Genomic DNA, 72,089 nt, shown 5'->3' with positions numbered 1-72,089 from the left:
TAGAAGTTGTCGGGCGTCGACTTCCGTTTGCTTTTGTGTTGCTAGATATGTTGAGTTTTGATGTCATTTTGGGCATGGACTGGTTGTGTTCTTATCAAGCTGTGATTGATTGTTACTGTCAGAGAGTTACGGTGTGTACTTCGGGTGGTGATCGTTTCTATTTTCTGGGGAACCGAGTTGATAGAGCCTTGTCGCCAGTTGTTGACCCTTGTAGTCGGAGCAAGCTTAGTGGCCTTCTTATAACTCTCTTGGATAGTGAGAGTGACGGGGCTTGTGTTGAGTTTCCAAGAGTAGTTTATGAATACCCGGATGTCTTTCCAGAAGATCTTACTAGTTTACCACCTCACTGGGAGATCGAGTTCTTCATTGAATTAGTGCCTGGCACGGCACCAATTTCCATGTCACTGTATAGATTTGCACCCGCCAAATTACATGAGTTGAAGATTCAACTCCAAGAGCTTTTAAATAAGGGTTTCATTCGTCCTAGTACATCACCTTGGAGAGCACCGGTTCTCTTTGCGAAGAAGAAGGGAGGATCATTACAATTGTGTATTGATTACCACAAGTTGAATAGAGTTATAGTTAATAACAAGTATCCTCGACCCAGAATAAATGATTTGTTTGACTAACTTAGAGCGTCTCGTTGCTTCTCAAAAATAGATTTGAGGTCGGGGTACCATCAGTTGAGAGTCCGGGGAGGAGGACATTCAGAAAACAGCCTTTCATACGCGTTATGGCCACTATGAATTCCTTGTAATGCCTTTTGGGTTAACCAATGTCCCTGCTTCCTTTATGGATTTGATGAACAAAATTTTTTGGGAATATTTGGACCATTTTGTGGTCATCTTTGTGGACGATATATTGATTTATTCAACATCCGAGGAGGAACACGAGACTCACTTGCAGGTAGTGCTGGGTTTACTAAGTAAGCACCAATTGTATGCCAAATTTGAGAAATGCAAGTTTTGGTTAGATGAGGTGAAGTTTTTTGGGGCATGTTGTGTCTAGAGAGGGAGTAACTGTGGACTCCTCAAAAATAGATGCCGTACAGGATTGGGAATAACCCAAGAATGTTTTTGAAATCCGAAGTTTCTTGGGATTAGCGGGGTATTATCAACGTTTTGTAAAGGACTTCTCTAGACTAGCTGCACCTTTGACTAAGTTGACTAAAAAGGGTATCAAATTTGTGTAGAGTGAGGCTTGTGAAAAGTCATTCCAAGAGCTTAAGACTAGATTGACTACCGCACCGGTTTTGATAATTCTGGAAAGGGGTTTCAATTACACTGTCTATTGTGATACATTCGGGGATAGACTTGGTTGTGTCTTGATGTAAGAGGGAAAAGTTGTGGCCTACGATTCCTAACAATTGATAACTCATAAGAAAAATTAACCCACCCATGATCTAAAATTAGCTACAGTGATTTTGGCTTTGAAAATTTGGAGGCATTACTTAGACGGTGAGAAGTTTGAAGTCTTCTTCGATTATAAGAGTCTAAAGTATTTGTTTTCTCAAAAAGACTTGAATTTACGCCAACGGAGGTGGATGGAATTTATGGAGGATTATGACTTTAAGTTACACTATCATCCAGGGAAGGCCAATGTGGTGGCCGATGCTTTGAGTCGAAAATCTGTGAGTAGTTTGGCAAGTGTGGCCATTCAAGAATAAGATATACTAGATGTTATTGGCAAGTTTGATTTGCACTTAGGTGAGTCCGGAGAGAGTGCTACCTTGTTTACTTTGAATGCTTAACCTACCTTGGTTAATAAGGTCATAGAGACACAACGAGGAGACCGTGATGTGTAATTAATCCGTGTTAAGATTTCCAATGGGAAGGAAGAGAAAGGTTTAAACGTTCACTCGGATCTGAGTGTACATTATTACCTAGACCGTTTGTTTGTACCAGAATCTTGTAGAGAGGAAATACTTCGGGAGTTCCATCACTCACGCCTTGCGGTACACCTGGGAGGCACTAAAATGTATCATGATCTTAGTCGTCAGTTTTGGTGGAGGGGTATGAAACGGGATGTCACTTTATTTGTATTGAAGTGCCTTACTTGTCAACAAGTGAAGGCCGAACACTAAAGACCAGCGAGTTTGTTACAACCCTTACCGATAGCCGAGTGAAATGGGAGCGTGTTACCATGGATTTTGTAGCTGGGTTTCCTAGAACACAACGAGTCAATGATACCGTTTGGGTGATTGTTGATAGGTTGACTAAGTCTACCCATTTCATTCCGATGTGCACCAGCGACTCAGTTGAACGCTTGGCAGAGTTATACATTAGAGAGATAGTTCGACTTTATGGAGTCCCTGTGACTATTGTGTCAGATAAGGATTCTTGTTTTACTGCCCAGTTATGGCATAGCCTTCAAGAGGCGTTGGGAACTAAGTTGACTCTTAGTACCACTTATCATCCTCAAACCGATGAACAATCGGAACGTACCATTCAGATTTTAGAGGACATGCTTAGAACTTGTGTCCTTGATTTTAAAAGGCCTTGGGGAAGGCACTTATTATTGATTGAGTTTGCTTACAACAATAGTTACCAAGCTAGTATTGGGATGGCACCATTTGAGGTCTTGCATGGCCAAACTTGTTAATCACCGGTTTGTTGGGCCGAATTAGGTGATGCACCGTTATTGGGTCTAGAAATTGTTAGAGTGACAACTGAGAAAGTTATTCTCATTCAGAAGAGGTTAGCTACAGCCCAAAGCCGACAAAAGAGTTATGCCGATAAGAGGAGATGACCTTTATCTTTTGAAGTTGGTGACCACGTATTTCTAAAAATCTCACCAAGGTGGGGTTTGATGAGATTTGGTAAGAGTGGCAAATTATCTCCAAGGTTCATTGGGCCTTTTGAGATGTTAGAGCGAATTAGAGAAGTGGCATACCGGTTAGCTTTACGGTACAAAACCATACTGTTGGTAAAGGTGTTGTGGAGACACCATGGGGTTGAAGAAGCAACGTGGGAACGGGAGGCGGAAGTCCGCTCCAAATATCCGGATTTGTTTGAAAATGCTTAAGTTGTTTTTCCTTGTAATATTCCCTAGTGTTGAGGGAAATGTATTTAAAGTTGTTAACCATATGTTGATATGTGCGTTGTTGTTTTAAGCATAAGGTTGTTGAGAATTGCCATTACTTTTTGAAAAATTTCATGTTTATGCGTATTTGGGAGATTGTTATTAACGAGATAACCATAGTGGAAATGGTGGAATTTGGTTGAGAGTTAGTATTATGATTTGAAAATGAAATAGCGTGGTTTTGATCGCTAGAAACCCCTTTGTTTGAGTAGTTTGATTTGAAATTTCGGGGACGAAATTCTTTAAGGGGAGAAGGTTGTAGCGATCCCAGTTTTGACCCGTCTCTTTGTGGTGTTTCGGGCTCGGGTCGGTATGGTTTTGAACGGTGTTACATATCTTAGTTCCTTGTATTCCCCTTATTTTGGTTATCGAGTTGTAGTAATGTGTTTGGAACATGTAATGTCTCATGTTTGTATCGGGTTATAGCGTATCTTTCATGTTTTGCCACTTTGCTGACTATGCTAGGGATCGAGCTACTCGGTTAACTCGCGGGGGTTCGGAGGGAAGCACCCCTTGGCGGGTCCGAGGGCAGCGCCCTGGATGGGTCGAGGGGTAGCTCCCCCGAAGCAAAAATCCAAAATGCATTCGAAATTGCTTGTCCACTCAAGCGGCCGTTTATGCGCTCGAGCGGAGAATGTTTGGTTCCAGAAGTTTGACTTGTCTGCAAAAGTATTGAGAAGGTGTATTTGATGCTTGAGCAGGGCTTTCCACGCTCAAGCGGACCATGTTATATTAGTTCGTGAATCTGATATTTTCATATCATTTTTGTATGTCTCTCTCTCTCTAAAAACATTTTCTCTCCATTCTCTCTACATTTCTCTACACGAACTACATCAAAAATCTTGATTTCTCAAGATTCATTTGGGTTTTGCCATTGCTTCTTCATTAAAGTGGGTTATCAGGTCGAGGGTTTCGTTGTGTGCGGTGAAGATCGAGTTTCGACACCGTTGATTTTGGGGATTTCACCTCATTTCTTCTTCAAAACTTGAGGTAGGGATTTTCTTAGAATTATATATATATATATATTTTTTTTTTTGTAAGATCTATATGATTTTCGAAATAATCTTTCGATAGCTTTGAAAATTGATTGTTGATTCAAGAAGTTGAGCGATTTTGAAAGAGGGTTTGTCTCTTGTTCTTTTAAAATAATCTTATGGGTTTTGATCTTCGTTGATTGAAGAAAAGATGATTTTGGAAAGTTTTCTTTCAAAAGATTTGAGTTCCATAGTTTTGGTAAGAAAACTTAGAATTTGGGGATTTTTTTAAAAAAGACTGAAAATCCATGAATGATATTGTTATATTTATTTTGTGTGTTAAAATAAATGGATGTTTGAAAATTTTCTTATTTCTATTTATATAAATGATGAATTTCAGGGAATATGAGAATTGTTGTTCATTTTGAAAATTATTATTCAAAACGTTGAAATAGTCTTGAAATGACTAATTGTTGAGAATACTTGAGAAGAGGGAATTGTGTTATTCCTTGGATGATGAATTGGAATAAAAGTATTTATATTCATCTTGTGTTGTTGGCATAACAATTCATTTGATTACATTAAACTTTGAAAGTTGATTTGAAAACTTGCATTGAGAAAAGAATGTTAAGAAACAAGTTTTCATAGAATGGTTTTGGGGTAAATATATTGGTAAGTCTTCATAGATGGTGTAGATGATATTGAGTAAGTTGGCCTGAGAGTCCAGGGTGAAAGACCGAAAACCTGCGCGGATAGGTGTCTAGCCTTCCGGTTAATACCGGTAAAAATGACAATTTGGTAGTACTTATATAGTCTACTTGCAGACACTGACCTAGGGATTACCAAAGTCGTATTTACCGCCCTTGAAATAAATTGTTAAGTTTTGAACAATTGAAATTGCATGACATCATTGAGCATGATAGTTTTCAAAAGATGAAAATGTAATTTATCTTCAAAAAAGGAATAGCATGGCATGTGCATTTCATCTCTTGAGACTTGTATAAAATGTATATACTTTGTTAAGGATTTCCTACTGAGCTCTATGGGATTTATGCTCACCCTACGAGATTTTTGTGCAAGAAAAGATGTGGTGATGCTGCCTAACTAAAGGCGAGGAAATGTGTGTTGAGAGTATGAGACCCTTATTTTGCTATGACTCCGTGTGTAAGCCAAGGGTTGTATTTGTGTGGGTTAGAATAATAGTTTTGTGTAACCAGGCTCAAGCCTTAAAAACTTGTAAACCTTTGGGGGTATTTATTTGTTTATTTACTTGTTGTTGGATTAATGTATTGTTCCATGAAAAACTATTGTATCATGTAATGTAAGTTTGAAGATTTATATTCGGTTTTTCTTGAAAGAGCCATGATTGTTGTATTATCATTTGGACTAGAAATTTGGGGCGTTAGAAGGGTAGTGGAGCAAGAGCATTCCAAAGAAATTATAGTTTTCCAAAGGTCTGAGAAGAGGAGACAACAACAAATGCAAAGAGAAGAGGCTGCTGTTGCTGAAGCAATACAAAAGGAGGCTGCAAGGAAGAAACAAACTACTGAGCTCTATGCCCTTCGCAGCTCTTCAACCATCACCATCACAACCTCTGAAGCTGATAATTTTTTCTTTAATTCTTTTTGATTCCCTCTCCAGGACTTAACAAAAAGTTAACATTTCCTTTCTATTTTTTGAAATGCAACAGTAGTCATTCTTCCTTCGACATTGGCCTCTTTAGCCTCAAAAGGAACAAGGAAGGCTCATACTGAAGTGCCAATGAGTATAGAGCCCATTCAGATAATGCGTCCACTTCCTAGCTCTATACTCCCCACGCCTTCCTCTTTGAATCAAAGCATCCCATCTTCCTTATGCCCGGGCTTAACTCCATATCTCCCCCATCTATCTTTCATCTCATCTCATTTTACTTCTCTAATAGTCCTGGCTGCCCCTTTATCACCTGAGAGAATTCCAGTTGTCACTTTATCTTTAGTGGTAGCTGGTACTTACAAGGAAGACACTGGTGGCTCACCAATTTCTTTCCCACCATCTAGCTCCAATCCTTCTCTTGACTTGCTGGTGGTTAAGACAATAGACATTGCTACGGATTCCTCCACTCCTTTTCCTATCTAACAACTAGTTATGCCAATCCCTGGGATTATCGTTCACAACTCTTTGTATTCCTTTTTTCAAGAACTTGTTAGATGATTCAGCTTAATCATTTGCTTGTTCATAATACGGGATGAAATTAATAAGACTAATTCCAAATTTTGCTATGAAAGATTTCACCATCATTCCATCAAACACAGTCCCGTTATCTACAGTTATGGTCTAAGGGATTCCAAACCTATGGATTAATTCTCTGATAAATCCAATAACCTCAGTCTGATCCACAGCCTTATAAGGCTTAACTTCGACCCATTTAGTGAAATAATCTGTGGCCACTAGAATGAAACAATAATGATTCGAAAAGGGTGGATATATTTTTCCTATCATATCCATTGTCTATCCCCTAAATGGCCATGACTTCACTACTGCATGCAAATCGACTATTGACACATGTCTTATCATGCTATGCTTTTGGCATGCCTGACATCCTTTTGCATACTCTAGGCAATCCTTAAGGATGGTTGACCAATAATAGGAATGCTTTCGAAGCAACTATCTCATCTTCATACCAGGTTGATGGGTATTGCAAATACCTTCATGCACCTCAGCCACAACAATCAATGCTTTTTTTTGCCGTAAACATTCCAACAACAATCCATCTGCTCCCATTTTGTAAAGAGCATTGTCATATACTATGTATTGCATGGACTATAATTTAATTTTTCTTCTAGCCTTCGAAGAAGGGCCAGTTAAATACTGAATGATTGGATGTCTCCAATCATGTTCATCTAAGTTATTCTGGTTAAGTTCTACCATGATGTCCCTTTTAGCCAAAAGTGGTATTAACTTTTGATATATTGCTTGACTTATGTCCACTTGAGTGTCCCCATTTCTTCTGAAATTCAAGGCCTTCTAGGCTACATCATTGTCCTTGTGATTCATGAATCTTGAAATATAAGTCATATTGCCTATCTGAAACTGAGAAAATAACTGAAATGTAGTAACATAATATGGTAACATGCTTACACTTTGGCATTTGAAAATTTCCTTTACTTGGTTGATTACCAATTGAGAAACCCCAAATATATTAACTGCACAAACCTGTAATCTAATAAGTTTCTCAAGTCCCATTATTAAGCTTCATACTTAGCTTGGCTATTGGAACAGGTAGTTTTATTAACCCTGAAACCATGTGTGGTTTCTACCCCCTGTGGTGATTTAATCACAACACCAATTCCAACTAGACCATTGGCTTTTGATCTATCGAACCACATTTGCCATGGCTTAACATTGACCATAGCAAGGTCTATTATTACTTGACTTTCTGTTTGACATGGATGATCTACCAAAAAGTTAGCCAAAACCTGTCATCTTACTGCCTTTTGGGAGACATATTCTAAATGAAATTCTGATAAAGCTAATATCCATTTGCCAATTATTCCTCTTAGCATTGGTCTAGATAATATGTATTTGACCAAGTCCATGGTTGCAATTACCAAGACAACAATAAACAAAAGATAATATCTTAATTTCATTGTTGCAAAGTACAATGCTAGGCACAACTTTTCTACAGCTGAGTATTTATATTCACAAGAATTTAAAAACCTACTAAGGTAATAAACTGCTTGTTCCTTACCTTCTTCATTGTCTTGAGCCAGAAAAACTCCCAATGAATCTTCTGCTATAGCAATGTATAACTTCAAGGGTTTATTCTTCCTTGGTAGCATTAACACTGGAGGCTTGGCCAAGTAGGCTTTGATTCTTTGGAAAGCAGCTTGATGCTCAGCTGTCCACATAAACTCTTCTTCATTTTTTAGCTTTAACAAAGAAGAAAAAACTTTAGTTTTCCCTATAGTATTAGAAATAAATCTTCAAAGGAAATTAACCTGACCAAGGAATTTTTGTAATTCTTTCTTACTTGATAGAGGTTTTGCCTCAATGATGGCTTTGGCTTTATTCTGATCAATCTGTATTCCTTTTTTGTGCACTACATACTCCAATAAGTTTTCAACTAATACACCAAAAGCACATTTGATAGGATTAAACTTCAACTTGAACTTTCTCATTCTTTCGAAAGCTGCTGTCAAGTGAACCAGGTGTTCCTCCATAGACTGGAACTTCACAACAATATCATCAATGTAATACTCAAGGTATCCTCCAACGAGATCATGAAAGAAGTTTCCAACTACATACCTCAATGATGGCTTTGGCTTTATACTGATCCATCTGTATTCCTTTCTTGTGCACTACATACCCCAAAAAGTTTCCAACTAATACACCAAAAGCACATTTGACAGGATTAAGCTTCAACTTGAACTTTCTCATTCTTTCGAAAGCTGCTGTCAAGGGAACCAGGTGTTCCTCCATAGACTGAGACTTCACAACAATATCATCAATGTAACACTCAAGGTATCCTCCAACGAGATCATGAAAGATAATATCCATTGCCCTCTGATATGTTGTCCCAACATTCTTTAAACCAAATGGCATCTTAGCCCATTCGAAGGTGCCAATATTCCTAGGACATCTAAATGCTGTCTTGTGGACATCCTCCTCTACAATACAGATCTGATTGTAACCAAAATGCCTATCCATCATAGACAAAATCCTGTGTCCTGCAGAACTGTCCACCAATAGATCAACTATAGGCATGGGGTATTCATCTTTTGGAGTTGCCAAATTTAGATTTCGAAAATCGATGCATACCCTCATCTTGCCATTCCTTTTAACCACAGGCACAATATTAGACAACTACTCAACATACGTGGTTGTTCTAATGATGCCTGCCTTAAGGAGCCTAAAAACCACTTTCACCTTTTGAACCACTTCAGGGTTCATCCGTCTTGGTTTCTGCTTGTGTGGCTTGAAATTAGGCTTCATAGGGAGCTTATGTTCCACTAATGACTTGTCAAATCTAGGCAGTTCATTATAAGACCACCCCAAAACAATCCTTATATTGCTTTAGGACTACCAACAACTGGTTCCTGTCAATGGGACTTAATCAAGCACTGATATAGGTGGGTTGCTGTGCAGAACCTTCCCCTAAATTGACTTCTTCCAAAAGGGCGTGTACTTGAGCACTTATTGATGCTTCCCCTTTGACTTCCTCTACCTTCGAAGAAACTTCTTCATTTTATTTTGCTCATACTTTCTCTGGCTCAACATCTTTGTTTTCTTCCTCATAGACAAAATCTGTCCATAACGCTTTTTCTTCCTGTATTTCCTAGACTGTTGCTCCTGATTACAACCAATACTATGGTTTCCTTCTCTTGGTCCTGTACCTTCTAGACTATTGACTTTACGTCCAATGCTGAAAACTTGATTAAGGCCAAGAGTCTAGCTTCTTGATTCTTATCTTCTTGCCTACAACCAGCCATCATTGTCATCTTTGGTGACAAACTCTTCATCAGCACTCTCTCGCACTAAGTGCTTCAAGTGTGCAACTTCCTCATCAGCTGTTACCTCGGCTGTTCCATCAGGCTTCCTTAGCACACTGAACGATACAACTCCTTCAGTGTATAGCTTGGCCTTAGCAAAATCAGCACAAGTAATAAAAGGTTGCGGATACGCATTAATTTCCTCTGTTTCCCCATTGCATAGAGCTATGATCATCTTTTGATATAGAGAGAAAGACACACACTTGTAGGTGTGGATCCAATCCCTACCAAGCAAAGAATTATACTTGGCGTTACTGTCTATAAAACAGAATACTGTCATACAATCTCTGGTTCCCACACTTAATTTGATAGGCAAAATACCCTAAGCCATTTGTTTATCCCCAGCAAAGCTAGCAATGGTTGTGCTGGTTGGAATCAACGTAGGGTTTCTTTTCCCTAGCTTCTTCAAAAAGGACCTTGGAAGAAGGTTTACTGATGCACTATTGTCTACTAATATCCTATTCATTTATATCCCATCGAAGTAGGCCTTGATGTACAGTCGCTTAACATGCTGGATCATAGATATTGTGGGGTACTCGAAGGGATATGAGAGGTTAATGCTCACCTCGTCACTTTTCTTATCAGTTTTCATTAGTGTGGCCACTTTTGACTCATCTTGAACCATGCTGGCCTGTGAATCTTCACTAGAAATTGGAATAGGTCATCTTCCTGACCTTCTTGGTTTTCCTCTTCAGCCTGGAATTCCTGTAGCAGCACACATACCATATTTGCAGGCACTGGAGAGAATGAGCCAAATTGAACTACTGGCTATATTTGTTTCCCTTCTAAAGTAACTTGTTTTGTTGTTTTAGAAGCATCTTCCATGCTACATTTTGGTACATCTGTGCTGGCAGGTTCCTTCGAAACAGCCTGTTGGTGATCTATCTTTGTTGGCTTGTCAACTAGAAAGGTCTGTTTAGCCATGAAGGCTTCAAACATTTTAACTTCAACCACTGTTCTCTCTTGGCCTAGCTCAATCCCTTCATCTGTCTCTTTATCACTTTCCATTAAAGCCTTCTCGAGGCCTACTAAACTGAATTTTTCTTTGGCTCTCAGTTCAGCATAAACTTTAGCCAACTGCTCCATACCGGCACTCCTCTTGATCTTGTGTCATGGAAGTGCTCATTTGCCTGGTCTTTTGCTTGTGTCATAGAAGTGCTCTCTCTGCTTTCTTTCAGATCCCTCTGATACTGGGTGTATCTTTGTTGGATCTTCCTCCTTTGAGACCTAGAAATCATAGGAACCACATCTGGCTCACTTGTTTTTGGGTTCTTTAATAACACCCAATTGTTTGGAGCCATCAACGGCGATTTGATCATTCTTCTCTATTATCCAAAAATTTTCCTTTGGGTAAGCATTTCCTTATGTTTGTTCTGCATGACAAACCAATCTGGAACTCCTGGAACCCATGTGCTTACTGGTCTGGCTACTGGATCTGCTGTCCCACTCTTTGAAGCAGTCCTTTGGGGCCAATCATCAATCCTGGTCCCATGCCTTACACTAAATCCATGCTTTCTTTCAGACTGGTTATCTACCCTGTAATAATTGAGTGGCCTAGTTTCATACAAAGGCCTCTTACCCCTTGATTGCATCTTGGTGTATGGTGGACCAGCCAAAGATGAATGTTGTCTAGGACCAGTTGGATATGGCCTTTTGTTGTAGGTGCTGGCTGGTTTTTGATCCTTCTGTACATCTTTATAATATTGTTTCCCATTAACTGGGATCCCTTTCAGCTATTTATAACTCATCCTACATCTAGGACATATCCTTTGTACTACAGCTGCCTCGAGGGAGTCATCATCCAATATCCCCTCAATAGAGTCATCTCTTTGGCCTGCAGAGTTCTGTCCACTTGCTGGTGAACTTCTGGTGTCTTTTTTGAAGGCAACCTGGCTAACCACATGCATTTGCACAGTGACTTCCTCTAATTCCTTCAAAGATAGGTTTTGAAAATCTGGCATGCCAACATTGGCTGCAGCCTTTCCAATCTCTGAAAACGGGTTGGTATAAATTCTCATAGCTTTCTCAGTCTTGCCTGAAAACTTTAGCCTTCTCTTCCAAATCTATTCTTGGATTCTGTCTCAAAAAACAATACAGTTTTTAGTTGAATGAGTCCAAGAATTGTGCCATTTACAGTACAGTTTTCCTTTCAGTTCTTCAGGAGTAGAGATCTTAACTCCCTTTGGTAACTTTAGAAAATTTGCTGCAAGTAAATGATCAAAAATGTCATCTGCTTTTGTTAAATCAAAAGAGTACTTCCTATGAAGGTCTTTCTTTTTAAACTACTGGTCTATTGCACTGTCTTTCTAAATTAATGCTTCACAGGTCATAGGTTCTTTTCCTACGATCTATGCTGCATCAATTTCATAGTTAGGGTCTCTATAGTAGGTCTTGTATGATGCATTACTTCGATCTTACTCCTCCTTAAGTAAAGTTTCATATCTAGACACTTTATAGGTTAATTCCACTAAGTCTCGAAACTTAGTTGAATCAAACTTCTTTCGAAGCCTAAACTCCAATCCATTTTGAGCCAATCTCACAAATTCAGGCTCGGGTAGCATGACCCTACATTTGTTTCGTGCCCTTTTAAATCTAGTAATAAATTGAGCAGCTTTCTCATCAGGCCTTTGGCTCAATCTTGCCAAGGCTACCATAGAAACCTTAGGTTCTGTTTGGAAAAATTGTGCATAAAAAACCTCCTTCATTTGCTGCCAAATTTGGATAGGGCCAGGTGTAAGGTTTATATACCATACGAAGGCTGCTTCAGTTAAAGAATTTGGAAAAAGTCTCAGTTTCATGTAATCATTATTGGCATACTCACCACACTGGCCTGTAAACCTAGCAATGTGTTCCACCGTTGACTGGTTTCCAGTCCCATAAAAGAGGGAAAAGTCTGGTATTCTAAACCCCCTAAGATACTCATGTACCCTATTCGCCCACTATGGGTAAGGTTTTCTATACACTGGTATCTGAACCCCTCGAGCCATAGGTCCATACATTTCTCTAACTATGTCAGCAATTTGGTCCTTTGGAACCATATTTTGTACTAGTTGAACCACTACTGGAGGAACAAACACAGGGTTTGGAAGAACTCTATGTGCTTAAGGGCCTCTTGGTCCATATATGGGTACATTCAAGGCTGGTTGTCCTTGTTATACTGGTTTCTATTGGAGGTATGGCTAACCTCTTGGAATCTGTCCTGAGAAAAGCCCTACGAAAGGCGCTACAGGAATAGGAACATGTGTTGTTTCTCTTCTAACTGTAGAAAATCCCTCCAACCCCCAGGACGTAAATTCAAACACAGGATTAGTAAAGCCCCGTGTGCCAAGTATGGCTTCGAACATAGGATTTGGAAACATCCTCATACCATTCCCTTGTGCTGGCCCAGGCAATGGTACATTTTGGTTTGCTAGTGGTGTCAAAGGAGCTTCATACAATGACTGAGGCACAAGGGACATTCTCTCATGGTTTTGATTACTAGATTGATCATTAGTTTGCCTATTATTTTGCATAGGCTGTTTGTCTCGAGCTAATCTATGCAGAAGGAAATTCTCGTTCTCTTCAGCCTGTCTTGCAGCAATTGGTTAATGAAAGTTCATTTGATCCAGAAAGGATGTTGTCCATCTTTCCATTGTATACATTAGTTGTTGTCCCATAGCATCTACTAAACCTACTCATGGATTTATTGGTTAGATAAAAAAAACAGTTAAAGGTCCAGTTTCATAGCCCTATTTAGTATGTTGGACATGTGTTGTATATTCCGAAGTGCTAGTTTATTCGATCATTTGCAGAGGATCTGATGGGATCGGTGCATCCGTTACATTATCCTCTGGGTTGGGTATTTCTACCTCCCTTTCCACACCTTCTTCCAGGTTTTCATTTTCTTTTCTTGCTCTATGTCTAGCCATTTATAATAGTCCCACTGGGCATGCCAAAAATAAATATTGGCTTTTTTAGCTTTCGAAGGTTAATAGTGCAAATTTAAGCGTGCTAGCAAGAATTAATCAGTCCTTACAGAATTTTAATTGTCAACCAATTATCAGACGATTGTGTTGAAATTATTTTAGCTTCAATAAAGAGGACTTTTACTGGTAGCTTGTTTTAGGAGAAATTTATAAGAAATAACAAGTACAGAACAATTCAGAAACTGAATTTCATTGAATAAATAGGAACTTACAATGAAATGACTTAGTCTTGAAAAGGTTTACAGCAACGACTACTTGAAAACTACTTCTAAGAAATAAAGTGCAGTACAGGAATTGAAGTGCTAAAAATGTAAAAAACTGGAAATGTAAAAACTGGAAAGGAAAAACAAAGTAAATAAACTGGTTTCTGGATCTGAGTCTGGGTCCTTGCATTCTGGGTCCTTCTCCTCTATTTATACTTCCCAAAGGTAACCGTCGAAATGGGCTTCTAACTTTCGAAATGCACTTTCATGATCTCTGGTCATGGCTTCGCATAATCAGCTTCCATTACGTCATTCCTTCAGTTAGGCTTCCCTCTTGCATTTGAATTCGAACTTTTGAGTAACCGTTGAGCCATATTACCCCGCACCTTCTCACTGCTTCCATGTAACGCAGACCCACCATTACCAATATGAATTGCCACGTGTCCATTACTGATTGGAGACTTGTATTAATTCTCCAAAACATACTTTACGAGTCATGTGTTAAGCTGTGACTGGCCTGTACAAAATATATAGCCAATAACCCCTAAAAACTATATATAACAAAGTGACAATTAATTGTAATGAAAGTCATGAATATTTGTAATGTATTATTATGAATAATAAATTTATGGTATACATTCCAAAATTATGACACTTTTTATGACTTTGTTATTACATTGTGTAGTGAGAAAAATTATGATATTTTTTAATTTATGTCATAAAATTTTGTGAAAAAAAGTTATGAATATGTACACTATTTTAGGAGTACACAAAGTTAACATTTCCCAAATACAAATAATAAGAACATAATTGGTTTGATATATAATCAATTAAATAATAGAATTAATGAGATATGCAACTCATGTAGCCGAGCATCTCCAATGCACTAGGCATATAATGTTTGTTAGGTAAAATGTTTAGTACGACTCACTTTTTTCAACTCCAATGCACTAGGCATGTAATTTGGCATTTTAGCTCAACTCGCATTCACTAGCTACATGTAGCTAGCCTTCAAGGTTAGGTAAAATGTATTTAATCATTAGGATTATTTCCCTCCATCTTTGTTGCTGATGTGACATTTTATAAAATTAATAGTATTTGGATGAATAGTTAAAATAAAGAGTATGGTTGAAGCAGAAATATGAAACAGTTGATAGGCAAAATAAAATATATATTTTATAGTAATATTTAAATAGGTTAAATGTCTATTACCGTTGGAGATGCTCACAACAGTTTGTGTCATTGAACTCTTTAATTTGGTTAAATTAACATATATATAAAAACTAAATTAAGAGCAACAAAATGAGGAAATACAAAAAAGTAGATAGCTTGGGCCCGTTGTCAAAGACCTAAAAGTCAGGTTAGATCCGAAAGTCGGTACGTTGTATTCGTAGGACTCCTTTGCTCGTTGCATATGATTTTTTTTCATTATTTTATTTTTAACTATGAAATTAAATAATTCATAATCAAGTCATAAATAAGATTTATAACGAAAGATCTCTTCAATCATAATCAAAATAAAAATCGCACAATAAATCATAACTAAGTCCGAACCAACAATTACAAGCCAAGATTATAAAAATTATAATTAAACATACAATACACACTCAAAAGAGATATATTAAAAAAAAAAAAAGATTAATATCAATTGTACTGCGCAAAGCAAATTCCCAAACTTATTTAGACCCAAACCTAAATACCAGAACAATCTTATTTTGGAAAACATCACTTCATTTTCCTGATAGTAATACATTAACTAGTTTGTCCAAATTCAAAGAAGATGACCCATCAGGTCCACTAGCCTTTTCAGCCAATCTCTTCCACTCCATAGCCTTCTTCTTCATTTTCTTCCCCTTCTCTCCTTCCATCAACTCTCTAACCATCTTCTCCAGTCCATCTCTCTTCACATCATTATCAATGACCATCCCAACCTCCCACTCATCACAACTATATTTACAGTTAGTCTGCTGATCCCCAAAGAAAGGCCAGCATATCATTGGCACCCCGGCAGACAAGCTCTCAATATTCGAGTTCCATCCACAGTGAGTCAAAAACCCTCCAACTGAAGAGTGGTTTAGAACTTCCTCTTGCGGGCACCACCCTGCAATCATTCCCCTTTCCTTAATGTAATTATTGAATTCCGGTGACAAAGCCGCCTTGTCCCCAATCACCAAATCAGGCCTAATTACCCAAAGAAAGTAGTGATTTGAATTGGCAAGTCCCCATGCAAACTCAACTAAGTGTTGCATTGACATGACTGTTACACTCCCGAAATTCACATAAACAACTGAACCAGGTTGTTTAGCGTCAAGCCATTGGAGACACTCCGGTTCTTCTTTCCATAGATTGTATCCCAGAGACTCTAAGTGGTCTTGTTCTCTTGGGATGTGGTGGTTCAGAAGTAACTGTAGAGGACCCATGGTGTAAATATGGGAAAATATGGTTGAGAGAGCATTCAGAACATCTTGTTCTAATGCATCAAAAGTGTGAATGCCAAATGCTGAAGCTTGAGAAGCTGTCTCTGCTGATTCCATGGCTAAGTTGAATATATCATCATTTGGGTCTGTGGTTTGGAAAAATGTTGGAAGGTCTTTCAGACTAATGCCCTTCATTCCTGCGATCCAATCTATTTTGGTGTCTAAATACCCGTTTGTTAGATAACTTGCATCTGCATACCATACACAAGCAATATTATAGCTTCGACACAATTTTGAAAAAAAAAAATTAATGAAAACAATCTATTTGTTAGAAAATACCAAAAAAATTATATTTTTGCACCAAAATTAAAAGGAAAATGCTATCCCTAGATTAATTTATTGCCAATTTTTTACAAGACAAGAAGATCATAGATTCCATTGGTATTTATTATTTTAAGTCTAACTACCTACCTATCTAATTGTAAGAAAGTCATGCAATAAATTTGTTTATCTATAATATTATTCAAATTAAAATGATATGAAACAATAGTAATTTTCGAACTTTTCATATTTTAATTTATAAATATGAAAAAACAATTCAAAATGACTAGGTTTTCTCCCAATCTAAGATTTGGACTGGAATGTGTTGCCCAGATCCATAGAGTCCACCATAAGTTTTAGCTTGATGATTCAAACCGTTCATTTTGTAAAGTATTTCGTATATATTATCAATACAAAAAATTAGGTCAATTCGATAATAATAACATTTTTAATTTATCGCATTTTTCTATAAAAAAAAATGTCATAAGTATATTTTAAAAAATAAATAATTCATTTTTGTATAATAAATATGATAAATTAAACAAATTATAATTATTAAATTAATTTAATAAATATATATACTTTTTTGTGATATATATACCAAAAAAAACCTTACAAATTATTTTAATCATCAAAATAAATTTTTGTATTTGATATGATCTTATCTTCTCTTTGTTAGCAAAATTATTTAACGTAACAGCTTTCCCCATAGTCATGTTTACCGACTAGTTTCTTGATGTTGACGTAATGGTTTTGTTTGGAGTGTATTATATAAGTGTACGAGCAAGAAATAATCTTTCCCGTATAATCCTGTTGATTAAGTCCGCGCTCCTCCAAACGTCGTCGCTTTACTCCTTGAAAATGCAAACGTGAGCTAGCCGGCGGGTGTGCGCTGGATACTTCTCCGATGCCTAAGTCAGCAAAATAGACAAATAGACAAAAGCTCTGTATATTCGAGAATCAAAGTTATGTTGCCTCTCCATAGGTGATGTTATGAGCTTTTATAGGTTCCGCGTGGCACAATCCAAGTAGGACTCTTACTCCTCCATGTAGAGTCCTCATAGGAATCACCTTCCTGAAAGATAATACTTATCCTTTAACACCCCCCTCACTGCTTAAACCATGTGAGATGGTTCTACTACGGTTGGATGTCAATACGACCGAGATAACATGGCCATGCTAAAGCCGCAGACTAGACTGAGCTCCCACTAGCTCGGTTCTTTCTTTCACTACGTGCATCCCGGTTTGACATATTCCAACTGGGTTGTCTGAGACCGCACTAATCATATCGAGTTTGGACCGAGCTAACCAATAGCAAGGTTCTGAGGAAAGCTCAACATCAAGGTCCTAAATAGAAGCCAAAAATACCTCGGCTCAAGATGGTTCGACCGGGCTAACTGTCACCGCGCCGACCGTGGTGACCGAGCTAACCACCAAGCTCCTTCGGACCGAGCTATCTGCAAGGCTCCTTTGGACCGGACTAATTACAAGGCCCTTTTACTCATCCCTTCTTACTGTGGCCCACAGAATGACCCATTACCCAGCTTGGCCCAATTTATATATAAATTACCCTCTCAATTGTCCCTTAATTCCATCTGCGCAGCATGATAGGGATTACCTGTTACCAGTCGAGCTAAAAAACACTTTAGCCTTCCAACCGAGCTAAAAAACTTTAGCCTTCCAACCGAGCTAAATTTACATCGTGCTACAAATCTGTCCGGTCAAAACGTTTCTTCAGTCTCTATAACTGAACCGCTTCTTATTCTAAGGACACGTGGCACACCCTTATTGGCCCAGTGTAACTATCACGCCGCCCTCATACCTCGCGATATTTGAACAGTCCCGCCCAAAACTTGAGCTTTTCACCAAAACCCTACTTTTTGAATCATTTACTCGTACTATTCACCTTCTTCTCTCTCTCTCAGTCTCCATTCCTGCTTGACCCTGCATTTTGCTGAGTTCGTGTTTTCTGTTACCATTACTTTCATCTTTAGTACCCTCGCCTTGAACTGGTATGTTTGCTCAAACTGATTTCCTTTTTGTTGATTTCACACTTGTTTGCAACACATAATATGCGTATTTGTATGTTTTTTGCAAAACACATATTCCATCTTTGCTTCCATTTTTCTGGGAAAAATCCATGTAGTAGAACCTCGAATAATCTGAGAAACACTGATTTTGATCCAAAATTACATTTCAACCGAACTAAAAATTTGTTTGCCTCGGTTGTATGCCTAGCTGCACCTAACAACCGAGCTATAACTCCACACTATACTTGTAGTTTCCATAGGTTAGGTACCTTTAGCTTCATCTAACCGAGCAATCGAACCGAACTAGGTTTGCGCAATACCGTACTTAGAAAGCCTTAACCTCCAACCGAGCTACAACTTGGGGCTAAACCAGCTTCTTTAGTACAAACTGAACTAAGAATGCTGTCCCAAAGGCTCAATCGGGCTAAAAAGCCCCTTGCTCAAATTGAGCTAAAAACTGATAGCATCTTGTGTAGCCGAGCTAGGACTTTATTTATCTTGCCCTTGTTTTTTGTAGCACGGTCCTATGATCAGTGCTTAACACCTTTCTTTTTTACTTTGCAGACTTAGGTTGGCCAGGCACTCCTCTGATTGCTTAACCGAGCTACTAGGCGCCTTTTCTTGACCGAGCTAATCCCTCAGCTAATTTATTAATAATTTAATAATCAATGGGTAAATATAGGTTTTTAGTAAACTCACCAGGGACCATAGCCGAATTCCGTAAGGACTACCAAATTTCGGATGATGTCTACCTTTCACTAGCCAAACTAGACACCGTCCCATGGGAAAAACAAGGCTTTGTCCCTTTTAACGTTATTTCTATCGTAGAGTGCGGTCTACGATTTCCTGTACAACCCCTTCTTTGTGAATTCCTTAGACAAACCAAGCTCTGCCCTACCCAACTTTTCACCAATTCTTATCGCATAATAAGCGGTATTGTCGAGCTAAACCGCCGGGTTGGCCTTAATCTCGGTCTAGCCGAGCTCTTCCATTAATACTCCATAGGATCGGCCGAAGATGGCTGGGTTTACTATTTAAGAATAAGGCGCCGGCGTGAAAAAATAATAAAGAATACCCGGATAAAGACGTGAATGATGATGATTTCTTCTGGGTATCTAGAAACTTTGAGGACCAATAAGGCCAAATCCCTGGCCACAGAATAAATTGGAACAAGGGTGTACCAGGTAGGGTTACCTCGGTTTCATTGCATGCTTTTCTTTACTTCGGTTTTCAATTCCTGAACCGAACTAACTGTTGTCTTCCTTCATACAGATTTGAACATTCTCAAGTCCTAATACAGCTACCCCAACTTGAATGTTCTTCGCGCCGCGCTGCGATATCCAAACCAAAGCTGGACCGAGCTATTGAATTTTGAGCCGACCTACCGGTATAGTGGTAAACAAAAGACCAAGATAACTGACTTTTTGTTGGAAGCCTCTCCTGAACTGGACCCAACCTTGCCCCAAATCAATTTGATCCCTCTAACCGCTGAGCAAGAGATGGCCAAGAAACGTGCTGTAAGGGCCCTCCTGACCGAAACAAACCAGTTCGAGGTACCACCAGCCGGTCAGACACAGGAGACCGTGGTGGCCTGTAACGCCCTCAAAATAATAACAATAAACCCACCAGATAAGACATGCATTTACATTTAAACTAACCACATTCCTTTCATTCATTAGAATTCCGTTACATAAGTATTACATGTTAATCTCATAACAAAATGCCCTACGGGCTTACAGCTTTCCAAGTTAACACTTGGTTACAACAAAGGGTTCTAACTCGTTTACACATTAAGCCCTTGGCTTGAAATTACATGTAATAAATCAAAGTAAAACGACAAAACTATGCCCGCCACAAGCCTCCCAGCTATGTCCTTGGAGGTGGCATGCTTCCTGCACCTGAAAATGATATTCCCATATAGGGTGAGCCACAGCCCAGTAGAAATACACTAAACCAACCATGGACAATGACTAAAACATTAGCAATTGATAGTTGGTCAACACTGATACAGTCACATAAATAACATATTTATGTCAACGACTTACAAGTCCCAATTACTTTTCATTTTCCTTTTAACAACAGATAAGCATACTAGCTCTATCATCATTTCCACAGATATGTATAAAAACTATATCTCACATTCAGATAAGCATAAAAGCTATATCCACATTCTCAACAGATATGTATATCAACAATATCCACAGATAAGCATACAAGCTGTATCCACACTCTACAACAGATATGTATATCAACAATATCCACAGATAAGCATACAAGCTGTATCCACATTTCACTTCACAAAGATAAGCATATGAGCTCTATCTTCACTTCTCTAGACAAGCATATGAGCTCTGTCTACGGAGTACATCCCCTATCTCCTCCAAATACCTATCCGGTTTAGAGGTCCATCCCCTATCTTCCCCTAAACCGCGGAGTACATCCCCTATCTCCTCCTCTACACATAACGTATATAAACACATTGGTTCTATATACAATCACACAATACAAACAATTAATGTATTCTAGCAACTGTCAAGTTCCATAACACATTCCATTGATTAGTTTCAGTTTGCCTAATCAACATACATTGTCTACATCAATCACGACTATCCTCCACCGATAGCCCCAAGCAGTTATTTCTAAAACAGAAAATAAATGCGCAAATGGATATTCAATCAACATTTCATTTCCTCATTTCTCACCAATTAATTATCCCAATTAATTAAACAATGTAATTAGGCCATTTTCCATAATTACTATTTCAACCCTTAGGTCCCATTTTCTTCACTGATTCAACAATCATTCCATTTTTTTTCATGCTAAACATGCATCTAGGTTTATTATAAATAAAACCCCAACTTTTGTATAATTGCACAAAAGCCCCAAACTTTCACAAATTACCAAACCAAGCCCAACATCTCAAAATACCAAAATTTAAAGACAAAACCCATAGAGAGGAGTAGGTTATCCCTACCTCAAATTCGGAGTCCCAAAGGAGAAGACGACAAAACCCAACGTGCTCCAAAACCCGTGATTTTCAGATTAAAATGAAGCCCTCGACGATCAACAACTTTTTTGTAAAGGCCAAAGGTGAGTAAATCACTCCTACTAGATCAAAACCTAGAGAGAAGGTAGTATCTAGAGAGAAAGACTCAACAATGGTGTTTTTGGAAAAGTAAGAGAGAGAAGAAAAAGTGAAAAAGTGATTTGAAAAGTCACAATTTCGGGACTTAAACCCAGTCTTCCGCTCGAGCGTAAAACACCCCGCTCGAGCGGCCACTCACAGACTTACGCTCGAGCGGCCAACCTCCCGCTCGAGCGCAGAATGCACTCGCTCAGCACTTTTGCAGAACCAGACCTCCGCTCGAGCTCCCAACCCTACGCTCGAGCGTACAACACTGCACAACAAATACTGGATGGGTGTATTCCCCGCTCGAGCGCCAACACCTCCGCTCGAGCGGACAGGCCAAAAATCTGGGCAACTAGTTTTGGTTTCTAAACTCAACCAACCTGAAACAAACCCACCCAACACATCCCATAACTCAAATATGAAGAAAAAGGAATGTAAACACGATGATAACCAACTACCAACATCCACGGACACATGTCCGGATCACTGTACAACAAGGGTAAACCCGGGATCGCTATAACCTCCCCCCCTTAAAGAATTTCGTCCCCGAAATTAAGCATAAGTTTCTCAAAAACAAGTTTTTTTTTTTTTTAAAACAATGTTATATTTTAACATTTAACAATTCGACCCATTACCGGTCACCCCCTCCCTTTAACAAGAGGCTTTTCACAATATGTAAACAACATATGTACTTTCAACATGCATCAACATTATGCACTATCTTTCCAATTTCAACAATATATTCAACATATACCATGTTACAATCAACTTCCATATAAGGCAAGTTCCCAAAACATACTTCCAATAACCCAAACATTTTCAATGTTTCACAACTTAAGACATATATAAAAGCTCTTAAGTTCAACAAAATGCAAAATTTAACTACAAGATCACATATTAACAAACAAGTCCGGATATTTTTCTCGGACTCCCAACTCACGTTCCCAAGTGGCTTCCTCCACTCCGTGATGTTTCCACAAGACTTTCACCAAAGGAATGGTCTTGCCACGCAGGATCTGATCCCGCCTATCCAAGACCCGAACCGGTCTCTCCTCATACGAGGCATCTTCATCTACCTCTAAATCTGTCCAATCCAACACATGTGATGGATCTGGCTCATACTTCCGAAGCATACTCACATGAAACACGTCATGCACTCCGGACAACTGCGGCGGTAAGGCTAACCGATAAGCAACCTCACCAATCCTCTCAAGGATTTCAAAAGGACCAATAAATCGAGGGGATAACTTCCCACTATTCCCAAATCTCATCAAACCTCGCCTAGGTGATATCTTCAGAAAGACATGATCACCTACCTCAAACGCCAAAGGCCTCCTCCTACGGTCAGCATAAGATTTCTGCCGACTCTGGGCAGTAACAAGCCTCCTACGGATAAGCTCAACTTTCTCCGTCGTCTCCCTAACTAACTCCGGACCCAACAAAGGTGCATCACCCACCTCGGCCCAACAAACTGGAGACCTACACGGTCGGCCATACAAGGCCTCGAACGGTGCCATACCGATGCTAGACTGAAAACTATTGTTGTAGGCAAACTCTACCAATGGCAAGTGCCTCTCCCACGTCCCACTGAAGTCCAGGACACAACCCCGAAGCATATCCTCGAGGATCTGAATAGTACGCTCGGACTGCCCGTCAGTCTGAGGATGATAAGCCGTACTAAAGGTCAACTTAGTGCCCAAGGCACTCTGCAAACTCTGCCACAATCTAGCAGTAAAACGAGGATCTCTATCTGAGACGATCGTCACTGGGACCCCGTGCAATCTCACTACGTCCCGAATATACAAATCGGCAAGATGGTCTACCGAATCTCTCACGCGCATAGGAATAAAGTGCGCCGACTTAGTCAACCGGTCTACAACCACCCAAATAGCATCACTACCCCGCTGAGTCCTCGGAAGACCTACAACGAAGTCCATAGTGACATGCTCCCACTTCCACTCGGCAATAGGCAAGGGTTGCAACAAACCCGCTGGCCTCTGATGCTCGGCCTTCACTTGCTGGCAAGTAAGGCACTTCGATACGAAAACAGCCACATCTCTTTTCATACCCCGCCACCAAAACTGGCGACCCAAATCCTGATACATCTTAGTACCTCCCGGATGCACCGCAAGGCGCGAATGGTGAAACTCTCGGAGTACTTCCTCACGGCAAGACTCCGGTACAAACAAACGGTCTCGGTATCTCACACTCAAGTCGGGATACACCGTCAAACCCTTCTCAACTTTCCCACTGGAGATCTTCTCTCGGAGGGATTCTACCTCAAGGTCACCTCTCTGTGCCTCTAACACTCTAATCATAAGTGTAGGCTGCGCAACAACAGAAAACAAGGCCGCAGCCTCGACAGATTCGCCCAGTAGCAAATCAAACTCGCCAAGTGCTCCCAACATCACCCATTCCCGGATGGCTATACAAGCTACATCACTAATGGTCTTCCTACTAAGGGCATCGGCCACAACATTGGCCTTTCCCGGATGATAATGCAACTCAAAATCATAATCCTCGATGAACTCCATCCACCTCCTCTGCCTCAGATTCAAGTCTCTCTGTGTAAACAGATACTTCAAACTCTTATGATCCGAGAATACCTCGAACCTCTCACCATAAAGGTAGTGCCTCCAGATTTTCAAGGCAAAGATCACAGCTGCTAACTCTAGGTCATGTGTGGGGTAATTCTTCTCGTGTATTTTCAACTGACGTGAGCCATAAGCTACCACTTTTCCCTCTTGCATCAACACACAACCCAAACCCTCTCGTGAAGCATCACAATAAACCGCATAACCCAACCCTCTCTCCGGAATAATCAACACCGGAGCGGTGGTCAATCTAATTTTCAACTCTTGGAACGACTTTTCACAAGTCTCACTCCACACAAACTTGACTCCCTTTCGAGTCAGTCTAGTCAACGGTGACGCTAACCTGGAGAAATCTTTCACAAACCGACGGTAATACCCAGCTAATCCCAGAAAACTGCGGATCTCAAACACACTCTTAGGCTGTGCCCAATCTTGCACTGCCTCAACCTTGGATGTATCAACAGACACCCCTTCCCCGGATACCACGTGGCCTAAGAATTTGACTTCCCTCAGCCAGAACTCACACTTCCCAAACTTGGCATACAGCCTATGGGCTCTAAGTAACTCAAGCACCACTCTCAAGTGTTCCTCGTGCTCCTCCTTAGATGACGAATAGATAAGGATATCGTCCACAAAAACAACCACAAAGCGGTCTAAGAACTCCCGGAAAATCCGGTTCATCAAGTCCATAAAGACTGCCGGTGCATTGGTAAGCCCAAATGGCATCACCAGAAACTCATAATGGCCATACCGCGTACGGAATGCCGTCTTCGGAATATCTTCCTCCCTGACCCTCAACTGATGGTAACCCGATCTCAAGTCTACCTTAGAGAAACAACGGGAACCCTTCAACTGGTCAAACAAATCATCTATACGGGGCATAGGATACTTATTCTTAACCGTAGCCCGATTCAACTTCCGGTAGTCTATACACAATCTCAAGGCACCATCTTTCTTTTTAACAAAGAGGGCCGGTGCTCCCCACGGTGAAACACTAGGGCGAACAAAGCCCTTATCGAGCAATTCCTGGAGCTGAACTTTCAACTCAACCAACTCTGCTGGAGCAAAACGGTAAGGTGCCATAGAAATCGGCGCCGTGCCGGGCACTAAATCAATAGAGAACTCTATCTCTCGGTGAGGTGGCAAACTAACAAGATCTTCGGGAAAGACGTCCGAATACTCACAAACCACCCTCGGCAACACAATCTGTGTCTCAACACACTTACCACTCTCAAAGCTGGCAAGTAGACTACTAAGCTCACTTCGCCCTCGCGAATCATACCCCGGTGGTAAAACACTACCAACCCGGTCTCCCAAGAAATGGAACCACTCCCCGCTCAAGGTACACAATGTAACCCTCTGGCGGTAGCAATCAATAACAGCCCGGTATGACGATAACCAGTCCATACCCAAAATAACATCAAAACCCTTCATGGGCATGACAACAAACGGAAAAGGAAGCCTATAATCGGCGACCTCTATATCACATCCTCTAACACCCTGTTTCAGGATCAACTCACCACCCAAAGGCGATACCACACAAATAGGAGATGCTAACTGTGCTAACTCCAATTCCAAAACAGATGCAAATGCAGCAGATACAAAAGAATGAGATGCACCCGTGTCTATCAACACACTAGCAACTGAGTTGCAAAACAGAAAAGTACCTCTCACTACTGATGGTGCCGGTACTAAATCCTGCGCGGTAACAGCATACACGCGCCCCGTAGGCCCCTGGTCTACCTGCTCACCTCTCGGAGCAAAAGACTGCTGCACAGACTGGGATGACGAAGCTCCCGGATTAGCCCTCGAGGCCTGCACAGACTGAGCTGGCTGAAAACCCTGCGTCTGCCTAGAACCAGACGCTCCCGAAGTGGCACTCAACTGTGGGCAAAACCTCTTCATGTGCCCAGGTTGTCCACACTGATAACAAGTCAAGAGCTGCCCCCTGCCCAAACTCTGACTCTGCGGTCTAGCTGAAGAAGAAGCAGCTTTCTGACCCCCACCCTTCTGCGGGCAAACAGATACCTTGTGACCCAGCTGGCCACACTTGTAACAAGTGAATTCCCCCTGACTGCCTCTCCCGGAGCCTACACTCGGCACTGGAAAGGTCGATCTAGAGACTGCACCCTGAGACTGCTGAGGGTTATAACCCCTCTGCCTCCTACCATCACTCTGACTATCCTGGCTCCTCTTGGAGCCTCTCTGACCCTCATCCTCCTCCTGCATCATAAGCTCCATATGAGCTGCAGCATCCACTAGGTGTCTATACTCTCGAATATAAGACCCACCAATTCTCAACTTGAGGCCCCGCCTCAACTTCCGCTCAAACTCATAGCAACGGCGTTCCTCAGACGCTACCAGTTCAGGTGCAAACCTGGACAAACTGGTAAAAGTAGCCTCAAACTCGGCCACTGACAAGCCCTGCTGATTAAGCCGGCTAAACTGATCCCTCAGCTTCTCCCTAGCTGCTGCTGATAAAAACCTCTCCTGAAAAGCATTTACAAACGCCTCCCAAGTACCACCAACACGAGCTTTCTCGTACTTCCACCATTGACCCGCATCTCCCTTTAGTTGGAAGGATGCCAAGGTCACTTTCAGTGCTCCGTCCTCGATGCCAAGCATCTCAAACGTCTTCGTTGTCTGTTCGAGCCATTCATCTGCCTTAAGCGGCTCTTTAGGATCCCCGATAAACTCGTCCGGATTACACCGAAAGAACTCCCTCTTCAAGAAGGAAGGCCCTGTCTCAGCTGCCTGATTCCCAGCTCTAAGAATACCCAAAGCTCCTGCTATCTCTCTGGCCAAGGCACCCATAGCCTGCTGACCTACTGGCTCGGCCACATTGGCCTGCCCAACTCCCTCCTGCACTGCCGGAATCTCACCCTGTAACGGTACTTCCTGCCTCGCAGGTCTACCACGCCTAGCACCTCTTCCTCGTCCTGACATCCTAATAAAGGCAACACAGAACGTTAGCACATTCCTAAGTGTGCCGAAACTAAACACTCACGTCCTAATGCATGGACAACTGTAATTCACTCCACATAAGCACATAAACACATAAGCACTTACGAACTTCATTTCCGGATAATGATAGTCCCGAGACGTTACTAGAGTTCCGGTTAGAAACAGCATTGATCAAGTGCTTTTCCAACAAGACTCCCAGAAACTCAAGGATCCAATCAACATCCTAGAAATTAAATCCCATACCCACATAGTCACAGAAGCATGTTATCAATTGAGCACATAGCATATGATACTACATCTAAGTCTCTATCAAGCGAGACAAACCCATTGTGATCCTAATCACTTCCCACGTACCCAAAGTATTCGAACCCGGTACGCTCTGATACCAAGTTGTAACGCCCTCAAAATAATAACAATAAACCCACCAGATAAGACATGCATTTACATTTAAACTAACCACATTCCTTTCATTCATTAGAATTCCGTTACATAAGTATTACATGTTAATCTCATAACAAAATGCCCTACGGGCTTACAGCTTTCCAAGTTAACACTTGGTTACAACAAAGGGTTCTAACTCGTTTACACATTAAGCCCTTGGCTTGAAATTACATGTAATAAATCAAAGTAAAACGACAAAACTATGCCCGCCACAAGCCTCCCAGCTATGTCCTTGGAGGTGGCATGCTTCCTGCACCTGAAAATGATATTCCCATATAGGGTGAGCCACAGCCCAGTAGAAATACACTAAACCAACCATGGACAATGACTAAAACATTAGCAATTGATAGTTGGTCAACACTGATACAGTCACATAAATAACATATTTATGTCAACGACTTACAAGTCCCAATTACTTTTCATTTTCCTTTTAACAACAGATAAGCATACTAGCTCTATCATCATTTCCACAGATATGTATAAAAACTATATCTCACATTCAGATAAGCATAAAAGCTATATCCACATTCTCAACAGATATGTATATCAACAATATCCACAGATAAGCATACAAGCTGTATCCACACTCTACAACAGATATGTATATCAACAATATCCACAGATAAGCATACAAGCTGTATCCACATTTCACTTCACAAAGATAAGCATATGAGCTCTATCTTCACTTCTCTAGACAAGCATATGAGCTCTGTCTACGGAGTACATCCCCTATCTCCTCCAAATACCTATCCGGTTTAGAGGTCCATCCCCTATCTTCCCCTAAACCGCGGAGTACATCCCCTATCTCCTCCTCTACACATAACGTATATAAACACATTGGTTCTATATACAATCACACAATACAAACAATTAATGTATTCTAGCAACTGTCAAGTTCCATAACACATTCCATTGATTAGTTTCAGTTTGCCTAATCAACATACATTGTCTACATCAATCACGACTATCCTCCACCGATAGCCCCAAGCAGTTATTTCTAAAACAGAAAATAAATGCGCAAATGGATATTCAATCAACATTTCATTTCCTCATTTCTCACCAATTAATTATCCCAATTAATTAAACAATGTAATTAGGCCATTTTCCATAATTACTATTTCAACCCTTAGGTCCCATTTTCTTCACTGATTCAGCAATCATTCCATTTTTTTTCATGCTAAACATGCATCTAGGTTTATTATAAATAAAACCCCAACTTTTGTATAATTGCACAAAAGCCCCAAACTTTCACAAATTACCAAACCAAGCCCAACATCTCAAAATACCAAAATTTAAAGACAAAACCCATAGAGAGGAGTAGGTTATCCCTACCTCAAATTCGGAGTCCCAAAGGAGAAGACGACAAAACCCAACGTGCTCCAAAACCCGTGATTTTCAGATTAAAATGAAGCCCTCGACGATCAACAACTTTTTTGTAAAGGCCAAAGGTGAGTAAATCACTCCTACTAGATCAAAACCTAGAGAGAAGGTAGTATCTAGAGAGAAAGACTCAACAATGGTGTTTTTGGAAAAGTAAGAGAGAGAAGAGAAAGTGAAAAAGTGATTTGAAAAGTCACAATTTCGGGACTTAAACCCAGTCTTCCGCTCGAGCGTAAAACACCCCGCTCGAGCGGCCACTCACAGACTTACGCTCGAGCGGCCAACCTCCCGCTCGAGCGCAGAATGCACTCGCTCAGCACTTTTGCAGAACCAGACCTCCGCTCGAGCTCCCAACCCTACGCTCGAGCGTACAACACTGCACAACAAATACTGGATGGGTGTATTCCCCGCTCGAGCGCCAACACCTCCGCTCGAGCGGACAGGCCAAAAATCTGGGCAACTAGTTTTGGTTTCTAAACTCAACCAACCTGAAACAAACCCACCCAACACATCCCATAACTCAAATATGAAGAAAAAGGAATGTAAACACGATGATAACCAACTACCAACATCCACGGACACATGTCCGGATCACTGTACAACAAGGGTAAACCCGGGATCGCTATATGGCCCTTCCATCCCATCAACCCTCATCATCTCGTTCAAACAAGCGTACTCGGACTTCCGTAACCGAGCCACGCCTTGTTGATGAAGAAGATACCATCTGTAATGACCCTGACCTCTAATTAATGTTATTTCGCACTTAGTTATGCCTTGTAGAATATTAGGATGGATTTGGGATTTATTTGCATGTGTATTGCATCATTTACGTGTTTCTATCTGTTTGCCATAAAATGATCTGTTCATGTCTTTGACTTTAAACTGCGAATTGAAGGCTTTATCGGCGTTCGAACCAGAAATTGACTTGTGTTATGTGCTAATTAGGATTTATAGAGTTTTATGGTAGGTTTAATTAAAAATTGATTTGGTATGATTAAATTGGATTAAATAACATTAAATTACACTAGTTTGAATTATTACACTTGTGCCACTTAGTGGCTTGATTTGGAGACCAACCTTATTACACTTTGAAACATATTTCCTCAGCTAATTTCCTTGTCAAAACCGACTAGAGAGAGAGAAGGAGAGGTAGGAGATTGATCTTATCTAGAGATTTTGCTTGGAATTGGGAGAATTGAAGATTAGCTTGCATATTTGAGCTTTTAGACTTGAAATTCAAGGTTTAAGGTAGGAGATTTCCCTTTCAATTGTGAATTTAAGTTTCATTCTTGCATGGTTCATGGAAGATTAGAGTTTAAAGTCTAGATTTAGCTCAAGGTGTGGTTTTGGGAGTCCATCCACGCATGCATACATAAATTTCCATGCTTTGAGTTTGAATTCTAAGATTTCTTCCATGCATGTGTTAATTTCACTCGCATTGTGGTCATTCAACTTGTTTTCCATCAAATTATTAAGTTTAGTTATGTTTTGGAAGGTTTGATTTCAAGGGGGGTCCTTGCATGTTGTATTCATAGCATATTCATGGAGTTCGTGTTGATTTTGCACAATTGGGTTGCTCTTGGGCCATGATTTCTTGAATTGAAGCTTTAAACATGTTGTTTTATGGGTTACTAAGTGTTTTCCAAAGATTTGGCCCAGAAAAATGAGTTTTGGGTGGTTGGAGGTCGAGTTTCATGCTTGGAGGTCAATCTGGATTTTTCAGAAATTTGACCCACGCTCGAGCGAGGACTTTCACGCTCGAGCGTGAAGCCTGAGTACATGCACTTCCGCTCGAGCGGCGAAAGCCACGCTTGAACGTAAAATGCATATACCCAGAAGTTCTTGTGTTTTGCAGTCCGCTCGAGTGAGGGAATCTATGCTCGAGCGAGGGTCTGAGTCTCACGCTTGAGCGGAGGTCGAGCGTCCGTCAAGCGTGAAAATCGCACATCCACCATTTTTGTCATGGTTTACAGTCCGCTCGAGCGAGGAAGTCCACGCTCGAGCGGAGCTTCCTTATCTGCATGTCCGCTCGAGCGAGTAAATCCACGATCGAGCGTGGACCCTATTTTCAGCAAATTTTGAGAAATATTTTCCAATGCATTTTTGTATCCTCATTCCATCCTAGGCATTCCTAGGCCATGTTGGAGACCCCATAATGAGGATAAGAGATTAGAAACACACTAAGAGCCAACGAAATAAGTTTTGTACGATTAGAACGTGTGTTTTAAGTGTGTATCTGTTATGTGTCGTGTAGGTCACGTGCCACGTCCTGTCTGATCGATCTGCTCTGTCTGTCTGTCTCCAAGCCCACTGTGAGTAATAACTCTATAAAATTATGTTCAACTTAAGTATTTTCTTACTGGTATTGTATGATCTATTTTCTGAAATGCTATCTTACGAATTATGAATGAATGTCCAATTTTCTGAAAAGTAATTGTGGCACCCTTAGTTCACATGGCCCTCGTCTGGGGGTAACAATACAGTGGCCAATCTGCATGTGGCCCTTGCTTGGGGGTAACAATACCGCGTCTAATCTGCACGTGGCCCTTGCCTGGGGGTAATAATACCATGGCTACTTGCGCACAAGATATGGACCTTTGTGGTCGTTGGTACCAACTATGCATGTGGGTCTCTGGACCAAATTGATCTGATAGCTAATGGGTGTACCACGTATGATCTTATGCAAAATCTAAATATGAAAATGTATATGAATCTGTTTCTGTTTGAAGTTTGATTATGCTCTATTTTAAATGCTGGATTCTAACTTGTGCTGGACGTCATTCATATAACCCCTTTACTCTGATATTATTCACTAGGCTTTCGCTCATAGTTTATATTATATATGTAGGTGAGTCGGCACACAACCAGGGCCAGAGTTGACGGCCTTCTGTCTGTTTTGTCAGCCAACTGTTGTGCCTCCCGAGGAAGTTCCGGTCGAAGTCTAATGTTATGGCTGTTTTTGTTTTCATGCTAGTCTCTGTATGTGTTTTGTAAGGACAGATCTTGGGATGTAATACTTTGTAAATATTAGTCTCCTTGACTGGCATGCTTATGTATATATATAAGTTTTGAAATGTTCTGTCCCATGTACGTTATCACAGCTCATTGGACCTTGTTTATTTTGTATTATTGCTTCCGCAGCCCCTTATTATTTGCTAATCTATTCAGAAGCCTTTGGTAATCCGCGGATTACTGGCCGGTTACGGTGCCAAACCTATAGGGGCGGGTTTGGGTCGTGACAGAGTGGTATCAAAGCATGTGTTCTACCGCACACACAGGTCCGTATGAGCTTAGGATGTCCTAGTAAGAGTTAGGGACATTCCATCTGCATGTGTGAGTGTGTGGTAATGCAACTGAATATGAAAACTGAATGTACATTTGAATCAAATGAATTGAAGGAAACGAATAAGATTATGCCTGTGTTTATTATCATTTGATGTTTGTGTAGTAAGATGGAGAATGCAAGGGGAAGTGGTGAAAGTGAATTTTCAGAGGTCTGTATGGGCCAAATGGAACAGATGTTAGCTGCGTTGACTGAAGCCTGGACACAACAACAGAGACAACAACCTTTGCCCCCTCCGCCTCCACCGGCACAAGCCGAGGCAGATAATACTGACATCATCAATCTGACATAGAAATTTATGAAAGTGAAACCGCCAACATTCTATGGTGGAATTGAACCTTTGAAAGCTGAGACGTGGTTGCTTGAGATGGAAAAATTGTATGAAGTGTTTCCTTGTTCTGAAACTCAGAAAGTCCTCCTAGCCACCTACACTCTGAAAGATGAAGCTCGCAGGTGGTGGTTACTGATCCGAAATGGCAATGGAAATATGACATGGGCACAGTTTAATGCTATCTTCTACGACAAGTACTTTTCCCAATGTTTCAGGGATCGAAAGTGTTGGAATTCCAAGAACTTAAACAAGGAAGAACGGTTGTAGCAGAGTATGAAGCTAAATTCACCAAACTGGCACGGTTTGCTCCACATATGGTGGATACTGATTACAAGAAAGCACGAAAGTTTGAGGGAGGGCTGAACCTGGAAATATTTGACCGAGTGGGTGTCCTAAAATTACCTACGTATGTGGAGGTACTTGACAGGGCATTGATGACAGAAGCCATAATAGCAGCTAAGAAACAAACTACAACACCAACAACAGAATGGAGAGGAAAGAGGACTGGATTCAGTTTCAAGAAAGGCTGGTCGTTTCGAAAAGGCAATATACAGGATCCTCCAGCAGCTCTAGCCAAAGTAGCGGATCTACTCCAAACTGCCCCGACTGCGGAAAGAAGCATAGGGGTGCCTGTTATCGAGCATCAGGTGCGTGTTTTCGCTGTGGCAAGGCTGGCCACATGGTGAGGGATTGGCCGATGAGATCCAATGAGGTTAACCGTCCTATGACAAGTTCCACCGGGTCTGTTTCCACAGCAAGACCAAATGTAAGGGCAGATGTTAGAGGGAATGCAAACAATGAAACATTAAGGCAAGGGAGAGTGTTCGCCTTAGTGCCTGGTGACGTACCCAACACCTATACTGTGGTGTCTGGTACACTCTCTGTATGTTCTCAAAATGCATGTGTACTGATAGATTCTGGTTCTACACATTCCTTTGTATCGCATGATTTCTCTCAAAAATTGACTAGACCACTAGAACAAATGACATATGTGTCTATCTGTATCCACACCGTCTGGGGATTCTATGATGTGTACTCATGTTTATCTGGCGTGTGATATTATGATTGGTGATATGGTGTTATATGTGGATTTATTACCCTTGGACATTAGTCATTTTGATTGTATTTTGGGGATGGACTGGTTGACTAAATACTGTGCTACCATTGACTGTGCAAATAAAATTGTTTTGTTTAGACCACCGGGAATGCCTGAATTTATTTTTATTGGGAATGGGGTAGTTCCTCCCCCGTATTTGATTTCGGCTATAAAAACTGTAAAACTCCTTATGAAGGGATGTAGGGGTTACCTGTGTTGTATACTGACTGCACCATCTGACAGTACTACTGTAGAAACAATCCCTGTTGTTTGTGACTTTCTTGATGTGTTTCCGACTGACTTACCTAGGGACTTAGTTGATAGAGAGATTGAATTCATTGTTGAAGTGTTTTCGAGGACACAACCTATTTCTAAGACTCCCTATAGAATGTCTACCTCTGAACTGAAAGAATTGAAAACTCAACTTCAGGAACTGTTAGATAAGAAATTTATCCGTCCGAGTACTTCACCTTGGGGTGCTCCAGTTTTGTTTGTCAAAAAGAATGATGGGCCTTTGAGATTGTGCATAGACTACCGAGAATTGAACAAAGTGACTATCAAGAATAAATACCCTCTGCCCCGAATAGATGACTTGTTTGATCAACTTCAAAGTGCCCAAGTGTTTTCTAAAATTGACCTCAGGTCCAGATATCATCAGTTAAAGGTTAGAGCTGAGGACATGGAGAAAACTGCATTCCAAACTAGATATGGACATTATGAATTTTTGGTAATGCCGTTTGGGATGACCAATGCACCTGCAGCTTTCATGGACCTTATGAATAGGGTGTTTAAATCATATCTAGATGACTTCATTGTTGTATTTATTGATGACATTTTAATTTATTCTAAAGACAAGGAAAAACATGTGAACCATCTGAGAATCACCTTGCAGATTTTGAGAGAAAAGAAATTGTATGCTAAATTGTCCAAGTATGAATTCTGGCTTGACAGTGTGGCATTCCTGGGACATGTAATTAACAAGGATGGAGTTTCCGTTAACCCTCAGAAAAGTGAAACTGTCGTGGACTGGCCTAGACCGACAAATGTGACAGAAGTCCGAAGTTTTCTGGGACTTGCAGGTTACTACAGGAGGTTTGTGAAAGACTTTTCCAAGCTTGCCCTACCATTGACTCAATTAACTCAGAAAAATGTGCTATTTGACTGGAATGAACAAAGAGAGGCAGCTTTTCAAGAACTGAAAACCAGATTAGTGACTGCACCAATCTTAACCTTGCCTAATGGTACTGATGGGTTTCAAGTGTACAGTGATGCTTCCTATAAAGGCTTGGGGTGTGTACTAATGCAAAACGGAAGGGTGATTGCCTATGCTTCTAGACAACTTCGACCTCATGAAAAGAATTACCCAACACATGATCTCGAATTAGCGGTTGTGGTGTTTGCTTTGAAAATATGGCGTCACTACTTGTATGGGGTAACTTGTGAGGCGTATACCGATCATAAAAGCCTGAAATATTTCTTTACTCAAAAGGAATTGAATATGAAGCAAAGACGATGGTTAGAGTTAATCAAGGATTATGATTTGCAGATCTTGTATCATCCAGGAAAGGCTAATACCGTAGCAGATGCCTTGAGCCGAAAATCCAGTGCGAATTTGTCATGTTTGTTATCCAATCGAAAATAATTGTTGATTGACCTAGAACAAGATGGGCTATTTATTGCTATTGCCGCTCAACCTACAATTCTTGACGAGATCAAACAGAAACAGTGCGAGGATGAATACTTGAAAAAGATCACGGAGGAATTTGATTCAAAGTCGAGGCCAGGATTTGTGTTTGAGAATGATGTGCTAAAATTTCAGAACCGTCTTTGTGTGCCCGATTGTTATGATTTGAGAAAATGTGTTATGATCGAAGCTCACAGTAGTAAATTTGCTATGCATCCGGGGAACACGAAGATGTATCATAATTTGAAACAGAATTTTTGGTGGCCTGGAATGAAAAAGAGTATTGCAGACTTTGTGGTTAGATGCCTACATTGCCAACAGGTTAAAGCTGAACATCAACGGCCCGCTGGTCTGCTACAACAGCTCCCAATACCGGAATGGAAATGAGAGCACATTACCGTGGACTTTATCATGGGATTGCCTCGTTCTCCTCGAGGTATGGACTCTATCTGGGTTATAGTTGACCGTTTAACTAAGTCTGCCCATTTTCTGCCTGTCAAAACTATTTATAACGCTGATAAATTGGCCAATATCTATATGACTGAAATTGTGAGACTGCATGGAGTGCCAGTATCTATTGTGTCTGATAGGGATTCAAAGTTTGTATCGAGATTTTGGCAGAGTTTGAAACAGGATTTGGGGACTGAACTGAGGCTGAGTAGTACCTATCACCCACAGACAGATGGCCAAACTGAACGAACGAACCAAACTCTGGAGGATATGCTCAGAATGTGTGTGTTAGACTTCCAAGGGAATTGGGAGACCTACTTGCCATTAGCTGAATTTGTGTACAACAACAGTTACCATTCAAGCATTGAAATGGCACCTTACGAAGCTTTGTATGGGAGAAAATGTCGTTCTCCGAAATGTTGGGCTGAAGTAGGTGATAAACCTTTGTTAGGACCAGAACTTGTGCAAGAAACAACTGAGAAAGTGAAATAGATCCAGCAACGTCTGAAAACTGCATAGAGTCGATAGAAGAGCTATGCTGATGTTCGAAGACGAGATAGGGAATATGAAGTTGGGGACCATGTGTTCATAAAGGTGACCCCGATGAAGGTTTAAACTTGGTTTTGTGTTAAGGGCAAGTTGGCGCCAAGATATGGTGGACCTTATGAAGTCCTCGAAAAGATCAATCCAGTATCATACCGGGTAGCTTTACCACCGGTAATGGAGCATATGCACAATGTATTTCATGTATCGATGCTTCGAGAATATTTGAGAGATCCACTCCACGTCATTGAGCCAACATATGTGCTTTTGAAAAATGATTACACCTACGAGGAAAGACCTATCCAGATTGTGAATCGGAGGGTCAAAAGACTGAGAAATAAAGAAATACCACTAGTAAAAGTTGACTGGAAAAACCACGGAGAAACCTATGCAACTTGGGAAATCGAGGAAGACATGTTGAAAAGATATCCAAATTTGTTCCCATTGGACCCAATGTTGATTCAGAATGAAGGTAATTCGAGTTTGGAGGACCAAACTCTTTTAAGGGGGGAAGACTGTAATGACCCCGACCTCTAATTAATGTTAATTCGCACTTGATTATGCCTTATAGAAGATTAGGATGGATTTGGGATTTATTTGCATGTGTGTTGCATCATTTACGTGTTTCTATCTGTTTGCCATAAAATGATCTGTTCATGTTTTTTACTTTAAACTGCGAATTGAATGCCTTATCGACGTTCGAATCAAAAATTGACTTGTGTTATGTGCTAATTAGGATTTATAGAGTTTTATGGTAGGTTTAATTAAAAATTGATTTGGTATGATTAAATTGGATTAAATAACATTAAATTACACTAGTTTGAATTATTACACTTATGCCACTTAGTGGCTTGATTTGGAGACCAACCTTATTACACTTTGAAACATATTTCCTTAGCTAATTTCCTTATCAAAACCGACTAGAGAGAGAGGGAGAGGTAGGAGATTGATTTTATCTAGAGATTTTGCTTGGAATTGGGAGAATTGAAGAGTAGCTTGCATATTTGAGCTTCTAGGCTTGGAATTCAAGGTTTAAGGTAGAAGATTTCCCTTTCAATTGTGAATTTAAGTTTCATTCTTGCATGGTTCATGGAAGATTAGAGTTTAAAGTCTAGATTTAGCTCAAGGTGTGGTTTTGGGAGTCCATCCACGCATGCATACATAAATTTCCATGCTTTGAGTTTGAATTCTAAGATTTCTTCCATGCATGTGTTAATTTCACTCACATTGTGGTCATTCAACTTGTTTTCCATCAAATTATTAAGTTTGGTTATGTTTTGGAAGGTTTGATTTCAAGGGGGGTCCTTGCATGTTGTATTTGTTAAAATCCACCTACTCTCCACCTACTTCACCCACTTAAACCTACTCCACTAAACCTAACCCACTACACCACTACCACCTCACCTACTCCACTAAACCTAACCCACTACACCACTACCACCTCCACTTCACCTACTCCTTACCTACTACACACTCACCCTCTTCTATATATAGGAATCATGAATCATTGTAATAGAAATCAATACAATCAATCAATAATACAATCATTTCTCTTTATACATTAAATTTCTACATGGTATCAGAGCAAGGTTAAGCTCTTGGTGCTCTTCGCCTTCTGGCGGGCGGCAACTTTGCCTTAACCGCCCGCCAGACCTCAACCAATTAAAACCTACCAAAACCTCCAACCACTGCAGCAACTCAAACCACTGCTAGCTCGAATTGACGCCAACTCTTCTCGCAACCAGTGTTTCATTTCGGCCTACTGCAGATACAGATTGCCTTGCTGCAACTCCGGGCACCGTCGCCGACCATCCCAACTCGCATGGTTTGCATGCTTCGTGTCCAGCACCTGCAATATTGCTGCGTCTGTCAGCCGTGACTGCTGACCACGACGCCTACCCAATACGTCGTTGGTCCGTCCATCATCCTTCTCATTCACTGCTCATGCGAGCTACATGTGCTGCCGCCGACCTGTTCTAACTGTCTCGGTGCCGTGTATGTGTTCAGATGTAAGAACACAAGACATGTCCTCTCGTCCCAAAGTCTCCACTCCTCTCACCTCCCTCCGCCGCCTGGCTGAAGGTTACTGGTTGAAACAGTCCTCGATGTCTCCCTATGCAGATTTTGTCACTGCAATGCTTATTCGTTCAACTGGCCTGAATCTTCAAAAAGCATATTCTCAAAGATTGAAATCACTAGGCCTTGTTGGACTGTTGGAAAATTCAGAGATTCTTTCATCTGGGGATATGGCTGCTCTGGTGTACTTATGGAATCCTTTTACCATAGTCAGTTGTGTGGGTTTGTCTACTTCTCCAATTGAAAATTTGGTCATCATACTGTCACTTTATGGAGCTTGTACACGACAAATTCCATTGGCAGCTTTTGGATGGGTCATAGCAACACATTTGTCCCTTTATCCTACTATTCTGATTGTACCGGTGATTCTTTTATTAGGTTATGGTCCAGATGCTCCCCCAAGGAAATTGTTACTGCAAAGGAATTCCTGTGAACTGACAGGTCAACAGAAGGAACTGAAAAATCAACCAGTGCAACTAATTTGTTTCTCTTGGAAACCAGTTGTGTGTTTCTTCTTGTGGGCATCCATGTGGGCATTCTACGTGTTAGTTCTATGTGACATTTCTGTTAAACAATATGGTGGTCTTCGGGAGATGTTTAAGAGAACTTATGGGTTTATTCTCACAGTGGAAGACTTGTGCCCAAGTTTGTCATCTTGTTAAAGCAAACAAATTCACTCTCTCTCTCTCTCTCTCATCTTTCCACTTTCAAACCCACAATCCTTTTTTTTAATCAACCCACTCCCTCACTTTCTTTAAACCCCTCTTTCCCTCACATGGGCTTGTCCCCTCTCTCTCCGTTTGATTTCAAAATCCATTATTTTTATTTATTTTCTCCAAACCACTTTCCTTATTTCCCCATCTTTCATTTTGATTTCAAATATATTTTTATTATTTCTTTCTTTATTTTTCTTTCACATTATTTTTTATCTTTTTCAAATTCCATTCATACCATATAGCTTTGCACACCAAACCATAATTTATTCATCTCAGGGATTAACCCCGATCACAATTTTACACACACACACACACAAAACAAAAAAAAAAAAAAAAAAAAAAAAAAACAACAACAACAACAACAACAACAAACCAAAACACAACACCAAAAGGTTTGTTTTCTTTTCTGCAGACGGCCACCCACCGACCTTACTTCTTTGCCTATTCCGCCGGTCTTTTCTTCTTGCCTCCGTCCTGGGCGGTCCTTGACGGTGTTGCCTCCGTGTTTCCCACTCCACTGGGCACGATCACTCCACCCTGCTCCTCCACTGCAGCATATGGCGGACCTCCAAATCGGAACATAAAGGTGGCCTTCCGCTTCAGCTCCTTATTTTCTGTCTTTAGCACACTTATCTCTGCTCGCGCATCCTTATACATGCGTTGGAGCAGAGCCAGCTGGGAGTTTAACTGTTGCACCTCATTTGTCCTGCTCTGCAGCCGGTGCGACAAGTTTGTGACCGCAGTCATGGTTTCCACACATGACTTCAGAGTATACTGATTGGCCTCAATATCAGTTTGCACCGCCATTTTTTGCTCCACCGACCGCATCGGAAAGTTCAACGGAGCAAAACCAGAGGTGTTTGGTTGAGGTTCACTGGCCACCGCACCAGTTATTTCTCTTGTGGACTCGTTCAGTTCTGGAAAGAGCGTGAGCAGACCACGGGAAGAGGAGGCCATGTTCTGGGTAGCTGGACGGGAAGAAGAGGCTATGTTGCTGAGTGTTTCAGAGACGGGTTGGTTACAGAGTATTACAGAGTTTCTCTCTCAGCAAAGGAAGAGTTTTTTCAGAGGTTTTTTGTCTGCCTCAGCCTCAGCATCAACCTTGGTTAAATAGCGAGGCAGCCACGCGTATCGCGCGCCACTTGATGCCAGACGACAAACGGGCGCGCCAGCCAAGGCACTCACGTGCCTCGCCATCATGTCCGGCATATCTTTTTATGACTTGGGCTCACCTTTTGATGGCACGCCTTTTTATGGATTGGGCACGCCTTTTGATGGCACGCCTTTTGAAAGATTGGGCACACCTTTTGAGGGTGCGACTTTTTAAGGGTCCGACAAGACTCTGTAAACTGTCCCGACATTGATTCCGGTTAGCTCCTTCATGGGTCCGACAAGACTCTGTAAACTGTCCCGACATTGATTCCGGTTAGCTCCTTTATGGGTCCGACAAGACTCTGTAAACTGTCCCGACATTGATTCCGGTTAGTTTCTACAAGGGTCCAGCAAGACTCCGTAAACTGTCACAACAACTGTCACAACAGTGTCTGTTACAACGGTCCGACATGACCCCGTAAACTGTCTTCTACATCGGTCCGACATGACCCCATCAACTGTCTTCTACATCGGTCTGACACGACCACACAGTGTCTGCTACAACGGTCCGACATGACCCCATAAACTGTCTTCTACATCGGTCTGACACCGCCATCCAGTGTCCTCTACACCGTTATGACACCACCATACAGTGTCCTCTACATGGTTATGACACCCCCATACAGTGTCCTCTACAACGTTATGACACCACCATCCAGTGTCTTCACCAATGGTCTGACACGACCATACAGTGTCTCTTATCCTCTTTTATTTTTATGTATTTTCTTGTTTTGTTACTCTCTCCAAACTCAAGTTGGTTAGTTCCTATCCCCCTTGAGTTTGCGGGGGGCTGTTAAAATCCACCTACTCTCCACCTACTTCACCCACTTAAACCTACTCCACTAAACCTAACCCACTACACCACTACCACCTCACCTACTCCACTAAACCTAACCCACTACACCACTACCACCTCCACTTCACCTACTCCTTACCTACTACACACTCACCCTCTTCTATATATAGGAATCATGAATCATTGTAATAGAAATCAATACAATCAATCAATAATATAATCATTTCTCTTTATACATTAAATTTCTACAGTATTCATAGCATATTCATGGAGTTCGTGTTGATTTTGCACAATTGGGTTGCTCTTGGGCCATGATTTCTTGAATTGAAGCTTTAAACATGTTGTTTTACGGGTTACTAAGTGTTTTCCAAAGATTTGGCCCAGAAAAATGAGTTTTAGGTGGTTGGAGGTCGAGTTTCATGCTTGGAGGTCAATCTGGATTTTCCAGAAATTTGACCCACGCTCAAGCGAGGACTTTCACGCTCGAGCGTAAAGCCTGAGTACATGCACTTCCGCTCGAGCGGCAAGAGTCACGCTTGAGCGTGAAATGCATATACCCAGAAGTTCTTGTGTTTTGTAGTCCGCTTGAGCGAGGGAATCTACGCTCGAGCGAGGGTCTGAGTCTCACGCTCGAGCGGAGGTCGAGTGTCCGTCGAGCGTGAAAATCGCACATCCAGCATTTTTGTCATGGTTTACAGTCCGCTCGAGCGAGGAAGTCCACGCTCGAGCGGAGCTTCCTTATCTGCATGTCCGCTCGAGCGAGTAAATCCACGCTCGAGCATGGACCCTATTTTCAACAAATTTTGAGAAATATTTTCAAATGCATTTTTGCATCCTCATTCCATCCTATGCATTCCTAAGCCATGTTGGAGACCCTATAATGAGGATAAGAGATTAGAAACACACTAAGAGCCAACGAAATAAGTTTTGTACAATTAGAACGTGTGTTTTAAGTGTGTATCTGTTATGTGTCGTGTAGGTCACGTGCCACGTCCTGTCTGATCGATCTGCTCTGTCTGTCTGTCTCCAAGCCCACTGTGAGTAATAACTCTATAAAATTATGTTCAACTTAAGTATTTTCTGACTGGTATTGTATGATCTGTTTTCTGAAATGCTATCTTACGAATTATGAATGAATGTCCAATTTTCTGAAAAGTAATTGTGGCACCCTTAGTTCACGTGGCCCTCGTCCGGGGGTAACAATACAGTGGCCAATCTGCATGTAGCCCTCGCCCGGGGGTAACAATACCGCGGCTAATCTGCACGTGGCCCTTGCCTGGGGGTAATAATACCATGGCTACTTGCGCGCAAGATATGGACCTTTGTGGTCGTTGGTACCAACTATGCATGTGGGTCTCTGGACCAAATTGATCTGATAGCTAATGGGTGTACCACGTATGATCTTATGCAAAATCTGAATATGAAAATGTATATGAATCTGTTTCTGTTTGAAGTCTGATTATGCTCTGTTTTAAATGCTAGATTCTAACTTGTGCTGGACGTCATTCATATAACCCCTTTACTCTGATATTATTCACTGGGCTTTCGCTCACAGTTTATATTATGTATATAGGTGAGCCGGCACACGACCAAGGCTAGAGTTGACGGCCTTCTGTCTGTTTTGTCAGCCAACTGTTGCGCCTCCCGAGGAGGTTCCGGTCGAAGTCTAATGTTATGGCTGTTTTTGTTTTCATGCTAGTCTCTGTATGTGTTTTGTAGGGACAGGTCTTGGGATGTAATACTTTGTAAATATTGGTGTCCTTGACTGGCATGCTTATGTATATATATAAGTTTTGAAATGTTCTGTCCCATGTACGTTATCACAGCTCATTAGGCCTTGTCTATTTTGTATTATTGCTTCCGCAGCCCCTTATTATTTCCTAATCTGTTCAGAGGCCTTTGGTAATCCACGGATTACTGGCCGGTTACGGTGCCAAACCTATAGGGGCGGGTTTAGGTCGTGACACCATCCTTCTACCAAGCCCCCACCGAGCCCACAACCGGAGCGCTCTGACCGAGCTAGCTCTTCCAAGTAGGCTCCAAAGATCACTTTTCAGAACCGTGCCATACGGGATACTGATTCAGTGGTCGCTGAAAAAGACCACCTAATGGCATTCAATCTGGCCAAAAGCGTTTGCCTTTCAGCCGACATGGAGCACGACAACCATCTCACCGAGCTGAAGACCATTCGCTCGGCCACAAAGTCAATGGTACTGGTAAGTAACCTCCTTTGCTTATCTTTCTAATTTGCACAACTTTCTGCTCGGTTTTACTACAAGTCTCTTTCCATTTTTTTGCAAGGCATACAGAAGAACCACATCGCTCACAAGCGTGTATTGGAACTTCGCAAAATAACAAGGCAGGCAATGGCAGAGGTAACCGAAAAAACCGCCGAGCTAGAACAGGCCAGGAAACAGATAGCCGAGCTACAAACCGAGAATGGTCATCTGACCGGTCTTGTTAGCTCGGCTGAAGAAGACAAGCAAAAGGCTGCGGCCATGATAAAAGATAAATATCTGCGCGAGCTGGCCAAGCTTGAAGGAAAAAAGAATGCCGAAATAACAAAACTTGAGAAGAAGCTAGAGGATGTGGAGAACCGCGATTTCAAAGAAGGCGAAGCCCTGTACATCAAGCAGTGTGAAGCTACGAAGGACCTATTCTTTAAATGCGGGTGGAGGGGGGCTGTGGCGCAGCTCGGTCATGGACCTGAGACCGAGGTCTTCAATCCTCCTCTATATTTCATACCGAGCTCACTGGCGGAGTATGCTGCTACTATTTAGCAACAATTTCTGGAGGAGGAAGATGAAGATGAAGCTCCAGAAGACAACACTCAATCCGGTCACCAGTCTACCTCCCTAACTCCAGAGGTCTCCATCCTACATTTGCCAGCTGTGTCCGATGCTATTCTTCCGACCGAGCTTAACCAGAGTGTGGTTGCCACAACCGAGCTACCTCTGGGCGAAGACCGGGTGGTTTTAGATGCTGACTTAGATGACCTGTTTGCTTGACTATGTACTTTTCTTTTTTTTTGCGTTTTGGAAAGAGAGACTGTAACCGGGCTGAAGTCCCCCCTTTTGTACTTTAACTTTGTATGATCTATGAAATCTCTTTTGTTTCAACTGTTATTTCGGTTAACTGCCATGCATGTAACTTTCTAACTGTAATCTGAATGAAGTATAATATTCTCGAGCTGAGATACCTTATCCTGGTCATAACTTTGCAATTTAACTAGCCATACCTGCCAACCTCTTCAGCCTAGATCCTTATCTCGGCTGAAGAACGATAAGTGTTGGTTTTTCCAGCCAACTTCTTCAACTTAGATCCTTATCTCGGTTGAAGAACAAGAAGTGTTGGTTTTTTCAGCCAACTTCTTCAACTTAGATCCTCATCTCGGTTGAAGAACAAGAAGTGTTGGTTTTTCTAGCTAACCTCTTCAACTTAGATCCTTATCTCGGTTGAAGAACAATAAGTGTTGGTTTTTCCAACCAACTTCTAAGTTGGTTATTCCTGCCAACCTAGAGTAAAGTGTTTGGTTATTCCGATCAAACGTCATGCAGCCTGGATCCTTATCCTGGGCTTAGAAGGGGTGTTGGTTATTCCAGCCAACCTCTAAGTTGGTTATTTCTGCCAACCTAGAGTAAAGTGTTTGGTTATTCCGACCAAACGTCCTGCAGCTGGATCCTTATCCTGGGCTTAGGAGGGGTGTTGGTTTTTCCAACCAACCTCTAAGTTGGTTATTCCTGCCAACCTAGAGTAAAGTGTTTAGTTATTCCGATCAAACGTCCTGCAACCTGGATCCTTATCCTGGGCTTAGGAGGGGTGTTGGTTTTTCCAGCCAACTTCTTTAGCATTGATCCTAATCTTAGCTGAAGAGAGTGCAAAGTTGGTTATTCTGGCCAACTATGCTTACAGTGTACCTAACTCACTAAAATAATATTTTACAGAAGGAAACAACTATACTGAAAAGACACTACTTGTTTTATTGAGAAAGAAAAAAATTATAAATATTTGAAAGAAAAGCTAAAAATAAAATAGTTTGAGATTGACACTGTTCCATGGCCTGGGAATGGCTTTGCTGTCCTCGTCCTCCAAGTGGTATGCCCCTTTACCAGCTAATCCAACCACTTTGTAAGGTCCTTCCCAATTGGGCCCTAACTTGCCATCTCCGGGTACCAAGGTGTTGCCCATCACTTTGCGTAGTACCCAATCTCCGATTTTGAATTGTTTTGGATGTACTGTTTTGTTATACTTTCTGGACAACTCCTGTTGGTATGAGGCGATGTGAACCAGTGCTCTTTCTCTTCTTTCTTCTATAAGGTCGAGCTCTAATGTGATGGCTTCTCCATTTAAGTATGGATCAAAACTTTTGCTTCGAATGGTAGGGAGGCCAACTTCCAGTGGGATCACTGCTTCCATGTTGTAGGCTAAGGAGAATGGTGTTTCTCCCATTGATCGTCAAGGTGTGGTACGGTAAGCCCATAAAACATGAGGAAGCACTTCAGCCCATTTTCCTTTTGCTTTCTCTAATCTTTTCTTCAATCCGTCCAAGACAACCTTGTTTGATGCTTCTACCAGGCCATTTGCTTGGGGGTATACCAGTGTAGAGTTGTAGAATTCTATCTTGTACTCCTCACAAAAGTCTCTAAAAATTTTGCCGTCGAACTGGGTGCCGTTGTCTGATATCAGCGCCTTGGGTATGTCGAACCGAGTGATGATATTCTGCCAAACGAACTTCTTCACATCTTTCTCCTTTATGGATGCTAGTGCTTCTGCTTCTACCCACTTTATGAAGTAGTCTGTTGCCGCAAGGAAGAACTTTCTGTTGCCGGGTGCTGTTGGAAGTGGTCTTACTATGTCCAAGCCCCACATTGCAAAGGGCCATGGGCTAGTTAAAGGCAGAAGCTCTTTAGCTGGCTAGTGTATTTGGTGTGCGAACTTCTGACATTTCTCCCACTTCTTGACATACTTCTCCAAATCTGCTTGCATGTAAGGCCACCAATATCCCTGCGAGATTGCTCTGTAAGCCAATGATCTTCCCCCTTGATGGCTTCCGCATACGCCATCATGAATCTCGAACAGGAATGCTTCGACCTTGCTGGGATGGACACACTTCAGATAAGGTCCTGTGAAGGATTTCTTGTATAAGGCCATTGATGGAGAGAGCCAAAATCGCTGTGACTTTGCTCTTATCTTGTTGGCCTCCTTCTTCTCTTCGGGTAAAATGCCGTCTTTTAGGAACACTACGATGGGATTCATCCATGAAGGGCCTAATTCGGCGCAACATATTTCTTCTACTTCAGGTTCTTCAATGCTTGGTCTGGGTAGGAAGTCAATCAGTAGTGGATGTGGGATGGATGTATCTGCCATTGAAGTAAAGCCTGCTAGTTCGTCTGCTCTGCTGTTTTCTTCTCTGCCAATCTGCTCTATCCGCACTATTTCGAACTTCATGATCTCTTTTCTGACTAACACTTGGTACTTAGCCATCCTTTCATCTTTTGCTTCGTAATCACCTGAAATTTGGTTTACCACCAGCTGTGAGTCGCTGTAAACCATTAGCTCGGTGGCCTTCATGTATAGTGCTGATTTTAGTTCTGCCAGAAGCGATTCATACTCCGCTTCGTTGTTTGATGCTAGGAAGCCAAGGTTGACTACCTGTTCCACTACTAGGCCATCCGGTGAAATGAGGACTATGCCGAGTCCTGCACTGTGCCTATTGGATGCTCCATCCACAAAGAGCTTCCACATCTCTCCAACGAATAGTTTCCAACAAGTAGAGGGATCGGATGATGCCTTGGGGTCCTGAGTGTTGCTGGTGTTTTCTTCAAAGTCCACACTGTTTGCCCCTCGCTATTTGATTGTACCAAGTCTGTATTTGTTGATGGGTTTTTACTTGGTGTAATATGGTTTGTTTCTCCCTTTCGTTGTTCACTCTGGTCTGTCCTGGGAGGTAGGTGGGTATCCAGTGTTAGGGGTTGCGCTATTCTGGCGCCACTTTCCATCCCTATTTCGATTGTACCCGTTAAGTCAATTGGGCAGACATGATGACTTCCTAGAGTGAATTCTGCGACAAAGTCTGCCAAAGCTTGGGCTTTTATCGTGGTTCTGGGTTGAAACTTGATGTCAAATTATCCCAACTCTACTGCCCACTTTAAGATTCGTCCAGAAAAGTTCGCCCTCTCAAACAAAACTTTTAATGGAAAAGCTGTGAGGACAATTATGGTGTGGGCGTGAAAGTAGTGTGACAACTTCCTTAAGGCCATCATCAAGGCTAAGGCCAGTTTTTCCAATGGTAAGTACCTGGTTTCTGTGCCCAGTAATGTCTTGCTGACATAAAAGATGGGCAGATGTTGGATTCCTTCCGCCCGGACCAACACTGTGCTAATTGCGTGCTGTGAAACTGCCAGGTACAAAAATAGTTCTTCTCCAGGTATTGGGGTTATTACTAGCGGTGGAGAAGACATGTATTCTTTCAAACTTTCCAGGGCGCGGTTGCATTCTTCATCCCACTCAAACTTGGCCTTTAATGCTTGAAAAAATGGTCGACATCTGTCTGACGACCGACTTATGAACCGGTTCAGCGTGACTGCCATACCGGTGAGATGTTGTACTTCTTTTACTGAGTTGGGCCTCTCTAGATCTTGGATTACTTTGATCTGAGAAGGGTCTGCCTCTATACCTTGGTTGGTTACCAGGAAACCTAGGAATTTGCCTGATCCTACGCCGAACGCACACTTAGATGCATTAAGGCGCAACTTGTGCTTCTTGAGGATTTGAAACATCTCACCTAGGTCCCTGAGATGATCATTCTTATCCTTGCTCTTGACCACCATGTCGTCCATGTAGGCTTCCATTGTTCTGCCTAACAATGGTTCGAACATCTTGGTAACCATCCGTTGGAATGTTGCCCCTGCGTTCTTAAGGCCAAAGGGCATGACCTTGTAACAATATAGTCCTCATGGCGTCGTAAAGGATGTGACCTCCTAGTCTGGCTCATACATAGTGATCTGATGGTAACCTCTGTACGCATCAAGAAAGCTAAGACAGTTGTGTCGTGCCGTCAGATCTACCAGTTGGTCTATCCGTGGTAGAGGAAAGTTGTCCTTTGGGCATGCCTTGTTGACTGTTTTGTAGTCCATACAGACACGCCATTTTCCATTCTTCTTTGGCACCACTACTGTGTTGGATATCCACACGGGATAATGCACCTCTCTAATAGCTCCTGCCTTTAGAAGGTTTCCCACTTCTTCCGCCACTATCTCGGCTTGGTGGAGTGCTGATCTGCGAGTGCGCTGTATGATTGGTCTTGCAGTTGGGTGGACATTCAATTGGTGACAGATGAAGTTTGGGTCAATGCCAGGCATGTCATACGGCGTCCAGACAAACACTTCGATGTTAGAGGTCAAGAATTCCATGACCTCTATTCTCTCGGTGCTGGACATAGATGAGCCAAGCAAAAAAAAACTTTTTCAGATCCTTTTCATCTATTCTTACCTATACCAAGTCTTCCACTGCCTTCTGTTCAGTGGCTTTGCCAACATCTACAAACAATTCATTGCTCTCAGGTTCTTCCACCATCTGAACAAACCCTTTGGCAGCTCGGCTGCCATTTACTGTGACGAAGCATTGCTTGGACAAAATTTGGTCTCCATAGACCTCTTCAATTACTCCGGCGTCGTTGGGAAACCGCATTACTTGATGGTAGGTTGACGCTACCGATCGCATGGCTTGTAGCCATGTCCTTCCCAAGATTATGTTGTAAGTGGAAGGGACTTTCAATACCCAGAATTCTACTTGTTTCGACATGCTTCCTGCTCTGACTGGGAGGATAATCTTGCCAACTGGCCACTCTGGCATTGAGTTGAATCTGATCAGGGGAGATACGGCAGGTGCCAAGTCTCTGTCCTCCAGTTTCAACTGTTTGAAAGTTTCGTAGTACATTATCTCACATGAGCTCCCTTGGTCGATCAAAATTCGCTTGACATCGTAATCCTTGACGCGGAGAGTGACGACCAATGCATCATTGTGAGGGCAATATATCCTTGCCAAGTCTCTGTCTGAAAAAGTCATGACATTCGCGGCCTCTGTTTTCCCCTTTTTAATGGTGGGCTGCGCACTTAATACCTCCCTTAAGTGCTCAGTCTTCTTTATCATTCCCCTGAGCTCACATACTCGCTCAGGCTCGAATACCCCATGTATTACGTTTATCACGCCTTGAGGTGGGGCGTCAATTGGTGTTCCATCTGGATGATCATGGTTTTGGGGGGCTGGCTGCGTTCCTCCTTCTATGAACCGGTCCAGGTGACCAGCTACTACTAACTCCTCCAGATGCTGTCTCAACGGTGTGCAATTTTCAGTGCGGTGCCCCTTTTCCTTATGGAAGGTGCACCGAGATCTTTCGTCGTAATCCTTCTGTGCCTCTCCCAATTTAGCTAACCATTTGACGAAAGGTTCATCGCGTATCTCGCTGAGAATGCGATAGATTGGTTTCTTGAATACCGTGGTAATGGCAGTGCGGACTCTCAACCATCTTTTATCTTGGTCTTCTCCATTGTCTCACCTGCCTCGCCCGTTCTTGCTTGGACATTCTACCGTGTTGATTTTTGCCGAAGTCTTTTTATCTGGTATTGCGGCTGTACCAGACTTTGTTTTAGCACAGGCGTCATCTTCCTCCACCCGAATGTGTTGGTGTACCCTCTCCATTAAGGCTTCCATTGTGAGGAGGGGCGTCATGGTAATTAAGTCCCTCAACCTGTTTCCGACTGGAAGACCTCTTTTGTATTGCGCGATGGCGAGATTTATGGGGCAATCTCCTATCTGGTTGAAGGTCTCTCAATAACGACTGTTGTAAGATCTCAACGTCTCTTTGTCGCCCATATCGATGGAGAGTAGCTGATCGATCTCTACTGGCGTCTTGGTGTTCGTTCTGAACCTTGTCACGAATGCCTCCGCTAATTGCGCCCAGGAGGCTATGTTGCCTTCTGGTAGCCTTTCGAACCAGGTTAAACCTAGGTCGCCAATGCTGGATGGAAATAGGATGCACATCAAAGCCTCGTTCTGCCGGTATACTGCCATAACCTGGCAAAAATGGCTTAGGTGCATGTAAAGGCCTGTCTTCCCTTCGTACGTCGTAAATTTAGGCTGGATGAAGCCTGAAGGTAAGGGTGCGTTCTCAATCGCCGGAACGAACGGCGAGCTATGTAGCCTTGCCAATGCTTTATCTGTTGGTTCATAGGCAAGGTGCGGTATTGGCATTCCAATCTCAACGCTTCTATGTGTCCGAGGAGCCAACCGCTGAAGGGCTGACACTCTGTGTGGGTCGCGTGCCCTAGCATCTTCCTTCCGTCGCGTCCTTTCTTCAAGCACAGTCCATAAGTCAGACGATCTAGGCAACTCCGTTTGCCTGGATGACGTCTAGTGCGTATGTGAGGGCCGATAGGTACTTCCCTCAGTGTAAGACCTCAATGTTCTCGTTCTCTCAGACCTGGAGTAACGAGTCCTTGAAGTCCTTGATTGAGTGTCGCCTATTCTGAGGCTCCTGCTCTCTACTTGCGATGGCGTGGCGTGCCTACCACGGTCTTTTGAGTGGCGAGGAGGCGTATCGTTTTTGCGCCCCTCTCCTGTCACCACCCCTTTCCCTTTTATCTAGCGCTTTATGAATTCCATGTCCGTCGCCATCTTCCTGATTAACTCGTCCTGTTCCTTTACCCGATCCTCCAAAACTTGAGGGTCGATTCTCCGCCTCTGTCTATCAGGACTTGATGAGCAACGGGGGGCTGTTACCCCACCTTCCCCTTGCATTCCTCCGGGGATTCTGTCGTTGGGGCTCCAGATCTGCCATGGGAGGGATGGAAGGCAAACCTTCGCGCCTCTCACCTCCCTTTGGGGTTTGCTCGTCAATGGCGGATTACGACAAATCTTCATTGTGCGCCATTGCGTCTAATCTAGCGAGGAAAACTTTGATTAAGAGGTTTTGTTCTTTCTGTGCTTCCCACAAACGACGCCAATTGTACGAGCAAGAAATAATCCTTCTCGTATAATCCTGTTGATCAAGTCCGCGCTCCTCCAAACGTCGTCGCTTTACTTCCTGAAAACTCAAACGTGAGCTAGCCGGCGGGTGTGTGCCGGATACCTCTCCGATGCCTAAGTCAGCAAAATAGACAAATAGACAAAAGCTCTGTATATTCGAGAATCAAAGTTGTGTTACCTCTCCATAGGTGATGTTATGAGCTTTTATAGGTTCCGCGTGGCACAATCCAAGTAGGGCTCTTACTCCTCCATGTAGAGTCCTCCTAGGAATCACCTTCCTGAAAGATAATGCTTATCCTTCAACACCCCCCTCATTGCTTAAACCAAGTGAGATGGTTCTACCACGGTTGGATGTCAATACGACCAAGATAACATGGCCATGCTAAAGCCGCAGACTAGACCGAGCTCCCACTAGCTTGGTTCTTCCTTTCACTACGTGTATCCCGGTTTGACATATTCCAACTGGTTGTCTGAGACCGCACTAATCATATCAAGCTTGGACCGAGCTAACCAATAGCAAGGTTCTGAGGAAAGCTCAACAGCAAAGTCCTAAATATAAGCCAAAAATACCTAGGCTTAAGATGGTTCGACCAGGCTAACTGTCACCGCGCCGACCGTGATGACCGAACTAACCACCAAGCTCCTTCGGACCGGGCTATCTGCAAGGCTCCTTTGGACCAGACTAATTACAAGGCCCTTTTACTCAGCCCTTCTTACTGTGGCTTACAGAATGGCCCATTACCCAGCTCAGCCCAAATTATATATAAATTACCCTCTCAATAAGTATATTTTTTATTTTTTTATTTTTTTTTAGATCACATTATTTTTTTATTTTTTTACATATATTTTTTTGTAAAAATTTAAAAAATATACTTATTTAAATCATTCTAAACCATCCAAATTTAGCACGCCACACACATTTCGCCCCAGACAACGGATTAATTTTCCATTTGCCTCTTGCAATCTGTACATATTTATGTACTATGGACGCTGATCTTAAAAACATATTTGATGCAGTTTATTATAACAACAATGATTTAAACCACTAATAGCATTAATACATTGAGAATGATAAAAAAGTAAATAAATAAATAAAAACAAGACATAGAAAGTGAGCGGGGTCTACTGTCACATCATTAGTGCTCTCTCTAGTGATCCTTTTTCAGTGCTCCCAAGCATTTTTCTTATTATAATTTAAAAATTACAAAAATAAGAAATTTTTCTTTCAGTTTTCAAATAATAATCTTTTTTTAACTTATTTAAGTGAGCAATTTATATCGGTGATTTATATTTTACAATTTGTATTATTTTGATTCTTACACTTTCAATTAGTTCAATTTTAACTTTTAATTTTAAATTTTATGTCAATTTGATCCAATCGACAATATCGTTAGTGGTTTTTAAGAAAACTTATTGTTAAATTAGTTGAGATTAACTCACTGAATTGAATAAATTTATATTTTTGGTCTTAAAAATATGCCACATGACACTTACATGCATAATTTTTATAAAAAAATGCTAAGAATTATAATCAATTAGACTAAACTGAGATAAAGTCATAAATTCGGAATCAAAATCGAACCAATTAAAATTACATGAACTAAAATCACATAAGGATCAAAATATGAGGACTACTATCGTAATTTGTCATATTTAAATTATTTTTGCCTAATAAATTGTAAGCAGAATTGTACCAAAACAAAATAAATTATAAACAACTCAGATAAATTATACCAATTAGTTCCTGAGAAAGGTTTTTCAAGCTTTCAATAGAAAAAAATCAGTATGTTTGGTGTATTTTTTTTATAGTTAAAAATTAAAAATCAATGCAAAAATAAAAAATATTAATATCTTAACTTTTAAATAATCAATTTTTTCAACATCTTAATAAACGTAACAAACAAACAATGTCTCAAAATAAAATAAATATATATGTAAAGTTAACCCATATAAATTACACTAAGATCTATTTTTTAATGAATAATGTTATATTCATATTAAATTTGATTTCGTCTGAAATGTTTGAATATTTTCATATTGATTGTTCGGATGATAGGATAACAATCACGATATAAGAGTGAAATCGGTTATCCAACTAATATAAACTCAGACAATTTGAGCCACAATAAATTTGGTGAATAAATCATTTCATTTTTTTACTTTCCTTTTTCTTTTGTTTTCATCCTTTCTAAACACATAGGTCCCGTTTATTTGGAGGGTTAGAGGGAGGATTGAGATTGGTAGTGAGGTGAGACCTACTAACATTGTGTTTATTTTGAGAGATGGAGAGGGTGTTGATAGTGAGCTCCGGATTCAGATGGGCCTCCCCAAGGGGATTCAGATAAGCCTCCAAGACTTGGTATTAGAAAAATAGTTCGCCGGACTAGAAATTTTTTTTTTTTATTTATTTTTATTTTTTTATTTTTTACATCTTAGGCATTTTTTTTAACATTAATGTTTAATTTTTTGTATTTTTTGTTAAGTAAAAATTATTATTTTATTTGTTTTATTTTTTTCTGAATTTTTTTTTTTTAAATTTTTTTACATATTGGACATTTTTTTTAAAACATGAATGTTTAATATTTTTGTATTTTTTTATTTGTTTTATATTTATTTTATATAAAAATAATTTAACAATCCTTATACTAACAACTATCATTAAAATAAATACAATTTTATTTAATCCCCCACTATCAATCTCCTCTATTCTATTGCTCAAAATAAACGGGGCATAAAGACATAATGATGATACCTTGGAGTGGCGTAAGACCTTTGTCCAAGAGAGCTCGATACTGATAAAATCCCATGAAGCCACAAGCAGCAAAAGTCCAGAACACGGCAACTGGGATTCCAAGCTCATCGCCTACTCTAACACTGAATGGCATTACACCATCGGACACAATGCAACTCACCGGTGGTGCGGTATCGACTTGATTGAGGTCCTCGATGAGCTTTCGAAATGGTTTCAAGAAGTTCCTTCTAACAGATCCACACAGAGAAGCCACGTCTTGGGTGGCGTCGATGTCCGATGGTGGAAGCCCATCAGGGATTGTTTTGAATTGGAAGTTTGGGAAGCCGCAGAGAGAATCGAGTCCTCTGGCTTTGATTAAGCGCTTTTGGTTGAACTCTGTGTTGACAAAGGTTATGTAAAAGCCCTTGTGGTGAAGGAGCTTTGCTATCTTCAGCATTCCTTTCATGTGGCTTTGAGCTGGGAATGGTATGCAAACTGCATGAGGATGATAAGACTTACCAATACTAGTTTTAGTCTTATTATAATTATCATCTCCTACTATAGCCATTGCCATTTCTCTTCTCTTCTCTTCTCTTCTCTTCTCCACTAGAAAACAATGGAGAGAGAGATGGAGCAAATGAATTGGGTTTTGGGTACTCCTTATTGGTACTGTTGAAGGGGTTTATGTAAGGACTGGATTTCCTTCCATATCAACTAAGGGGGAATCTCATCTCGCACATATCCATAATTTTTTATTGGACAACTCAAAAAGTTTTTAACTGAAAACACCAATGAAATCACAACATATCTAATCTACTTTAATTTGGAAAAAGCCAAACACGCAAATGCGTGTATTGTTGAACTGCGTGCTAAACTTGGGCCGACCAAATTTTTAATCCCACGAGATGTGTTCTAATTTTATTTGATAAGAAGTGTAAGTTGTGTGTTCTTTTAAATTAATATAACAATAATAATATATAAATTGTGATTTGTAAATATAATCATCATTATATTAATTTATGAGTAAGCTTATTGGTGATAGAGATTGTTGTTGTGCAAAAAAGCCCCTATGAGCAAGAAGTGGGGAGCAACCAAAAATAAATTTTATGATGTGTAAATAAATAAATATTGCAATCGTATGTAACTTTTGAGATGCTTAAAATCTTAGACAAAAACCTAATTCTTGTTATCCTTAGGAAAATGTATGTAGGATAAGATTAGACCCTGGAAAAACTGTAAGACCTAATTGTGTTTGATTCAATCAAATTTTAATAAAAAAATGTTCTATTTTTATAGAAAAGGTTGAGAGTTTTGATAGTGTAAGGTTAAATATATGATCAAGTAAGTTAAAATTATTAATATATGTATAAGTCAAAACAGTCACATAACATATAAAATTGTATCACTAATCTTGTAAGTTGATTTCAGATCAAGGCGTGTTTGGAATGCAGTTAAAAAAGTCATTTAGAAAAAATTATTTAGAAAAAATAATAATTTTTTCTTAAAATTTACATCAAAACTTTTTATTTTTTCAATCCGTCTTAGGTTTCATTTGGGAAGTGGGTTGGCTTTTGATTTTTTTGACTTTTTTGACTATTTTAGTCTAGGCTAAAAAGCTTAGTTTGAGAATGACTTTTTGGCTTTTTTGACTTTTTTGTGAGAGAAGAGTGTAATGATTATGGGTTGGATGTGATGTTTTGTTTGTTGTGGTTAAAATAGCCTATTTTATCTTTTGTGGCTAAAATAGCCAAAAAAGTTCATAAACCATATTCCCAAACAGAGCTTTACACAGACGAATTTAAAAAGTATAAAAAAATGTTTAAAAAAAAGAAAAACAAAAAAAATCTCAAAAAATATATATATGCCCCTTTTGGACTTTTTTCAAAAATTTTACTTTTTCTTCTACTATCTAGTTGAGTAAAATCCAAAAAATATATAGTTTTTTTTTTTTTTTTTAAAAATCAAAAAAAGAAAACAAAGCATACAAACAACCACTCAACTCACACCATTTACATTATTACTATTATTTTCAAAATATTAAGATGCATTTAGATTATAAATTTGGATAAAGATTTAGAAATAGAAATAGAAAAATATATATAAAATATAAGTATACTAGTGTATGCAAGTGCCTAAAGGCACAATATAAATAATATTAGGATTAGAATATAATTGTAATCTCAACACTATTTAAATTTATTTTTTAATTTGTTAAAATCACAAATTTATTATAAAATTTTGAAGTTCTCACAAAACTCCTCATGAAAACTCGCTTCTACTTATATAATATATAACTAGATAGATAGATGTGTCAGACATACATACAATTTCTACGGACATACATACAATATTGCTTTGCTTATATAATTGTATGGAAATTGTATATATGCCCATAATGTCTTAGTGTATTACGGGCATACAAACATTGTATAAAAATATGTGTAAAATATATTGAATAAAAAGGAGAAAATAAAAAAATAAACAAATAGAGGAAAAAATAAAAACGGAAGAAAATAAAAAAATATAAAGAAAAGAGAGAGGAAGGTGGGATCATGGGATCATGGAATGATGGGTGAGAAAAAGAAAAAGTAAGAGAGAGAGAGAAGCGGGAAAATATAAAATTTATATGTAGGACATTTTTTTGGAAAATATATATCAGCCATTGTTTTATAATGTGAACAGATTTGAGCCATCCAAATGTATTAATAGGACAAAAATATGTTGAAGATTCATATAAGGTCTAAATTTATGAAGTATATCAGGTATTCAATATATTTAAAAATAATAATTAATTGTTCAAATTTATTTAATTTGTAAACTATAAAATTCATTAATTTAATCTCCTAATTCTGGGATCGTAAACTTTTTCATATAATATGAATAAAAATAAGTGAACAAAAAAGAGAAAATAAAAACAATAAATAAATAGAGAGAAAAATAAAAATGAGAGAAAATAAAAAAAAAATAAAAAGAAAAGAGATAGGAAGGTAGGATCATGGAAGAATGGGTAAGAAAAGGAAAAAGTAAGAGAGAGAAGTGAGAAAATAGAAAATGTACATGTAGAATATTGTTTGGAAAATATATCTCAGCCGTTGTTTTATAATTTGAATAGATCTGAGCCGTCCAAATGTCCTAGCAGGACAAATGTGTGTAGCATAAATTCAAAAACCATCATGCTTTATTATATAGATGTTGAAAATTTATATAAGGTCTAAATTTATGAAGTTTATCAGGTATTCAATATATTTAAAAATAATAATTAATTATTCAAATTCATTTAATTTGTGAATTATAAAATTCATTAATCTAATCACCACTACACACAGTAAAATCTGGCTCATAATTTTGGCATCGTAAGCTTTTTCATATAATATGAATAAAAATAAATGAACAAAGAGAAGAAAATAAAAAAAAATAAACAAATAGAGAGAAAAATAAAAATGAGAAAAATAAAAAAATAAAAAGAAAAGAGAGAGGAAGGTGAGATCATGGGATCATGGAAGGATGGGTGAGAAAATAAAAAAGTAAGAAATAAGCGGGAAAATAGAAAATGTACATGTAGGATATTTTTTAAAAAGCATATCTCAGCCATTGTTTTATAATTTGAATAAATCTTAGTCGTTCAAATGTCCTAGTAAGACCAAAAAAAAAAAAAAACATCATGCTTTATTATATAGAAGTTGAAGATTTATATATTATCTAAATTTATGAAGTCTATCATATATCCAATATATTTAAAAATAATAATTAATAGTTCAAATTTATTAAATTTGTGGACTATAAAATTCATTAATTTAATATTCACTACACACAGTAAAATCTAGGTTTTAATTTTGGAATCGCAGACTTTTCCATATAATATGAATAAAAATAAGTGAACAAAATGGAGAAATTAAAAAAGAAAAAAAAAAGAGAGGAATGTGGAATCATAAGATCATAGAAGGATGGGTGAGAAATGGAAAATGTAAGAGAGAAGAGCAGGAAAATAAAAAAATGTAAATGTAGGATATTTTTTGAAAAATATGTTTCAATCGTTATTTTATAATTTGAATAGATCTAAATCGTCCAAATATCCTAATAGGACAAATGTATGTAGAATAAATTCAAAAACTACCTTATTTTATTATATAAATTTTATTAATATTTTATCAATCTTTTTTATTTTTAAATTTATAATTCAAATAAAGTTTAAAAATAATAAGGCTTGGTTTGGCATAACCTAAAAAAGTTAAAAAAATCACTATTCTATTAAATCACATCATCTTATTTAAGTTATATCACATCTTTATCACATCACTTCAAACTCAATCCATACCCAACTTATATTTCATAAAAAATCAAAAAATATACTTATTTAGTTTATCCCAAACAATCCCTAATAATGAAGACTCGTCTGTTGTCGCTTTAGCTTCATTGATTTATTGCCTGCCTTTTATATATATATATATATTAACATATCACCCGTGTTATGCACGGATTGTGTTTACAATTATTTATATATGTGAATTGTGATTTTAAAATTTTTTTTTTAAATGTTTTTTTTTTTAATATTATATTAAAGTTAATATTTTGATAATAATCATATGTGTTGGACTTTTCAAGGAATTAAATGTCTTTTTTTTATTATTATATTATATTAAAGTTTAATATTTTGATAATAATCATATGTGTTGGACTTTTCAAGAAATTTTTTTACTTGTTCTTAATACATTAAAATGTTATTATGAGGGATAATAATCATATGTGTTGGGACTTTTCAAGGAATTTATATGGGTTGGATTTCAAAGAATTTTTTTTATACTTATTTTTAATGCATTAAAATGTTATTATGATGGTAAGACTTGGGAGTTGGGAGAAGTTAATAAATGCTAAAAATTTTTTTTTTAAAATTAAAAAATCAAAAAATTTAGATTGAAAGATTGGAGCTCCCAAAAAGTTTGGAGTTAAAAATCCTCATTTTACTTAATATATAATATATATATATATATATATATCAATTCAACTGACAACGTATTTATTATTATGTCTGTCAGCTTTAGCTTCGTTAATTTATTGCCGGCCTTTATAGGTATATATGTATATCAATTCAACCGACGACTTATTTATTATTGCGTCAGGTCTATTTATTGAAAATTAATATATAAATTTACTTTATAAATTATATCACATTATTAATTAATACATTAATTAATATATAAATTTAACTTTTAAATTATATCACATTATTAATTAGTACATTAATTAATATACTAATTAGTCTATATATAGAAGGAGAAGGGATATTGTTGTTGTAAGAATTTATTCTTAATTAGGTTGTCATTAACTATATTTTGTTTGGCTTGTGAAAAATAGGTTGAACATGATTTAGATAGAGTGACTGGTATGAGCTCAAAATTGTTATTGTGATCCATAAAGTTTGAGTCATAGTCATCTTAGTGTATATATTATTTTATATGTAAATATGTGATATGAAGGTGTAAGGCCTGTTTTAAGTTATTTGGGTTCCTTAATGGGACGGCCCAGTAATTGTTTTATTTAAGCCCAGTCCCCTCTCCTATCCTTATTAGGGTTTACACATATCTATATATATGTAGATCAAAGGATTGCCAATCCCATCGAAAGACAACATAAAGATTAGGAGAAGGAGGGGAAGAGCTGGTACTAAGGTTTTCCGATTGTGAATACCATCATCTTTCAAAGAAGCAAAACTCAAGACAATAACGGAATCAAACAGTATGTATCTAAGTTTATATTTTAGTAGTTAATTATATTCATAGTGTTTTGATTTCTAGTATATAGATCCTGTATTCTTACATGTGGTATCAGAGCAAGTTTATACTAGAATCAAAATCATGGCAGATTATTTCAGTAAAATTATTTTATATAATGATAAGGAATAAATTAATATTTCTTTTACTGAATGATGCTTTTGCATCTCAAAATCGTGCTTTAGTAATTTCAAGAAAACTTTTTCAATGTAACAAATACATACTGTTTGAGTATTGATAGTTTGCTTCCAATTATATTTTATAAAATAAAAAATAGTAATTTGGATCTAGTAGTTTTATGACAATTGTAAAATATGGATGTGTGTATATTGAATCTATATTGATATATATATATATATATATATATATATATATATATATATTTCAAATCTTACCTAATTAAATATTTGCAAAACACATATGAAACATATTCGTTTTTATGACTTTTACATAAACATTAAGATTGTTTAAGAGTTCTATATCATGTATATCACTTTAGTGTAATTTTTGTTTAAGAGTTCTATATCATGTATATCACTTTAGTGTAATTTTTGTAGGGGGATTTGGCGATAGCCCCCTCACTATCTAATTTGTCTTTCAAAATGACAAGAATTATATAAGTACTTTCAAAACCCCCTAATATTTTAAAACTTGTTTTTTTTACTATATTACCCTCATATCTATCAGCTCTCCTATTAAGCCATCTTCACTATATATTTCAGAGTAAAATTTTACTCTGTATGTAAGTAAAATTTTACTCTGTATAAAAGTAAAATTTTACTCTGAATAAGAGTAAAATGTTACACTCTGAAACTAAAAGTAAAATTTTACTCTGAAAAACTAGTAAAATGTTAGACTCTATACAAAAGTAAAATTTTACTCTGTATAAAAGTAAAATTTTACTCTGGTTCTGTCAAATGAAAAAAACAGAGCAATAGAACTAGAGTAAAATTTTACTCTGGTTCTGTCAAATGAAATTAGATAAAAAACAACAAAAATAAATCAAAAACAAACAAACAAACAAACAAAAACAAAACAAATTAATCAACAAATCAACATATCTAATTGAGAAAAAAAACTTCAAAAAAAATAAACAAACAAAAACAAAACAAATTAATCAACAAATCCACATATCTAATTGTAACGAAAAACTTCTAAAACTCGATCAACAATCACACATCTCAATGAAAAAGAATACATGTGTTCAACAACACTCATATACACAAATATATATATACATATATTCTACTGTTCCTCATCCACATCCTTCCCAACCTCCTGTTCAACTTCTTTCAATCTCGAAGCTTCAGCCTTCACATTCAACATCGCCAGCATCTCATCAACAACCTCATCATGTTTCTTCTCCGCTTTCAATTGAGCCATCTCCACCGCACTCCGAATCTCCATCTGCTCCGAAACCCTAGCTCTCGAATCTCCAACGACATCCTCATTCAATTTCAACATACTCAAAGCCTCATCGTTGCTGATTATGAAGATGAAGAGAGGACCTTCTGCTGAAGCTTGGAAGACGCTACTATGGCGGTGGCTTGTCGACAACCTTCTGCTGAAGCTTGGAAGATGCAACTATGGTGAATATGATACAGTTGATGACGAAGCTGATTATATATGCAGAAGTTGAGGGTATGATAGTCCTATAAAATATTTAAATAATAAATTTTGTCCTTTATGCAAGATTTTATAATTATGAGGGGGTTTAGAAAGTATAATTTTTTTCTTAGTCCTTTTAACAATGAAAGGAAGATAAAAGGGATTTATAGCTAAATTTCCCATTTTTGTAAACTCATATGCAAGATATTATTCTTAAGTAACTGTTTAGTGATGATTCGTAATATGATATTATACATGATTTGATGGGCACTTGGATATGTCGAAAATTTAATAAAAGTTGTATGAGTGATTTTCTGACCACACTGCCCACTTAGTAACCAGCTGGAGAGCACCGGCAGAATAGATGGCACATGGCTGACCTGCAACAGAAAGAGAAGATTCCGGCGGTGGTTCATCCAACCGGGGGCACTCCGACGATCAAGTCAGTATATCTCTCAAAGATAAATCAAGTGCTAAACTCACAAGCTTGAGTATCAAAAAACATACCTTAGACCCATGGGGGTGCCTCTCTTTTATAGCCAACATAAACCTAATTCCAATAGAAGCCTAACTTCTATGGACTCAGGATTACCGCTAATCTTGGACTCCCAGTAAGATTAGAATAAACTCTCTGAGAGTCTTATCTTAATACAAACTGAAGTCTTCTCTCATTCTAGGACTCTTGCCCCTCATCCGCTTATCTCGGATTCAGATATCTTCGAAGGTAACCTTGGCCTATCCGAGATGACCTCGGCATAACAACCAGGACACGTGGCACCTCGGCTGACACGTCGGCGTCACCTTGGCCACGTGTTGGTACTCAGAAAATATATCCCCACAAAAGTCATATGACTTAATTGTTGCGTATCTCCCACTTTACATGTTAAAATTAATATGTATAATTTATAAATTATGCATTTGATTTCTTACCCAAAAAATAAATAAATAAATAAAATAAAATAAAATAAAATAAAAATTTGTTATTGTTTTTTATTTTTATAATTAAATTATAGATTGCATGATGGGTTACATATTGCATTATTATTAATAAATAAATAGAGTTTTAAAGGTAGACAAATATTTATTTTTGTAGTCCCAGTTGGAGAATCATTTTTTTTATTAATGTGGGTGATACTACCAAAGTGGTTAACTTATTGAGATTTAAAGTGATTTTCCAATAAAGATTCTTGAAACCTCTTCTAATATTATATCACTCAATTACCTACCCAAAGGGGGTTAATTGAGTGTATTAATTTTAGAGGTAGTGTGAGCCGCTAGTAAGGAAAATTTTATTGATTTTGAAAGAATTTATCTATCCAAAGGAGATAATTTCTTGATAAATCATTCTTGTTAGTTGACTTGTTTATAGGTGTTAGAATGTGTCTTATATATTTAGCCCAAAGGTATTTATATGATGATACATTCTGAAACATCTGACAATATTGTTAAAGTTTATTTGCAGCCCATTATTGTGAGATTATAATTATTGCCCATATATAATTAATTAAGATTATATTGAAATTTACAGATGTTGATTGTATTCTATATATTCAATCCAAAGGTGTTTATATAGTGATACATTCTGGCACATCTGAGAATATTGCTAAAGGTTATTCGCAGCATATTCTTGTGAAATTATACTAATTGCCTTTGTATAATTGAAAATTGGAGTTGTGAACATGCTTTCTATATATTCAGTTTAAGAGTGATACATTTTAAATATTTGAGAATATTAATTGTGATTATGAGATTATTATTGTCCATATATAATTGAATGATATTATATTGAATTGAAAGCAATGAAGGAAGATATTTTTATGAAAATTAAATTTACTCCATTAAAGTTTTGATTATGAATCGGTTAAAAGATATTGAGTTAGCTTTAAGACTAACTGATTTAGATATTGACATACTCGAGAATGTGTCTTCTTAACCATTTACATTAAGACCTCAATATAGTGTGAAAGATTAAAATTCTATTCAATGTTAACTATTTAAGAAAATAGAGTTTTAAAATATTCACTAGGTGATTCTTATAAGAAAATCTAAATTATACTCTACAATGTTCTATATAATACCTTCGACTTTTACAAATCGTTATCTCTCTTCAGTGTTTTATGTTTTCCTTTTCAGAATATTCCGCAAATCTCTTTATATATTATTAACTCAAGTAAGAAAAATTCTTTAGAATTTTTTGTGAGCTATGATACTCTTCCCACCTTCGAAATCTCCTTATTTATTTTTTAAACTGCTTAAAAAATGCATGTGTTAATCAAAATTTTATTTTCTAATAAAGTTATTTAAGTTAAAGTCTAATAGTGATCTTATTTTAAAGAATGCTATTTTTATATCATCCATGAGATAAACTTTAATTTTAATGACAACAAAATAAGCATTGTTATTATTTTAATTTTGGTAAAGTTTTTTAAAACACACTGATAAATTAAAGTTTTTTAATTTTGGTAATGACAACAAAGTGTATTGTATAATGTCAACAAAACACACTGATAAAGTTTTTTAAAATTTTTAATTCAAGGTGGATATTATAGTGAACATGATAATTTTGGTTAATGTGCATAACCTCTTATTAATTTTTTATAAAATTGTGGAACCAATTTAAATATATCATGCTTTTAACTTCGAAAGAAAGTTGAGTACTTAAGCGTCGTAATTGGACTTTAATAAAATGATATGGTGTAGGTTAACATGTTTAAATTATACAAGTTTTTGTGATAAAATAATTTTAATTGCTATGTATACTTGTGTATACTTTACATATGGTACTTAGTTAAAAATATTTTTAAAACACTTTTGAATTGTGAACTAGTAGAAAATTTAGTTAAAACAACTTTTGAGTTTGGGATTGTACAGAAGTAAAAATTTGTTGTGCTTTTGAAATTAAAATGGGACTCATTACTATTTGTTGTTAGTTTTGTAAGTTGTCAATGGTTCTATTATCTTGATTCTAACATAAAAATCTTTTATGCTTAAAATGTGAAGTTTTTAGATTGATGAACAGTTTAAAGCTTAAAATATATAAATCTTTCTGTGTACTTGTGTCTATTGTAATAAACTGGTATGTTTATTCTCATATAGAGAAAGTAAGAATGCAAGTAGAACCTGAAGTGTCTATTCAATCTGTTGATATAACTTGAACATGCATAACACGTACAACTCCTAAACATTCTCATACAGTTCAAGACCCTTGTGATCATATTATTTTTCTAAATGAGCAATATCAAGAGATTGAAGAGATGATTGTTACGTATGATGATGATATTGGCGATTTGTAATATGGTAAATGAATTGGTAGAAATTATTAATTAGATATGAGATCATGTTATACCTTTTTAAAAGTTTGAAAAGAGTATTGTTCTTACCAATGTTATAAATATAGGTTTATAATGATTATAGTGGTATTGTGACATTTTTATCTATTGTTTCGCCAAACAAAATAAATTTGATTTGTAAGTTAAACAAATTTATCTCTGGTTTTAAACGAATTCCTGAGTAATGATATTTAAAAGTTTACCAAATATTATTACTTGGCTTTATGGATAATACTGTTAATTTATGCATATATCTCAAGGTTAGTGGGAGCAATTTATTTTTCTTGATCCTTTATACTAATGAAATTTTACTTACTAGTAATAATTTCGAATTAATGCTTGATGTGAAGATATTGTTGTTAATAAATTTTTGATATGAAATATCTTGATAAAGTATTTTATGTGTTTGGCATTAAGATACTTGAAAAATAACTTAGAGAATTATTTGTCTCATCTCAAAGAGCATACCTAGAGCACATTTTTACTGAATTTAATATGCAGAATTGGAAGTTTTACTTTGCTCTTCTTAATGATCGAGACTAATTAAGTAACATTCAATATTCATAATATGATTTTGAGAAAAAGTTCATGAGGAATGTCTTGTATGCTAGTGTTGTGAGAGTTTAATGAATTATGAAGTTTGGATTAAACTTGGTGCATATGCAATTAGTTTGTTAGACAATTATTATTTTAATTTAAGCCTTGACCATTGGGTCGAAAGACATAAAGTGTTATGATATTTATAGAGAATTAGAGATTATACGATTGTCTATAAAAGAATTAATCATGTTAATATTATTGGTTATACTATGTCGACTTTGGTAGTTGCTCAAATGATATAGTATCTATTATTGGTTATATTTTATGTTTGCATGAGGTGTTGTTTCATGAAAGAGTTTCATAAAATCTCTTATAATTTTTCACTATGCAACATGTTTTAGAGCTCGACTTGAGTTATGCAATTAAAGAATTTTATTTCAGAGCTTGGAATTGTTAATTTTATTTCCAAGCCTATAAAGATGTATTATGATATATGGTTTTAATTTTCTCTATAAAGAATAATAAAAACTCTGATGGTGTTAAATTTATAAATTTAAAGTACTTCAAAATTGGAAAGTTGTTAAAGATGATATTCTTTATGAGCACATGTTATAGAATACATACTAGTTGATCTTTTAAATATAGGGTTTAGGTCAAATTTTAGTTTGCTAAATATATTGAGCATATGGGTACTTTATAATTTTTTATGTGCTTGGTTAAAGAAATTTTTTTACCCATGAATATTATCTATGGTATATTTCAGTTAATAAAGTTTAATGTGTTTATTCACATTTTGTTTATAGTTATGTGTGTGTACACATAAATGGTAATTATCATATATGTATACCTCTTATATGAGCTCTTACAGTTATATTTTAATTTTGAGATATAAAGATTAATACTTCGGTTTAGAAGTGTATATGGATCCATAAAGTCTGATGCTTGGTTTAAAGCATGAAAGACCTCGGTTTAGAGGAATAAAGGCTTCTTTTAGAAGTGGAGAAAGGAATGAGATTCCTTGCAGGGTTTTGTCAAGACCATACAGAGGACTGAATGTGGAATTAGCATGTTATATAATTTTTCGATCAATTATGCTGAAATTCCACACTATACTTTATCACATATAGGAATCCATGTTGGTGAGATATTAGTGTTTGTAATTGTGGAAGATGTTTTGTTGTTCAATAGTATAATTACCGCTACAGTTCGATATTAATATTTCTCATTGAACAGGATTCTGTGTTGAGATGTTTCTATTCTAAATCATGTTTATGTGGCCACTAAAGTTGTTTAACCCGAGAGTCATTTTTCTTAAATAAAATATTTTCTTAAAATAGTACTCAATGTTGCCTAAGTGGGAGAATGTAAGAATTTATTCTTAATTAGGCTATCATTGACTATATTTTGTTTGGTTTGTGAAAAACGGGTTGAACGTGATTCAGATAGATTGACTGGTATGAGCCCAAAATTATTATTGTGATCCATAAAGTTTGGGCTATGGTCATCTTGGTGTATATATTATTTTATATGTAGATATGTGATATGGAGGTGTAAGGCCTGTTTTAAGTTATTTGGGTTCCTTAATGGGAGGGTCCAGTAATTGTTTTATTTAAGCTCAGTCTCCTCTCATATCCATATTAGGGTTTACATATATCTATATATATGTAGATCCAAGGATTGTCAGTCCCATTGAATGGCAACATAAAGATTAGGAGAAGGAAGGGAAGAACTGGTGCTAAGGTTTTCCGATTGTGAATACCATCATCTTTCAAAGAAGCAAAACTTAAGACAATAATGGAATCAAACGGTATGTATCCAAGTTTATATTTTAGTAGTTAATTATATTCATAGTGTTTTGATTTCTAGTATATAGATCCTATATTCTTACAGTTGTGCCTTAAGGCACAGCAGTAATTGCTGTCCCTTTGTGGGAGTTCTTTCCGATTGTTTTTTGATAATCTGAATGGTTCATATTGTAGGGTTCGTCGAGTAGATCATTCATACAAAAAATCAATTTAATTGGATATCTGTAATCCTATAACCAAAGCATATTTGTTTCTATAAAAATTAATGGTTAACATAACTTTTATAAATTTTTAAAAATAATTAGGACCTAATCACAGGGTTATGAATATCCGATTAACTTGATTTTTTATAGGAATAAAATTCTGGACAAACTCTACAATATGAATGGTTTAGATAAACGAAAAACACTTGGAAAAACATCCCATAAAGGGGCAGCAGCACCCCCTTGTCCTATATAGAATAAGAAAAATTAGTCTAAGGTCTCTCTCCTATTTTTAGTAATGGAAGATATCCACAATTGTAATTTATGATGTCTAAGGTCCCTCAACCCCCACATCCATATATCACAGAGAAATTTGACTCTCTCAAATCAAACTTTATTTCTCTCTCTCTACTTCAATATTGTTTAAACCCTAGCTTTCACTAATCTTCTTCTTTTCTCTCTATAAAAATGGCAAACAACAGTCGACCACTCGCTGAGATTGTGATTTTGAAAGGTATGATTTAATATATTGCGAAAAAAGGGTCTGATCCACTCGCTGATATGAATGCTTTTTATGATTTCATCAAGAAATCGCTGCACATTGATGTTAGCAAGACCCAATTGTTTGGAAAAGTGAGGAGGTTGAAGAAGAAGTATGAGAACAATGCTAGCAAGAGTAAAATGGGCGAGAATCGGACTTTTTCGAAGGCTCATGAGCAAAAAACGTATGAATTGTTGAAAAAGATATGGTTTGGTAGAGCTAATTCTGGAGGTGTTGATAGTGCAAAGGTTAATGGGAAAACAAGGAAGAATCAGAGTCAAAGAGCTATTGCAGCTTCACTAAGGGGTTGATAGTGGGAAGGAAGAAACAAAGATGCAGGTTGAACCAAGTGTAGGGGTGTCTCTCTCATAATTTAACTTGGTTTTCATTTTTTTCGTCTGTGAATTGTGTATTTTTCTGCAACTTGTGTTTAGCTCATATTCATTGTAATTTATGTGACTGAATGGGAATTGGTTCTTGCTCTATTTTGTTTTTGTGAAATTTTCCTCCCAGATTTGGTCATATTGGATTTGAAATAAGTTTGTTTATGTTAGAACTTTTGCTAAATTTGTTTTCTTATCAGATTGTTCTTCTTTACTCTTTTGGGAATTATTTATTCCAAGGCATATTTTGGAAAGTGATTTTGTTTTGGAATTTCTTTGGATTCCCATAATTTCTTTGGAGGAAGAAGATGATGAACAAAGAAGATGATAATTTTCTCTGGACAAAGAAGATGATGAAGGCTTTAGCAATTTCTCTGAAAAGTCCAGAATGTCTCTGGAGATAAATTTTTCTGGACTTCTTAGAATTTCTCTAGACAAAAAAGATGATGAAGGCTTTAGGAATTTCTTTGGGAAGTCCAGAATTTCTCTGGACTTCTCAGAATTTCTCTGGACAAAGAAGATGATGAAGGCTTTATGAATTTCTCTGGACTTCTCAGAATTTCTCTAGACAAAGAAGATGATGAAGGCTTTAGGAATTTCTCTAGGAAGTTCAGAATTTCTCTGGACAAAGAAGATGATGAAGGCTTTAGGAAGTTCTCTAGGAAGTCCAGAATTTCTCTGTAGAGAAATTTCTCTGGACAAAGATAAAGGCTTAAGTTAGAAATTTCTTTAAAAAGTCCAGAATTTCTCTAAAGAGTGAAGTCTAGAGAAATTTTCAGAATTTATCTGGATCAGATTTTCTCTGAGCCGAATTTTCTCTGGATCGATGTTAAGGGACCTTAGACATTATGAAAATATTGAGTATCCTTTATGCTATAAAATCTTAATACCAGGGACCTTAAAAAAAATCCCTTATAGAATAATGTTATATGTACTAATTAATATACTAACTAATATACCAATTGAGAATGTGACATAATTTAAGGGATTTTTAGGATTTGTAATGTAATTAATGAGTGGGGTCAATAATACTGTCACAACTAGTGTTGGTACACTAGTTAGTACATTAATTGGTTTATATAGCACCACCGGTATATACAATATTATTCTGAATGATATGTAGGTGATGTGATTAATTAATAATTAAAGAAAATATGAGAGAGAGAATATTACCTTCAATATCTTAATTGATTGTTACATCATTAAGTTTGAAAATTGAATATAATTTTGTCTTAAATAGTAATGCTCAAATGAAAAAAATATGAAATTTATTCATCTTTTTAATATATGTTATATATTTTTGTGATAAATATTATATGCTTATTTGATAAAATTATCATAATTTACTATTTATAAATGAATGCATTTTGTGATTCTTTTTTCTTTTCTTTTTTTTTTTTTTTGACAAACTTCACTTTGGCCTCGTTTGGGAAGTGGCTATTTTAGTAGGCTATTTGGCTTTTTGACTATTTTAGTAAGCTATTTTAGTTTTGTGTTTGGGAAGATGAGATGAATTTTTAGTTGAGTTCTTGTATTGGAAAGTGTGTTGAAATGATGCTTAAATTTAAAATGACAAATTTGTCCCTAACTTTTTATTTTTTAAATTGATATAAAGGGGCAAAATGGTAATTTTGCGGTTGATGTACCAATTTCCGGTGTGCCTACACTGTCTAGCGCAGAGCCTATTTTTTTTTTTTTTTTTTGAAAAAACTGTGAACAGTGCCACTTTTTTGCTTATTTCTCATTTTAGGCTATATTAGCCTCACCTACCTCTTCCCAAACGGCGCCTTTATCCCCTTGTAATTTGGATCAGGTGCGAATTATCCCCTGACATTCGGAAATCACTACATAACTACCACATAGTTTATGGACTAAAATGCACCGTTAATTTTTCTATCTAAGATAATGGGATGTGGGAGTCACGCCTATATAGAAAGTATGTATACTTTTAGGACAAAAATGCCCTTTATACATCTTCAAATTTACCAAAGAGTGCCATTGTTTTTCCCCTCTCTCTATACTCCGTTTTTTTCCAGCACCTCCTATTTATGCTAGTATGTTTTTGATAAATTAAACCCCAGAAAAGTATCCACATAGAGCTCCATTAACAATAACCATAGGGTGTGTTTGATTAGACGGACTGGATAAGAAGGGATTAGAATCTATTGGACTTAAATCCAAGAATCTTATGTGGGTGTACTCATCAAAGTCCACGCATCCACATTGCTTTGTGAGAGATCATAGCTCAACTACATAAGTGGACTAACTTCCTTAGACTATTATGAGGCCTTTTAAAGTCATGAGGAATTAGTTAGCTAAAATGACCTAACTCGAACGCAGACAATATCGTGCTAGTTGGGGAGGGTTAGTCGCTTCATTTATGTGGGTGTACTCAGCAAAGTCCACACATCCCATATCGCTTTGTGAGAGATCACAACTCCACTACATAAGTGGACTAATTCCCTTACACTAGTATAAGGCCTTTTAAAGCCATGTGGGGTTAGTTGAAATGGCCTAACTCCACATGCTAGTCGGGAAAGGTTAGCTAATTCATTTGGCGCCGTCTGTGAGAACTCCCTGCTAAGGCAACCACTCCACTGGGGAGTTATGTAGATGTACTCGTCCTGTGAGAGATCACAGCTCCACTTCATAAGTGGACTAACTTTCTTAGACTAGTATAAGGCCTTTTAAAGTTGTGAGGGGTTAGCTAGCTAAAATGGCCTAACTTCAAAGCGGACAATATCGTGTTAGTCGGGGAGGGTTAGCTGCTTCATTTGGTGCGTTCTGTGGAAACTCCCTGCTAAGGCAGCCAGTGAAGAGTTATGTGGGTGTACTCGGCAAAGTCTATACATCCCACCTTGCTCCCATGAGGAAACCACACTCCATTACAGAAGTGGATTAACTCCCTTAGATTAATATGAGGTATTTTAAAGCCATAAGAGGTTATATAGTTGAAATGGCCTAAAATGAAGCGACTAACCATGCTCGATTAGCATGATATTGGTGGTGTTTGGGAAGTTTGTGAGTTGGATTTTTTTTTTTGATTTTTTCCACTAAAAGACAAATTTTTTGCAAAATAAAAAAAAAATAAATCCAAACAAAATATCACATCCAACCCCATAATCATTTCACTTTTTCTCTCACAAGCATCACGTCCAATCACAAAAAAATCCAACTATCTTTCCAAACACCAAATTTTTTTTATCCAATAATATCCTACAACTAAAAAAAACTACATAAAAACTCATTTCCCAAACACCCACATTGTCTGCTTTGGAGTTAAGTCATTTTAGCTAACTAACTCCTCACGACTTTAAAATACCTCATACTAGTCTAAGAGAGTTAGTCCACTTATGTAGTAGAGCTGTGATCTCTCGCATAGCGATGTGAGATGTGTGGACTTAGTCAAGTACATCCACAAAAACATTATTACAAAAAATATATAACATAATCGTAATTTTATTTATGAATTATAAATTATTATATTTGTTTAAAAAATACATATTTGAGAAGTGAATTTTTATATAGGTTTTTTTAGTTGTAGGATATTATTGGATAAAAAAAATTTGGTGTTTGAAAAAATAGTTAAGTTTTTTTGTGGTTGGATATAATGTTTGTGAGAGAAAAAGTTAAATGATTATAGAGTTGGATGTGATATTTTGTTTGGATTTATTTTTTTAATTTTTCAAAACTTTGTCTTTTAGTGAAAAAAATAAATAAAAAAAAAATTCAAAATCAAATCTTGCCGAACACCGCCATATAATAATAATAATACACACTGTACCGAATAATTTTTTATAAAATAAATAAATAAAAATTGATTGGCCTTTACTGCAGCCACCCACTCGTCTGACAAAATAATTTTTTTAACGACAATACTACGTAGCTCAAATTTTGTGGCTCAAAAGTGGCTCAAATGGCCAAAACGACGTCGTTTTGA

General features: G+C 38.2%; 2 protein-coding genes across 2 annotated transcripts; one reads left to right on the top strand and one right to left on the bottom strand.

Annotated features, from left to right (window-relative positions):
* Nucleotides 1-15,234: 15,234 nt before the first annotated feature.
* LOC114283763 (7-deoxyloganetin glucosyltransferase) lies at nt 15,235-54,682 on the bottom strand. The gene is made up of 2 exons (XM_028226639.2): nt 53,994-54,682; nt 15,235-16,419 (listed from the first exon to the last, which is right to left on the bottom strand). Exons 1-2 carry the CDS (start codon nt 54,544-54,546, stop codon nt 15,482-15,484), a joined length of 1,491 nt encoding a protein of 496 aa, XP_028082440.2. The 5' UTR covers nt 54,547-54,682; the 3' UTR covers nt 15,235-15,481.
* Nucleotides 37,822-39,569, top strand: LOC145804120 (uncharacterized). The gene has a single exon (XM_082897753.1). The coding sequence runs from the start codon at nt 38,431-38,433 to the stop codon at nt 39,211-39,213; it is 783 nt and encodes a 260-aa protein (XP_082753879.1). The 5' UTR covers nt 37,822-38,430; the 3' UTR covers nt 39,214-39,569.
* Nucleotides 54,683-72,089: the final 17,407 nt, after the last annotated feature.

The sequence above is a fragment of the Camellia sinensis genome, chromosome 12, assembly GCF_055761805.1.
Source record: "Camellia sinensis isolate YWXY chromosome 12, ASM5576180v1, whole genome shotgun sequence".
NCBI lineage: Eukaryota > Viridiplantae > Streptophyta > Magnoliopsida > Ericales > Theaceae > Camellia > Camellia sinensis.
This window is presented reverse-complemented; position numbering and strand designations above follow the sequence as displayed.

Excerpts from the sequence above, each read along its gene's own strand:
- LOC114283763 (XM_028226639.2), bottom strand. The coding sequence starts at position 54,546 with ATGGCAATGGCTATAGTAGGAGATGATAATTATAATAAGACTAAAACT. Across the intron at positions 16,420-53,993 it reads AGGTCTTACGCCACTCCAAG|ATGCAAGTTATCTAACAAAC; the intron begins GTATCATCATTA and ends TATGGTATGCAG.
- LOC145804120 (XM_082897753.1), top strand. The coding sequence starts at position 38,431 with ATGTGCTGCCGCCGACCTGTTCTAACTGTCTCGGTGCCGTGTATGTGT.